Raw genomic sequence first — 65,393 nt, forward strand, 5'->3', positions numbered from 1 at the left:
TTTACACCAAACAACATGGTAAAATTACTGAAGTATTGATATTAAAAATAAAACTTTTTGTCTATTATTGATTTTTTTTCTTCAATCGCCTAATAATGACGTGGTTGGTGGTGGGGGGGGGGGGAGGGGGCGAAATTTTATAACCTCACCCCCCACTTTTTAAGGCTGTGCACGGCACCGGTTAAATTGTGTGCTTTTTTAAATAAGTGTCTTAATGTGCGTAATTTTCGTTGAATATGCGTCAATTTTTTTATGAATGCGTTTTTAGTTGAATGTGCTTCCAAAATGTGTGTCTTTTTTGTTGCGTGCAAATGTGTGTCCTTTTGGATGAATTTGTGTTCGAACTGTACGTCCTTTTCGTTGATTTTCGGTCCTTTTGATGAATTTGCTTCTATTTCGATGAATGTGCATCCAAAATGTGCATTGAATGTGTGTTTAAATTGCGTCCTTTCTGATGAATTAGTGTTCAAATGTACGTACATTTTGTAAAGTGTGCGTCCATTTTAATAAATGTCCATCCAAAATGTGAATTATTTCTTTTAATTTGCGTCCTAAATGAAAATCGACTCTAAGTAGTCAAGTCTGTAATGGACTTAAGATTTCATGATTCAAATACTCTTTGTCCTGTAGTTAGCATTGAACACTTTTGGGAACGATTTTTGGAGGACTATATTATCATAATGTTTTCTGTAGTGTTGGTCCTGTTATTTCAAAGATTTTTCGTCAACATGTTTGCAGTACACCTATACTAATGGCAACGCATTTCAGGACATGCATGTATTATAGATCTGAAGTTTTTGTGATTCTTTTTTTAATTATTTGTAATGGGTCTTTTCGTAGCCGTAAAGGAGGTTGAGTAATTCCACCCAGCAGGCGTTGTGGCATGGAGATGCATGGTCTTTATGCTTGTTATCAGTTTTTGCAAGATTAATTGCATACAAAGTATTGACATAGAAGGTCTCGTGGTTCAGAGATGCTTGGCCTATATTTCCTTGACATTTACCATGACTTTTTTGAAAGACATGTCACGTATCGTGGTTCAGAGTGTCTCAGTCCTGTAGTAATCGTTAAACGTGTTTCAGGTACGTTTCGTTCTAAAGTAAGCGTAAACCTGCTGAAGTATCGTTGCAATTCGTATAATCTTTCCTATAAGCTTGTAATCCACCTTATAGTATTAATTAAACATGATAGATTATGCCCGTTCATTAGGCCTAGCAGTTCGAAGATACTCATACTTTATGCTCATATTGGAGGTTAATTGCTTGAAAGGCATGCCATACCTCATATGTTTGGCCTATATGCTTGCAGTTGTTACTGCAGTAGTCTTAAATTGCAGAATACTGGTGTCTTAAATTGGTTGGCATAATGGCAGTGACTTTATTTTTTGGTCGGACAGTTGCCTTGTATACAAAAATTGTTTGTATTGAGTATGATTAATAAGCTCGTTTAAAGGTAAAGGGAAAATTAAATTTTAATAATGTTTTCAAAATACTCATTATTTTAGGTACCGATGATCAAAGGAAGTAGCAAAGTCAATAGGTCAAGGTCATTGTCAAAGGTTTCCCTGAGGATGCTTTATAGAGGCTGGTAGATAGAGAATTTAAGCTTATATGAGGACATTTCAAGACTCCGACATTGCTGGAGAATAAAACGGGAAATTTTCACTCAAAATGGAAATTTTTATCTCGAAAATGTGAATTTTTAATTTTTTTTATATATATATTCTAGATTTTCGGAGGAAATATTTCTTAAAAACTGGAGATTTTCAGTCAGATTGTCGAATCTGGCCAAATATTAGATCAATTTGGCAAGTATTGAATGTCAAGATCAGAGGTCCAGGTCAAAGGTCCAGGTCAAAGGTCCAGGTAAAATGTCAATACCGTGATGTCACACTCCATGATGGACGACAGTACTCGTCCAAGCATTGGAACCAGGTGCCGGACCGACATTTACATACTACTAACAACACATTACGATTTTTGCCTAAAAAGAAATGCATAAATTTCTACGAGGCAGAAGGTCCACCTAGCAGCGGCCCTTCTGGGAAAATCACCCCTTCCCCCCTCTCCCTAAGCCATTCAGCTAGTGCTTGCGCGTCGCACCTTTATCTACTGTATGGAGTTTGGTGGGTGAGTCATCGCTACTGGTTTTTTTTAACGAATCCATTGCAAGCTTAAGGAGCGACATCACGCGTCACCATGCCTGACCTGTGGTATGCAGCTCGTGTTTCATATGCTCCCTGGCAACGCCAGCATTCATCAGCAACGAATTCGGAATCACATTCGTTGAGCAATGTAATCGGCATGCTACCAAAAGTTCCTGCAGGCGCAGGTATGCAAGAGCACCGACTGACCAGTTTGAGTTGGTATTGATGGTAGTGGTGCCAGCGATTGTGTGGCTGGCGATAACATCTGATAGGCGAGTTTCTCCGGCTGTGAGTGACCGTGTGGCAACTTCATGGGCGAAGAGGAAGACCCGAGGAGACATCGGCGCGGCGGAGAAGCGACGCGGTGCGTGCAAGGGAAGCCTAAGATGCACATAAAGTTCTGCCATTCCCGATTACACTCGAACAATTCACCTTCGGCCAACCTCGGGTTTATTTATAAATATTTATATTTCTCTGTTTACATTAATGTAGCTATACTAACCTAACTAACCGTCCATAGTATTTAAAGTGTTTTTATGAAGCTAACCTAACCGACCACTTTTAACATTTGAATTCATTTTTCCTGCCCAAAAATAAAACAAATCCCGAAGTTGGCCGAAGGTGAATTGTTCGGGTGTAATCGGGAATGGCAGAACTTTATGTGCATCTTAGGTCTCCCTGCATTGCAAGTAGGCAGAGGGGACAATAGATTCTGGTCACAAAGGACAAGATGTGACTGCATTTAGTAAATAAGGTGTTACCATTTTGCAGGCAGAAATTTGTTCTATTTTTAAGTATAGTAAATAAAAATATTTTTTAAAAAATCATTAAGGTTACCGTTTCGAACCCTGTGTTCCCCTCTAGTTCGTAATACATGGTGCCAGAAGTAGGAATAGCAGTAATTGATAAATTTTCAATTAATTTATTGTTATTTAAAAACAAAAAATAATAAAAATATGTTATCGAAATAGATTTCAGCATTTCAGAAAAAAATAGTTTTATGAAGTGTGTCTAATTTTAAGTTTATTTATATGTATTAGTCAGAAGTGATAGTTTCAGTTTAAGTTTAGATTTAGCATATAGTAACATTAGTCTGGCTGTCAGTGCATGTTGACGAAACAGATGGTGGCCGAAGAATATAGGAAATGATGGCTCTCCTTGTAAAATGAAAGATGAAATGAAGGGAATACAGTGTGTTTAGAAGGACATGAAGAATGAAATAAAGGGACCGAAGACTGGCCAAAAAAATGAAGAATGAGATGAAACGTAAATTAAGAGTTCACCAATAAGAGGTGAAGAATTCCAAGAAGATTAATATTGATGAGATGAAAACGGCATGGAAAAATATATGGGTGGTCCGTGTCCTTATCCTAATGTGAATTACGTCACATTGTCGCACGGAAAACAGCCCTCTCTACAATTACGATTTCTGATGTCCGTATATAATGAGATCTAAAGGTAGTCACCAGAGCGCAGTAAATAGAGCGTCGAAATAATTGTTTTTCAATAGCTTTTGTTTACTACTTTCATATTTTGTAAATATGTACACAGCTAAGCTTTGAATATTTATTATATAAGGCAAAATTAAATGATAATGAATGTCCCTTATTTTCTGTTTACCATTTGAAGCATGAACCGGTAACAGCAAATATCACGAGAGTTCATTCTTCTATGCTACCAAAGGACACACATAGGGACAAAAAGTTCAAGTTAACCACCGTATTCGGACCAGGGAGATTCGGACCATCGGCCATACCACGCATGACGTCAGAGGGTCACGTAGGCCAATCAGCGACCAGTGTCCGTTGGACACAGTTTAGGACATTGCAATTGTAGACGGGCATTTAACTAACATGGTTAATTTCCACGTAGAGTGGAGTGATGCAATGAACTCGTGTTATTGAGGGCCAGGTGTGGTTTCCTACCACCCCAGGCAAATTCTTGGATAATTCCTTTACCTTAAACCAAAAACGATTTCTTATCCAGTACTCCAGGTATACGACGCTGTGAGTTGTCTTCTTTAATAGCCTCGGTGCAAACGAGACGTTAAAAAACCCATTAAAAAATTCTGCTGTAGGATTTCGTACGTTATTTGTTTGGTGACTTCCTGAGATGTTATGCTGCGCGCGATTTAGCCTTGTGATTGAAAATGCCAGTTGTTCTACTTGAAATATTTAGCTGTTCCCAGCTGTGCTTCCCGGTGTTTGTGTTCGCTGCCGTTGGCAACCCTGCGGCCGACGAGGAAGCGCGCTCCGCGCCGGTCGGAACCGGTTCCAGCCTGTCGGTCGGTCACGATTGACTCTCCCTGCTCATCACCCGACACATGCAACTGCGCCGTGCGCAGACACGGAACTCGCACTAAGGCCGGTATTACAAGACACAAAAATAAAGGTTCAGGCAGGGGCGCAACAACAGGGGGGGGTGGTTTGCCCCCCCCCCCTCTGAAACCTTGAAGTGGGGGCAAACGGGGGCTAAGAAAGAGCTGTGTAATCAATTTTTAGATAATAAAACTGCTTAAATAGCACCATTTTCCAGCTTGAAATACAAATTTTCCCGGGGTTGGACCCCCGGACCCCCCGCTTCAATAGGGGGGATCGATGATTCTTTATAAAAAGGTATATTGCCCTCCCCCCTTTTGGAAATTTAGTTGTTGCGCCCCTGGGTTCAGGTGTTGAATATGTCACACCTGGGCCCTAACCGTATTCATTTTGCACACTAGGACACAAACAGTCCCTTGTTTTTAGGGAACGAATTTTGGTGTCCTATTCGTTGCCGATCTGTTGTTCAAATTCCGTGTCTGCGCAGAGCTCACTTTTTCGTTGATTTCTTCTAGATGGCGGACCCGCGTCTGGCGCCATTAACTCGTATATAGTGATTTTCGTGACCATCGTGGGACGTACCAAGCGTATTGGATTGCCAAAATAAAACTTTATGATAGCGAAACATTAATGGTCGTAACGATAAATCATTGCAACTAAAAAAGTTCTTGAGAAAATTATAAAAGAGGTTAAATTTGTGTGCGACGTTGCTGTTATCACTACTATTTTTGCCGTAACAATTGTATAGATGGTTGCGAAAAGTCCGCTGCAATGCGTTTAAAACAGTTTCTAGCCTCGCGCAGGGAATTGTTAATTTAAACGGTTGCAGATTTGTTTCCGTACTGAGGTACAGTTTGGACACGTTCTGAAATGCGGCTCGCGACTTAGGTTACGGTTGCATCCCAACGAGGCATTGCTTATTCGCTACGTCTTGGAACACTGCCCCAAGTGATTGGCAGAACGATTCAATTGACCGAATCGACTCATTTTAATGAGCTCCGTGTAATGATTCGTTCAAAAGATTCGTTTATTTCGTTCTTTTAGTTCTGACCACAAACAATGTGCTCCTGCACATCTCTAAAGTCATAACTCGTTCACGTATTCAAGTATCCGTTACGTCTAGGCGGCTGGCAGTGTCTCCTGGCCAGCGACATCGTAATCTGGTCGGCTCGGATAGCTCAATTTCCAGACGTCTAGCTGTCACCAAAAATGTGCGTGATTACATTTAAAGGATCCAACAGATAGATTTAGTGAACTAAACCTAGTCAATACATTAATAATAATTTTAATGCCACACTTGTTCAGTCGCTGACCCCTACTACCACCACTTTTCATGTTACCTTTTTTCTTTGACTGGTTATCGTTTGCTCTAGTAAACATGCACACGCTGCAATTACTGATTACTCTGACTCCCCTGAATCATGAGTCATTTTACGAAGGAATCAGGCGGGCTGGTTCACTTCTCTCGTTCTCTCTGCGTTTTGTATTCTCCCGAATCGTGTTCAGCTTTCGAGTAATTGACTCTGAAAGAGCCTACTCCTTACACAGCGAACGAAACATATGGTTTCGTTCACCTATTACTATTTTTTTGTTCATTTAAAACGAATCGTTCATGAAGGACACATCACTACTCGCATTCCAGAGAACCCGAGCTCTAAACCCGGCCTGGCATTTTTGGCTTACTGTCCAATGTTTGGATGGCTACTTTCAATGGTCCAAGGCCGATACATTTCCCTGTATCCTTGTTCTGATTCGTCTCAGAGTTTACATTTCCAATGAACAAGTCGTCGATGAGACAACCACCAATAAAAACGCGTATAGTACTGAAATAAATCCACGTACACACACCACTATAAAAATAACTCTTTATGGTGTTTTCAACCTTTTCACTCAGTGGTGAACACAACTTGGCACGAAAGCGTACACTTTGTCCGTGTGCTCAATTCATCCCATAGCCTCGGATCCAAGCGATTCGACAACAGCGTACGGTGAATTTAAAATGAAAGGCCCTCAACGAGTTAAGGCCCCTACACATGCTTCAACACAACTACCAGACACGACCCAGTGTCTATACCATCCTTGTCAGCGCCTTGCCTTACACATGCTCTGACCAAACCAGGAGACACGACCACCAGAGCAGTATACAAGAAGTGCTTGTGGTGCTTGGTGCTTTCAAAGTGTCTCCATATCCAACTAAAGATTTAAAAAAAAGAGTGGAAATCTCCTGTTAAGGACTGTAATATACTTTCTGGAATATCCGTCATTATTTATATACCAAAGACGTCCGTATTGTTTCCAAAACGGTAGTACCTCCTCAATCAATATCTACTCTTATTCTGGTACTAGAGTGGTTTTAACTTTTGAAAATTTTCGCAGCGGACAGTCAACTAATGACAGCAGACTGGTGTGGTTTGCGTGCAAGTAAGGCCGATAACGCTACATCCGTTACGTTAACACGTTAAGTTTTCTTTTTTTTTACTTTATGAACATAGAAGCGAATGTTGTAGCTCTAATTCTGTCTCATTCTGTATAAAAACACCCCGTGATTTTAACACAGAGTTATTAGGATAATTTGGAATTTATAGAACTGGAAATTCGAGTAATGGAAGTTTTCTGTAACGTTGAGGATTCTTAAGAGTATTAGTCTATATTTGGCTGTTTTTTACACATTTTTATACCACAAGGACATATGCAAATGGTGTTATTTTCTTAACGGCAATAGGAACGAACATTTTCGGGCTTAATCAGCATAAAAACACTCCGCTGTGTTTGTCCTCGACAACTAAAGTTAAAAAATAAATAAAAATTAGAAATGTTCTGTAAATTAAAAGTACGTAGGTAGTAAACATGAAGCATATTTCCGTCAGTCTGCAGTAACTTGAATTTCGGTAACATATTCCGTATATCTAACAGTCTAAGTTATTTTTAATCAAGTCAATCCGAGGGTAGGCACTGAGTCTTCAACTTTCGCTGCATGAACGTGACGCCTCAGTAATCACATCCTCCGTGGACACTCTGGTTGAAACTACTTAAACTGCACCTAAAGGTCCTGATGTTTGTCCACAGTATATGCATAATGTATAATTTTAATAATTGTAAAATCGTTCGTAGATTTATTTTTTCACATGGTTACCTAAAAGCGGGTGCAGTACACAATAATTATGCTTATGGAAGGTTCCGTTAATTTTTAGTGCATCATCGTTTGGTTTTTTTTATCAATAAATATAGCTCTCTGTTAAAGATTTTTGTGTAGTCCTAATGTGTTTTGACGTGAATAGATACCATCTTTCTTGGATTCGTACAGAGTGTTTGAAAAATTTAGTCGCATTAGGAAACCATAATAAAAATAAAAAAAAAATTTCCTCGTTATTTATCTCAATAAGTAATTCATTGTGCTGAGTGTGAAAGAATAAAACAAAGTTTAAATATTTCCCGGGCTTTATTTTAATTTTTTTTTTTTTACATTTTTAATCAATCAAATACAGGATAAAATTGTATCACAGATGGGGTTGTCTTCACATTGCGGGAAATGTTTGGTTAGGTAATAAAGTAATGACATGCGAGAGTAGTGTTTAATTGAGGGTCTAGCCTGCGGAGAGCCAAGAGGCTAGTCGGCGCGCGCAGAAGGGGCGTGGTCTCGCGGCTACAGCGGCCGCGGGCCGGCGGCGCGGTCCTCCGCCTGAGCGGCGGCGATCTGGCGCGCCGCGTGCTCGGGCAGCGGCGGCAGGAAGTCCGCCACCGGCTGGAAGCCGTTCTCGTCGGCGGTGAAGCGCAGCTCGTAGCGCTTGCCGTCGTCGCCCGTGTAGCTGTAGGCGCCCTCGATCACCGTGCCCGCGTCCTCGGGCTTGGGCCCGAGCGCCCGCTGGCTGCCCGCCTGCTCGTGCTTGGTGCCGTCCTCGCTCTCGTACCTGCGCACCCCACGCGTCTCACAGCGCGTCCGACAGCGCGTCACGCAGCGCGTCACGCAGCGCGTCTGACAGCGCGTCCCACAGCGCGTCTCACAGCGCGTCTCACAGCGCGTCTCACAGTGCGTCCGACAGCGCGTCATGCAGCGCGTCACGCAGCGCGTCTGACAGCGCGTCCCACAGCGCGTCTGACAGCGCGTCACGCAGCGCGTCTGACAACGCGCCACGCAGCGCGTCTGACAGCGCGTCATGCAGCGCGTCACGCAGCGCGTCTGACAGCGCGTCCCACAGCGCGTCTGACAGCGCGTCACGCAGCGCGTCTGACAACGCGCCACGCAGCGCGTCTGACAGCGCGTCCCACAGCGCGTCTGACAGCGCGTCACGCAGCGCGTCTGACAACGCGCCACGCAGCGCGTCCGACAGCGCGTCATGCAGCGCGTCACGCAGCGCGTCTGACAGCGCGTCCCACAGCGCGTCTGACAGCGCGTCACGCAGCGCGTCACGCAGCGCGTCCCACAGCGCGTCTGACAGCGCGTCTCACAACGCGTCTCACAACGCGTCTGACAGCGCGTCACGAGCAAAACAAGGCGCGCTGTCGGCATTTATCGATTACTGGAGGGAGGAAGGGAAGTGTAGGAGAATTTGATCGTGTTACATTAGTGAGACGGAAAATATCGTCTAAAAGAAAAACCATATTTTTTTTCGTATAAAACATAACATATATAAGGAAATTAGTTTTGAAACGCAATTAGAGAGCGTTATGGAAAAATTATGAGAGTGAATTTTTACGATGCGCGCACACCATGCAACGAAATTTTTACAGGATAAAAAAAAGCTACATACTACATGCTACATACAAATTCTTTGATTATCAAATTTTTTTATTTTATCTCGGTTATTTAACTAAATCAAATGATTTTATAGTTGTGTTCGTATTACTATTTAATACTGAGTACTTATTTAATTTTTAATTTGAGTGAACTTATTCTTTACCAACTGTATTTATATCACTCCAGTCCTTTTAATATATAATTTCTGTTAATCATTTGCACGCAAAATTTAAGTTTTTTTATGACGCCAAGTAAGTATAACTTTGAACGACTATACATGTGTATAAATTCTGGTAAGACGGAATGACAAATTAAGACAAACAAAATATTTTCTATCCAAATCGGAAACTAAATTTTTAACAAAATATAAAATGCAAATGCATTCAAAACATAGAGACACAATTAAAGTTTTTTTTGGATCTGTTTTCAGGAAGAAGAGAAGCACTTTGAGCAGTTATGTAAGAAGAAGAAAAAGTTACTATACAATCATTTTTTAGAAGATGTATTGGTTTAAAGAAATCAAAACAAACCATTTAATTTCAATGTGATTATTCCATATATGGTTATTGTGTAATAAAAGATGTACTTGTTTAATTTACTATCGAGTTTTTATTTTATACCTTCTATCTCTAAAATACTTAAATTTATTCAATTTTTCTATCATTCAATCATAATTTTCTAACCCTACTTAAGCATTATTTCCACATCTGTTTAAATAAGATCTTTTATATGCATTATATTTAGTAAAATTTGATGAGTAGTATGTACATTTTTTAATCAAGGAAACGTAGAAAACGTTTTACAAATTATATTACTGGCATTTTTAAATTTTTGATTTGATGCTGGCCAACTTTCTATGTCATTCTGAAGATTGGGATTGAAATAAGATAGTCTGACGGTAGATCTAATTCTCTTTCAAATTATGTAATCAAATTTGTTGTGCTCCAATTTTATACCACAGTTTACTATGAAGTATTCAGATGGGATTTGGAAAGTTTACTTGCATGAATTGCACAGGTATATGAACACAGAATGTTAATTCCCCGTTTGTGACCGTGACGCAATAATTCCAACAAAAAAACTCGAAAATGCAAAATAATAAATAAAAATGAAAACATAAACCTACAGAGAACAAGGCTAAATCTGCTGATGTCGAACAGTTGGACCCAACAATGAACCTGTTTGTACCTGATGACGGGAACAGATGCTAGTACCCGAAACGTTACAACGGTTTTGTCAAAGGAAACTAAGTGTTCGTCAGTGCTGTCGTCGTGTTTTCCATAATACCTGTTTATTTTCATCGTTGTTTGCGTATGTTTGCTGAGTTGTCCAGGTTTGTTGTCTGTCTCTGCGTTTTCTGTTCTTGTTGAAACTGTCACGTCGTTGTTAGCCCACTGTGTACGTCTGTGCTGTTATTTTTTCATGACTAAATGTAATTCTTGGACTGTCTGGTATTTTAAGTTTGAATGTGTTCGTCTGTGCTGACGTCGTTGTGTTGTCCATGATACTTATTTAGGTTCGTTTATGGGTTCATCTGTTCGAAGTCAGCTGATTTAGGCTTGTTCTCTGGTGGTTTATATTTTCTTTATTTTTTTTAACTTTGCATTATTGAGTTTTTCCCATGACAAATAAAGCAAAACTGCAATGGCGTATGTTCAAAATATTATATTAATTAAAAATTCCCCATTGAATGAATCATTTAAAGAATGTTCCAACAAAAATTTTATGATGATGACGCGGATATGCATGCATCATAGTCAATGAACCAAAGGTTCTTGCGTAACTGGGTGTGCACAGATCTGGAAGAACGAACGTGAATTAAAAACTGCTCAGGATATCCGAGTGGTGTTTGCTTACAAAAAGCATTTAATTATATGTTCCAATCTTAATGTTAAAATTGTTTCCTTAGGTATTTCGTTTTAAAACTGTCTTTTTTTAAATATTGAAAATGGCTAGAAAGGGGTATTTTCAGAATAATACTTTTGCATTAAATCTCCGGTTAAACTACATGAAAGAACTAAAGGGAATTTCAATACTCCTTTAATTTCATTTCTTCGCCATATAATGGAATTGTTACCAGTTTCACCACTCAAATCGCATAGTTTGCCTGTGCTCGACGTAAAGATTTCGCACCAATTCAGAACCTTGTACTTAGAGGTGACAACTTACTAACACAAATATAACCCAAAGCTATGAGGACTCCTTAAGGAGGTAGTTTTTAAAATTATTTATAATTCGTATTTAGGCTGATTATTTAGATTGAATCAATAATATGAACATTTTTGATGGTTTAAAAAAAATATCACCTTAATGCGTGTTATTATTTGTTTTAACGACTTTAAATGCCAATGTACTTTTCAGTTCTACTATGAAATGAGAGTGTGTTGTAAAAATTTAAAATTATCTGTTTTATATACCCTTTGTCGTGTAACAAATTTTTTTTAAAAATATAATTCATAGTTTTTTTTTAAATTCAAATAACTGCGAATTTGAGGTTATTTGTCTTATGGGAAATATCAAAATGTATTTTAATTAAATTTAATTATTACATAAAATAAATAAATGTACTGCTAACAATGTCTACAATGGCAACCTTGGAAATACTGGCAAGACTGCGAACACTGGCAACACTTGCAAATCTGCTAACACTAGCAGCCCTTGCAACACTGATAACACTATCAACACTGGCAACACTGCGAACACTAGCAAACATGGCAGCACTAGAAACACTGGCAAAACAGCCAAACATACAAACATTTTTCATGATACTTTAAGTGTTAAGAAAGATTAAAAATTTAGTTTCTAAAATCAATTTAATAAATAATAACTAAGATTATAAAACAATTTAAAAATCAATTACCAAATGCAGTGTTAAAAAATTATTTTAAATCAATAATTAAAACACGAATTTATAGAAGCATAATAATTACAATACTGCCTACTTAAAACAAAATTATGATGTGAAAGTACAATAACTAACAATAGTGGCTAAGGCAAAGTCTTAAACCATTTCTAATGTCTGGAGGGAAACGTTTCTATTTCATTTGAGGCTCTCGACTTTCAAACGCATACCGCATCCGGATTGGCTGTTTGATAATACTTGGCACTATAATTATAGGGCGTAACGGCAGACAGTATCTACGGAGGAAAAGACGGGAGCTGTTTGCTGTGGGAGTGGCTAATGCCCGTCATAACTCAATGTGGCACGGAGTGACGTCTGAGTGGCAGCAGAGATGGGGGAGCACCCTGAGAAAACTCAATAGCCAACGTTTCTTACTAAAAATGGAGGGGGAGCGAAGGATCCTGAATTCACTCATAAGAATTAATTGTATTAACGCTTGTTTTTTTTCTGCGATTCTGTTTTTTCCTCACACGGAATGATTATTCTCTAACTCCTCTTAGTCGACCCAGTTGTCACAAGAATCGTGAAAGTAAACAACTTTACCTATTAGAAAATTTTATTGTTTATTTAATCTTGGTCTAGTAATTTAACTTTTGACAGCTACCTAAATTTTATAGGTTCAGAAATTCAGTACTTTGTGTCAGTTTTATAAATATTATTTTAAGATGTTAAAAAATCTGATTAATTAATTTATTACGATTTTTTATATTCATAAAAAGTGAAATTTATATATTTTATGTCAGTGTTGGCTTTTTTTTGCAGTGTTTACTGTATGGACTATTTTTCCAAAGTTTCGGCAAGCCAAGGTATAAACAATATTTTCTCGAATTCCTTTAAGTTTTAGCAGCTTGGAATGATTATAAAAAACATATTAATTACTTCGAGAATACTTCTACATATGTCACACCAGTTACGTTAGATCACGAGAGTAGCCTTTTAAAAGTTCCTAGTAATGTATCACACTTAGTTGAGGTAAAAAAAATCAATTAGATACATTTAGAAAAAGGAGGAGAATTCTGTTGGGAAATTTTGTTTGAATCGTGGTGAGCCGAACACATACACGTAGGCGCGCACACAATCACATATTCACTCATGGATGGCTCCAAAGAACACTAAATGACAAAACCCACTCTTCGCCAGAGAAAGCTTCAGGTATTAGAGGTGTGCTAATTGCTGTCCATGGAGAAAGCAAGACGGAAGTGTCAGAGAGTCTGTCCCAGGCGCCTGTCAGCAACCAGCGAAAAGAGAGACACCAGATGCTAACTTGGGTAACTCAGAGCAACACACACTGGCGTACGAATTGAGATGGTTCCTCGCGCGCTGTCTATAACCATTGCCTCCCTCAGTACAGAGGCAATGTATCGCCATGACACACAGTTCTTAATCCAGGAAGTAAATGTTTGTTTCAAAATCGCTGACGAGACTCAGGGCAAGAATATCTACCCACTGAGGCCATGGAGCTGACTGGATAAATGAGAGACGAACATTTATGGACGTAGTTGATGGGAAATGTTTCGTTGTGACGTCACGTCGACATGGCCACAGTGGGCTGAGCTGTCGGCCTTCGTAGCGTAGTCGGCCACGCACTGGGCTACGGTGCGGGGGTTCTGGGTTCGAATCCCGGGTAAGACATGGATGTAATTTGTGTAGTATCAATACTCTTTACAACCACAACTACAATTGCACAATGACTCACTGTGACACAAAAAAATACATCAAGGGGGGGGGGGGGTGGATTATTGGCACACTGGTGACACAAAAATTTCTGGTGTGCCACCCATTAAAAATTTTAAAAATAAAAAGAGAGCGGCCAAGTTGCCTCTCACCAACGTGACCCGGGATCGATTCCCGACGGGGTCGATTCAGGGTGTTTCATAAGTGGAATACAGTTTGGTTCTCTTCGGGTTGCTAAACTAAACAAATAATGTACTAATTTTTTATATTTCTAAATATGCTTTTTGGATCGTATTAATAAATTTTTAATTTTTATAATTATTATTTTTTCTCTGGAAAAAAAGTAGTCCTACTTTATTTGCGTTAAATTTTCCCAAATAAAATCAGAGATTTACTTTCAAAATGCCATCACCATATTATAATTCTAATATAATCGTACGATAACGTTTAAAACTAAATTTAAGAACCTTATCGTGTATTAGCAAGTAATTTTTTTTTTAAAAAAGCTATGCCTTCATGCATTATTTAAGTACGCAAAACTGCAGGGTCTTCCCAGAAGAACTGGCATGATGCAAGCGGGAGAAACAATCGTGTGCAAGTACCCGAATCCGAAGGATCCGTCGATGTTCAAGTTGTTCTCGTAGGCGATGATGTGTATCGGCTCCTTGTACTGTGGCGCTCCCAACACCGCAGCGAGCACGGCAGCCAACACCACCTGCAATTACAGGACGTCACACACGTCAGCCTTTTGTCCACGAGACGTGCTCAGACGTACTCAGAGATTCCTTTGGACCTTCGAATCAACGAAACAGAAACATGACACTCTGAAGGAAAAGTGAAGAAGAACAGTGGTAAAATGCTAGACTCTTACTTGGGAGGACTCGGGTTCGAATGCTGGTACAGCCATTGTGATTTCAGTTTGCTGTGACTGCCCACAGTCACGCCATGTGAACGAAGGAGAATGTTTTTTTAAAATAACAGAGTCAATCCAGTCTGTTCACGACTCTCCTTGTGAAGCGTTCATGTTTGTCTCTGTTTTTTTTTATCTCGCTGTCGAAGATATAAAAAGCCACGTTAATGTCATATAAATAAATCTCGCACTTGAGATTTACATTTAGTCTATTAGACTAAATGTGTTTTAAAACAAAGAGATTTTTGCTTTTAAAGATTCATGCAACTGGTGTAATTTTCCGAAAATTTGTTTCTGTTAGCCATCAGCATGCACCAATCAACCATAACAAATATAAAGTCCACACTCTCAATCACACAGCAAAACTTTATCCGTGTACATTCCGTTAGGTTACGACGGACCAGCAACTCTTACAGCAGAACTAAATCATTACAAAACAATGTCTGTTGTTTAATATCCCTCGCATCGACGAGTGCGTCTCACCAAAGATGTCTGTCATTGTCTTTAAGAAGGAAAAAAAATAATGGTTTTGAATCGGGAGCATTAATTTCTTCTGAAACCTTTATCGCTTCGTTATGTAGAATTATACTGGTATCCTTTTGGATGGCAAATTTGCAGGTCCTGTGAAGTGAGCAAATCGAAAAATTAGGTGCTTGATAAATTTTTTTTCTGTGGGGGGAAAAACGTGAACAAGACAAAAAGCGAGCGATGGGCAGTTCCTGCTTGCGGCACGGGTCGTCCGTGCGCCGGGCGCTGACGTCAGGGCTGCCTGTAGGTACAATTGGATACAAAATGTGTATAATATGGGTATCCCATGTTTCCTGTTTGTATAGCCCATGTCTCTGTATAATTGGATATAAATATACAAATTCAAGTGAAATTGACTTGATGTAAGTTTTTGGACATACGCCATTGCTAAGAACTTTTTCTGTTGAAGAAAAACTAAAAAATATTTTTTTTTGGGTTCAATATATATGTGTCGTCATCATTTGTGTTTTTTTTTTTCGTTCTCTTAGTACATTTTTCTTTGTTTTCCTTTGTTTGTTGACCATATTTCTGTTACGGAATATTTTGTGGTGTTTATATCCGTGTTGACAACAGCAATTTTTTGCTTAATTTTGTGTTTTTTTGTCTTTTTTGGATATTTTTATTTATTTACTTTTTATTTTTTATTTTTTCTTCAACAGAAAACGTTCTTAGAAATGGCGTATGTTCAAAAACTTATATCAAGTCATGCACTCCCATTGCACAAATCTTTCAAAGATAATATCAAGTGAAATTGTATTCTCTTCATTACTCTGCTAATGTTGACTAAAGAAAATCCTGTACCACAGTAAATTTCAACCTATTGCACTGCTGTACTGCTAACTAATGCTGGATGGTGTGTTGAATGAAACAAAACCATTGTTGAATTATCACCTGGTGTTGGATATTATTTTTGCATTAAGTAAAATAAATGAGAATGGTAATATAATGTCTATAATTATTGTAACAATTCTTAATTTTCATTTTTATTCTTAACTCGGTATACACCTAATATATATTGTCTATGTGTGTAAATGTGGGTGTATGACATGACTTTTCGCAAACATAATATTTTCATTTCTTCTCTAGATTTAAAATGTACCGCCAAAGTAATAAATTTTGCCCGTCAGGCAAGACTGAGGACTTCAAGTTGATAGAAATAAACAGATATTGAATATTTATTCTTCTCCCTATTCATGGTAAGTCACGGCAATGGAAAAATTAATAACTATACTTGTTGCAAACTATTTTTCAACGGTTTTGGTGGTTTGTATGATGATATCCGATTTTGTATAATTTCAGAGACCAAGTGGTACAATATAGGTTGGCTCTACTGGCAGCCCTGCTGACGTCTGTCATAGCGCTCGCTGCGGAGAGCTGCTTCCCCACCACAGCTACTTCTAGCGCGACCCGTCGCTTCTCGAAGTTTCCACCTCGTACCACTTCATGCATGGACGCTTCACGCAATGGTGAATTTCCATGTAATGCAATTTCTTGGACATGCGCCATTGCGTTTTACACTGTTTGTCATGAAAAAATTTTTCAATAACGCAAACTAAGAATTAAAAAAATGAAAACACAAGCCCGCAGAAAACAAGCCTAGATCCGCTCATGTCAAACAGGAGAACTAAAACCAACGATGAACCTGAACAGGTGTTATGGAAAACACAAGGACGACAGAACAGACAAACACATTCAAACTTAAATATCGGACAGCACACAGGAAACCTGCTGCGTTCGTTGGTGTTGTCATCGTTGTGTCGTCCATAATATCTGTTTATCTTCATCGTTGTGTTTGTATATTTGATGCGTTGTCCAGGTTTTGTTGTGTAACTGCATTTACTGTTATTGTTGAAACTGCCTTGTCGTTGTTAGCCCACTGTGTTCGTCTGTTCTATCATTTGTTCATGACTTAATTACTTCCACGGAATTATTTTTCTGTCTGATAAAGTTTGGATGCGTTCGTCTGTGCTGTCGTCGTTTTGTTGTGCCTAATACCTGTTTAGGTTTATCGTTGGGTTTATCCGTTTGGTATCAGCTTATTTAGGCTTTGTTCTCTGTATGTTTATGTTTTCATTTTAAATTCTAAAATTTAGTTCTTGAGTTTTTTTCCATGACAAAGAGTACAAAACTGCAAAGGCGTATGTCCAAGAAATTGTATGAAATCAGTAGAAACTTTCTGTGGTCACAATGAACGGCTTATTTGTCAATCAGGTGCCATGGTGGATGCATCTGGCGAATTGTTGAGGTTATAAAATCTCGCATCACTTTGTATGTCCGAGTTTTAATTCAATATGTTTGGTATTTAAAATTTAACATTTTAGTATGCATTTTGACCAAATACTACACAACATGTTAAATGATTTTCACAAAAGTACATGTTTTTTGGAGCATCATTTGTACACAAAATAATATTTATTTCCCGGTTTGATGATAACAGTTTCTAGCTTGAAATATCCAGAAAGAAGTTGCTGATTATATCACGTGGGAAACTATACGCATCAAGCATTTAGATACTATTACAACCGTCTACAGCTATGTAATTTACTTAGTTATTCGAAACAAAATATAATTCAATCTCTGTCCTGAGAATTGAAGCTGAATATTTAAAGCGTTGAATATTGCGGAGATTGTTCCTTGGAAAAAAAGTGCGTTTGAATGAAAGTTTTTGATTTTACCTTGAAATTATTAATCAGGCGGAAGAAAAATATTGTTCATCGTTATCTTCCCCTTAGCTAAACCGCCCACTGTAATTTTTCCACGGCGTTGGAAAAAAAAAGTTAGCGTGTCAAACGTTGATCTGCCATGATTCGGTATAAAAGTTGTAAAATTTCGTTATAAACCAGTGATACTTGCTTATGACAACCAAGCATCTGAAATGAAACTCCTTAGTTAGCATTTGATACATTTTTTTTAAATTTAACTCTTAGGATAAAAATTGTACAGGAACCAGGAGAAAAAAATTAAATGTGTTCTAATTTATGGCATCTTTTCAAGAGCGTTTAATAAAAGTCGTGCCAACTGCTGAAAATTGTGAACGCCGTCTACTCACCAGAGTCATTCCCTGCATCTTGCTGTTGCCGAATGGAGATGTTGCCTTCGGAAAACTTCGCTTGCCTTTAGTGCCTTCGATCGCGAGGAGGCTTTTATATATGCCAAAGCAGTTGCCAATTTAAGCATTTGTCCTTCGCCGGCAACGTGACATATTGTTCTAGTGGGGGGAAGATGGTGCCGTACGTGTCACTTGCGGCCGTTATAAAACTTATTTATTGTCTTCATTACATATGCAGACATTCAGATACTGAAACCGCAGCAATATAATTCAAGGAAGAAGAACTTGGCACACAAGTTTTTCTTGTGAGAGATATTTTTTTTTTTAAGGAATATGTTCATCTACTGGGTGTGCAAGAAAATTATAAATACTTTGACATGGAATCAGGAAACCGTTGACGATTTTTTTTACGTTTAAAGAATTTTCTTATATGATTTAATTTGTGTAATATGTTATGTAGACATTATATTATAAAATTAATTAAGTATTTTATTCCACTTATGCATACTTATTTTTATCTTCATGATATTTGACGTGACATAAAAGGTTCCAAAAGAAGTATTTGGCCTCTTAAGCTATATTACTTGTTATGCATGTGCAATGAATAGTGGTTATTTTATTTTAAAGTCAATTTTATGAGATTTCAATTATATTTTGTGTGAGTAGAATTGTTATTCTTTTTTAAATTTTTTAGTCACTTTAATTTACAAAATTGTGAGCATATAATACTAGCAACTCTATGCTGCTAAATATATTTTGTTTAAATGTTATATTTAATTTCTTAACGGACTCCCGTTAAATTTTTTGTGTTTTTCCAAAACAACTTAACCATTTAATTCTATGTCCTTTGTTTAAAATAAAATAAACACTTTGAAAATCTGCTCTAGTTCTCGTCTTGATATTCAATGAACAAACTTTCAACATTGTCTTGACAACGTGGTTATCGACCAATAAAATATCCGTTTGAAAATTCAAAAGAATTTTACAATTTAATTCTTTGCAAATATTTACTTGAGATCTGAAACATGTATTTTTTAAAAATAAATGTGTTTTTACCTAAAGTGCATTATTATCTTGAAATCTTTTTTTTTTTGTAATATTTTAAAGTACTTACAAAATCAACTGATATTTACGAACGTTTTCGATCAAACAGTATTATTTAACTTACTCCCTTCATAAAGTTATTTGCAGTTAGTCTGAAAATATGTGCTACGTTCTCACATTCTCAACATGTAACTGTTGTTTGCTTTAATAATGTCTTAAAATGTGAAATTACATTTAGAATCACTAATGTTAACCCAATGAAATATTTTATTTAATTTTTTTTTACTTAAACATTGTTTTCAACTTATAAACTTACTGTTTTTTTTATTTAGTAAACATTTATTTTCATTAAATTTGAGTTTACTTTTGATTTTCTTGCGCTTTGCTTCAGTTTACTTGCAACAGCGCACAATCACAACCATTATTTATACCGCAAGTGCTTCACCTTACTTGTTAAAGTTTCTTATTTTTTAAGACGTTGAATTGTATCATCATTTGAATGAAAATAACAACATAAATATTTAATTAATTTATTAGAATGGAATGAGAACTTAAGCAAGCTCCAAATTTTACATTATCATGTGTTAAGCATTTTCCAATACCAAAGAACAAAAAAAAACTCCTATGTTCGTTTACTGAACAAACTATTTAGAAAACTGACTGTTTTCGAGAAACCATACTTAAAAGCTTTGGATAGTAGGTATTCGAACTTTTTTTTGTAACTTAAAGCATGGAAAAGATGTTTTGGTGAAAAGAATATTTGGAATACAAATTTAAGCCACAGCGAATCTAAATTAAGATTGTGAGTCCGTGTTTAGATAACTACTATATGAAACACGTTTAAGGTGGTTTTTATTCTATTTTCAAACGTCTGAATAACATTTAAAGCTCTCATGCTCTCGCTACTATTATTTAAATTGGATACTCATATGGGGTGTTGCAGCATCAATTTTGAAGCATATTTATGAGACAATTCCTCTGAAGATAGTGACCGCAGTTTCAACATAAACGTGGGAGAAATATTCAACGTGGTGTGGGTACAGCCTACAAGATTCCCAGCTGACCATTGTTATGGATATTGTGACTGAAATGTTCGCACCAAGAAAGGTAAAAACAAATCTGTGCCAACCGATTTAGACAGTAACATACGAGGGCTGTTTTTTTTAACCTACGATTTGCTATATAAAAAAGACAAATTTATATAAAATTATAATTTTACTACAAAAGTTCAACTGCGTCTTATTTATTTTTCTACGTAGTCACCAAAACGATTGAGACATTTGTAATATCGTAACACCAGCTTCTCGATGCTATATTCGCAGAAGTAAGCCGCCAGTGAATAGAGATACAGGGCCAGCGCCTGGATCTCTCTCACCCTCATGACGCCGCTGTAAGGCGGATGGACTAATCGCGCGGCGCACCGGCTCCAGCGTTAAGAATTATCGCCAGATTTGCGAATAATGGGGCAGAATGCGCCGCACTATTAGTCTACCCACCTCACAGTGGCGTCGTAAGGGAGAAAAAAGATCAGGCGCTGGCTCTGTATCTCTCTTCACTGGCGGCTGACTTCTTCGAAGAAAGCATCGAGAAGCTTGTGTCACAAATGCCTCGATCGTTCTGGCGATTATTTAGAAAAATAAGTAAGACTGTGCTGTACTTTTGGTGATAAAATTATTATGTTATGTAAATTAGTCCTTTATTGACTTGATGTAACCTTTTGGACATACGCCATTGCTAAGCAATGGCGTATGTCCAAAAGCTTAAATCAAGTCATTCACTCCCATTGCACAAATCCTTTAAAGATAGTAATTTTTTATAGCCCATCGGAGGTTGTAAAGAAAACCGCCCTTGTATTTCATAATATGCCACGTCCGGAAACTATTATTTACATAGTATATGTATTATTTTTTATACTTTATATATAAAATTGCCACCCCATTGGCATGCATACTAGACAGTGGATGTTTTCACTCATTCAAATTTGACAGCCAGTGATTTTTATGGTATATTTCAAAAGGGTTTAGATAACGGGAATGGGCTACGACACGTTTAGCGCTTACAGTTTCTGTAAAGCATTGAGGATTCGTAAAACTATTTGCGTGTTAATATTTAATTTGTTAATAACAACTTGATTTTACTTTGATATTTAAAAAGTCTGGCAAGTAGATTAATGGTAATAATATAAAAACGAAGTGTGGAAGGAACTTACATTAGTTTCCCATTAGGCATGTGGTTTATTATAACAGTTCACTGGGGTCTTATCTCAGTGCCTTATGGACAAGTGGTTTTTTTACGTCAGGGAACCACTAGAAAATTAATTCAAAATATACTGATATCTCGGATGAAAACAGAGTTTAGCAGGCTTTGAAGTTTAACATAAAAATACATTTATATCTGCAATAATTGCAGTTTTATAAAGTTTTTCTCCGCCATTTTACCATTTATTCTTACTTTAAGTTTATTCTCGTGTGTTCTAGGCATAAATTCGAAAGAGAATTGTTTTAAAACAAAAAAATAATCTTTTTTAAAAAATCACTTCAGATTTTTAACAAAGATGAACAAAAATTTTTTTAATAAGAGTATGACTAATTGCATTATTACTGCTAAAAAAAATTGTCCAAATAAAAAACATTATTGTTGTTTTTTCTTTAGAAGTGGACTTTTCGGAATGCCCTGTACGTCGAAACTGGACAGGAGATGGCACGGCCATAACACGAAAGGTTGTTTTTATAGCCGTGGACGCCGTCAAACCAGTGTTTGATAAAAGTCCTATTTTTCAATGTCATCTTACATAACTGGTTTAGTGTGTCTGGTTTGATTAAGCCCACATCAAGTTAAATCTTCTTCTGGCCAATACATTCATTTACATAGTTTTGAGCTGAAGGACACAAAAGTTTCAATAGTAAAGAATTATTTATTTATTCTAAAATAATTGTAAAATTTTGGTTGATAAATGAACAATGCATGTAAAATATTAAAAAAAAAAAAAATAGGAGAGCAAAATTCGATTGTGTAAGCATGGTCATCTCGCTCGCGACTAAGACTAGATGTGAATAAATGTCCAACCTGCGCAGGTTAATCCGCATTCACTGGAAATACCGCAATCTCACTGACACGGCGAGTTTCTTGGAAGGTGAGAGCAAACCATTGCGTAAAGGCTGAATCACAATGTGCTCAGAGGTTTTAGGTGGCAGTTACATTTTTTTTCCTTCGTTACTTCCGCATTTTTTGCTTATGATCTTCGATAAGTTCACCACGTGACTCTTGTTATTTATTGTTAATAAATGGTTTTTAACTTTTTAATAAAGTTTTATTTGATGTTTTGGAGAAAATATGAGACCATATTACATATATTTAAATTCTAGCATAAAAAATGGATAGCATGTAATCGTGTGATATACAGTGCTGAATAATCTCTTTTCGTGTAGTTTTTGCAGAAATAAATTTTGATTCATAAATAGTATTCTTAAATATATAATTATAATACTTACGGTTTATTCAAAATTGCATTAAATACGAGTTCTTTCTCTATGTTCATGCTAGGATTCAAATATTTATTGGCATTGCAGTTTCTGAAAATTAAACAGTTATAAAATTGGTGTTTCTATAAATAATCAATAAAAATAATTTAATAATTAATATAATTTAAAAATTATAATTGAAAACATGAAATTAAAGATGTAAAATGATTAAGGATACCACATTTTTGTAGCAAACGGAGAGTTGAAAGTGTACGCTAGAAATTCACATTTCAATAAACGCACTACGTATTTTTTCATACATAGTGCAAGACGACCGTGACTAGGTTTGGATGAAAACATGGGAGAAAGTGGAAAAATGATCCATTGAGACGCAAACGGTGCACCTGTGAGCAGTCCACCCGTCGCGCAGTCATGTAATACGGGAAGTAGTCCGACGCCACACAGGGGCCTCTGGAGCCTCCATTATAATGGGCTAATACACTACAATAAGTTCAGGATGAGGTGGCACTTTGTTGACGACTGATACTCTCAATGCTGCCTTATTTATGCATGATAATTTTTAAAGAGAACCTTTGCTCTTATCCACAAAATATAAAACACTGCTCTGTATCTTTCACACTTATTTAGTTAAAAAAATAATAAACGTAAGTACTAATCACATTTTACATCCAGTTTAAGAAAACAAGAAACGAATAAAACAGTTAATGAAATTATGTACTTTTGAAAAATATTAAGAGCGTTTTTGTTCAACTCTGGGCTATGTTACCTGTTGGAGAGAAACTAAGCATTGTCTATTCGGCTGGAAGATTCCCGGGAAGGACATAAGTAAGAAAGCTGAGAAAACCATGTTCAAGGGTGAGATATGTATTGAAGGATCCCATATTTGTTTCAATGGCTTTTATGCCATAACAATAAGTAGGTCTTTTTTTTTTAATACACTGTACTTCAGAGTGTATCGTGTGAATAAAGTTTCTCCTTACAAAATTAAAGGTAAGTTAAATCATGCTAGACTTTTTATTTAGTTCTAAAATTTGGCTTCGCTGCCAAGAGTGGCGATATAGAAGAAAAAGTCTCGGGGAGGAGTAGAGATGGTGGGACACTTCACGCACGTGCTGGTGTTAACCTTAGAGCTTCATTTCTCATGTCAAAACAATAATAATAACTCCAGGTAAGCCCTTTAGTCCTTTAACACTTAGAAGCATACCTTAACAACGTAAAAAAATAAAAGTTTCAACAGGTATCACGATTTGATTTTTATGGAGCATCAACTAGACAAATGGCTGACAATAAACCAAAACCTGTTTCGAATATTTTTTTCCTCAAGTAAATACTAAATAGCATTGTATATAAGTGCTTAAGTTTAAAAAAAAAAGGTTTTGCATTTTTACTTGTTTACAAATAATAATAAAGTCGGATCTTAGTAATTTTCAAACAAATTTATTTAAGTCATGGGAAAATCTATACACAAATTATGTTTTAAGGTTATTAATATTGATCAAACTATAACTTTAAAAATTTAACCGTTTAAAAAATGATTACTGTACTATAAATTAATTAAGAATATTACTTTGCAAGAGCTTGGTATTCCATAAGAGTACTTGTTGGCAGAACCCTTGGAAGATTGATGCAGTCCATTAGAAGTCTGCCTTATGACATGTATCTATAAGTCAACAACAAATATTTTTTTTTCGAAAATAACCAATAAATGTCAAATCGCATACCTGTCTTATGCCAAAGTTTACACCATTCTTGGAGTTCATGTATTCTCGGAGGCAACATCAGTTCAAAAACAAGCATCTTTTATCATTACATTATAAATTAATCAACCTGCCAAATTGTTTGAGCGTCTGATTAATCGGCAAAAAAAAAGAAATAAAAATTTATAGCACGTGTCCATTATATAAACAATTTTGTGGCCTTTAGTGTGCATGTATTTTTAGTGGCAATAGGAAATCGTAAATACCATTCAGTTGATACTGCTACACACCCAAAAGGTCATCTTACTTTAAAAATGTTTTTTTCTTTAGTAAATAAGTGTTTATTTTTCTCACAAAATATCAATAAAGACGGATATTATGCGTGCTGGACGCTAAAGCATGCGTGAGCTTTGTGCGAACCTGTTTTGGTTTTTTCCGACGACAATGTAAAACAACTCAGATCTGAAGGACCGAAAACAGGTTTCCGTGGAAAACAACAAGATGGGAGTGCTGAAGGAGCATCAAAGTGAACAGACAAAGGCAGGCAATTGAAAGCGTAGCAGGGCTTGTGCGTACTGTGTGTCAGCGCTTTAGGCAAGCAAGCTCCGTTTCACATCCTTCGACACAGCAAGAAATATCAGGAATATTTGCAGAACTGCAAGACAAATCCCGGTATTCCCAAAACATTTTTTTAAAATTGACTTTTCTCTGTTGTATATAATTGTGGCTACCTGGTTACATAGAAATAACGTTGTTTCAAAAACATTTGCTGCATACCATTTCAATTTTATTTTATGTCACGAGAAAGTTATAGTATCATTATCAAACAGCACCTACAGTAATTACTGTGTTCATTTTTTTGTTATAATTTTAACTAAAAAAAACACGAGTAGGGTATATGAAGTAGTATATGAAGTAGACAACATGTAACACTTGAAAGATTCTTGAAGGAACGCTTACGCCAACTTACATTACCAACAAAAACTACTATCACTACATGTTGATTCATTTCATCGCATGTTGTTGCAGTTCTGCTTCGTATGCTGCCTGTATTTTTTTCATTATTTTAAAAGTGGTTTCTGTACATTCACTGAATAATTTGTGTTAAAAATTCATAAAAGTTAAGCGCAAATACATTTGAGCTATTTGTGAATGTCGCTGAATTCAAAATAGCTATTTCGGTTGTGTTTATACAAGTGCGCAATTATCATAAAAAACTTTATATTATCGTAACTACTTACAAATTCCGGAATCCCTTTGTTCTTTGTACGATTCTTATCGCTTTAGGTGATTATGCAGTGGATGATTTGCAGCTTGTAATATCTACAGTAGAGGTTGAAATGTGTCTAAAATTATAAGGCAATGTTAAAATAATGGATTCCAAGTAACCTGGCAGTCCGCATATTATAAAAAAAAAGGTGTGTATCTACTTATGTACGCGCGTTATAATTTATACTTACTTGGCGTAATAAAAAAAAACTTACAATTGTGCATGCAAAGAATTTATATAAATAAAATAATAAAAGGACGGTAGGAATATTATAAATACAGTTCTTAAATTAAAAATTCAATCAAATTAAAATTTTAAATAAATACTTAGTATTCAACATAAACATGTGTATAAAATTAATTATTAATTTTGGTAAAATAATTGAGATAAATTTTAATTAATAATGAAACTCAATAAATATTCTGAGTATTTATTCTAATTTATTAAAAATTATTATTTATTAAATAATATAATAATTTATAATTCAAATAAATTATACATACCGGAACATAACCTCACTAACACTACCATGAAAATGGCCAGGAGACTACTAAACCTTCCAAAGTCACTCCCTGCCAGTGACAATGGAAGCTTACAAACAAACTGAAATAGCCTAACATGAGGGAACATAACCTCACTTATATAAATAAACTTGAAATGTTTGTAAACGTGATTTCTATCACTAATATTCACTAAATAATTATAAGATTTAAAAATACATGTATTATTTTTATTTGTATTTATCCTTTTTCTCATCCTGAGAAAATTTCGTTGCATGGTGCGCGCGCATCGTAAAAATTCACTCTATTTTTTTAACGTGCCTAAAGAAGTATAACTTCAAAAATAATTGGGTCGTACTTGGAAGTTAGGATTGAACCGTCGACACTTGTCCTAGTGTTTTGCCTACTGATGACGACTACTCAACAAACAGTCGACTAAACTGAAACACTCTCAGACCGGGACTCAAACTCAGCGCGGGTACAGTGTTCTGTCGACGCACCGCCTGGCACGGCACAGGGGGCGACGCAAGACTGCCATACTGGAAAACTACCATAATGACAGAATGCTACCTGGCCTCTTCGAAAAATGCGGAAAAGTACCAAAGCGGAAAAGTACCATAACGGAAAACTTCCATAACGAGACGGACTTCTGCCATATTTTCTTATACACTCCATGGAATGAGTACAGCTGTTTTTCTTTCGAAGTAGTGTATATAATACGTCGCTAGGTAGTGCTGTTAACCCCCTAGCTTTTTTTGGTTTACTTAAAAGGCTACAGATAGCATTTCTGGCGGTGATTTTCTGTAGTTCGTCATAAATCAACTCCACAGATCGCGCACTAGTAGAAACAAATGTTTCCAAAAATGGGTTATAGGAAGCAGCACTGTATACTTATAAACACGATCTGTAAAAAAAAAAAAATATGGCACTATTCCTCCTGTTTTGACGGGGGGCGACGGAAGACTGCCATACCGGAAAACTGCCATAATAAAATAATTCCGCCTGGGGGCGACGGAAAAGTGCCATAATAGAAAACTACTGTAAGTTTGTTTGCAGGAAAACAACTAAAAAATTGCCAGACCAGTTTTACAAATTATATTTCACTGCTATGAAATTACATAGTTCCTGCTGAACGAACAACACAATGAAGTGGTCCTCACGAAGATCTGAGCTCGCGCACCTGCCGCCTCCCCTCCTTTCCCCTACTTCACCACCGCAGTGCTGTGACGTCACTTTGTGTGTGCACCACCCCTCTTATGCTTGGCGCATGCGCTGTAGTGCGTGCGTAAGGCGTAAATGCGGGCGTCGGCGAGGCCTCCGCCTTCTTTTAGGCCTGATTTTGAGTATGTAATGCATTTGTAGTTCAACTCTGCAACGGGAGCCTCACCCTTGCATGGCCGAGCTCAACTTAAAGATTCAGTTTGTTAATTATTTCCATGGGTCGTCATAAGTGTGTGTTGTACGATGGCTGCAGTAAAGTAACGTAAACTTACTTAATGTGCTTTATTATTTATTGACGTGACAACGTCTAATAAATCGATGAACGCCGGCTGCACGCACGAAAAAGGATGACTCATTGTTCCGTTATGCACATTGTCCCATTACGCTTTGTCCCGTTACGCTCACTGTACGCTTGCGCCGCATCTATCTCTCTTCCACTCGATTGGAACAACCATCGATTTGACTTTTTCGAGGCACATTAAAATTGAAACACTCCCATTCGTTTCCTACTTTTCCTATCATCGTCCTATCCTTAACAGAATAACACAGATTGGAAGAAGTTAAATAGCAAACATGTATAAACGTTATAGTTTAAATAATCTGTTCGTTGAAGTAATAAACATATTTGAATTAATGAGTGCAAATAAAAGTAAATTTATCAATTAAATTGTAGATTTCATTTCACCCCTTCTTTGTATCCATACAAAATAGTGATAATTCAAAAAAAAGGATTCAGTTTTATTCATGCAATCATTTCATCAATGTTTTGTTATGACGTTGTCACGTTAAACTATCGTCCGTAAACCGACTTTACAGACAACCAATTTTTTTTTATTTGGATCGCCATCATCTAAATTTTATTGTATTAATTGTGTTTTGAAGAATTAATGTAATTATTGTGCACTGAAGTCGACGAACAACCACGAGGCCATGCAGGAAGTGAGTGTGTCCCGGACGCCAGATTTTCGGTATGTTTAACTTATTTTTGTTTCGTTCACTGTTATGTCATGCAGGTTTTCTTGTGGCTGTCGCGATTCTCTTTGCGTGCTGCGTGTCAACGCTTGTTCATGACGTCAAATTTCTGATGACACTAGCGTTTGTCAAAGCATTCACGTCATGCTTTTCGTAATTAAATACCTTGGAGCAGTACAGGCTCGTATAACTTTATGATGTATCTGTACTTTAGGTATAACTTGTTACGTGCCGCGGTACGATAAATGTAAAGTAATAGTTGTAAATGCATGTGTGTATAGTAATTGTTAATTGTTTAAATTCTTTTAATATTTCTTAGATTCATATATTTAGTGTGTCATGAATGGCTACAGCCATAAGGGATATCAATGTGTATTGGCTTAATCTTGACATGCCAATTTAATAAGCGTTACGTGTAAATTTCTCTAAGCTGTTTAAATTTTTGTTTTCTTGTTTACCTTTTTCATGTTTTTGAATAAACAAAACCGAAACTTACCTAAAAAGTAATTTCTTTATTACTTCATAAAACACATATTTTGGTGCTCTGCACTAAGGGTATGAGCCTACCTACCTTGGTTTATAATAATTGTTTTGACTTTCTCGCAGTCTTGTAGTCTGTCGGGACTCGTGCATAAATTTATTCGTTACCGATGTTAGTTGTTACTGCACGTAATAATGACACACGAAACTACGGTAAACTCGTGGAATAACATCATGTCAGTGTTAAGAAGGCTGTAAGTATTCGCTCTACCACTCTGGTTCTGGGGGTAGAGCGCCTGCCTTGTGACTTGTAGGACCCGGGTTCGCGCCCCGGCTCCTCCAAGGCGGATTGCCCAGACAAAATGGCGGCATTTTCTCTGGTAGGAATACAATCCCTTGTAACAAGTCAGGCTACCAAAGAAACGGTGGGTGGAACAGAAAAAAACCTTCCAGGTGGCTTCCAAATGGGGAGCCCGTTTCTTTTCTTGGGCTCCCCATGCGGTGGCCATTCCGGGGGTTTCTCCGGGGGAACGGAGTTTTGCAAAAAAAAAAATTGTTTTGTAGTTTTGTAGCGATTAAGTTTTTAGTAGCTGTAGCATTATCTTTCCAACATTTTATAAATAAAGCTCAAACAAACACTTAAAACAATTTAAAAATTTTGCTTTTTTACAAAAATATTTTAATTAAGTGTGCATCAGTCAGTGAGTGGTTGTGTGTTCAACCATTTATCGGTATATATTTTCTTGAAGTATTATTGATGGTTAAATTCTAGTCAGAAACCTTTGCTTTGTAGTATTTTAGCAGTTTTTGACGAAAAAATATATTACTAAAAATATTATTTCTGTGTGTGTGTACCAGTATAAATCCAGATGTAAATAAAATATTTTATTTATTTCAACATGAACAAAGCCTTTGATAATTTCCAACATAATCTTATGATTAAAAAAATTGTCAATTTTATGCCTCGTCAAGCAATGCGTAGTATATATGTTTTAATTATTATCTTACAAATAGACGCTTTGCAGTCAAATTTGCAAATGCAATTTCATGGTATTAGCTGTTCCGCAAAATAGTAGTTTATTTCAATATAATTTGTAGCTATTTAATGTGTAAAAAATTATAACTCTTTTTGAATATTCTAGAAACATTCTTTGGTGAAAAATTTATTTTTAACTTTTGTAATCTACATATTTAGTTTGTATACACCATTTTAGTTTCTGTTTAAGATTTTTGTGAAAACCTAAGTAACCAATTAGTTAACATGAACTTCATCAATCTTTATCTATCTGTGTGTCGTGTCCGTAAAATTATTGATGTGTGTGTTTTTTGTTATAATTTGTTTTTCGTGTTGTAAGGCACAAAAAACTGAATTTTAAATTTGATCTGACAGAATAATATGCTACGCATAGTGATATATTTTTATTTTCTAATATAAAAAATACTTAAATTTTAGCAAGGTTAATTTTAAAAGACTGCAAGCCTGTTCAAAGCCCACCAACATTCCATGTACGAGCCTATGTCTCCTCTAGAGCGCCTGTGCTGCGCCTTCTATACTAAACAAAAATATTTCCCTCGTATTTCAGAATCTTAAAATACAGTTTTTAGACTTTAAATAATTTAAAAAGGATATTAAAAACCTTAATATCTGAGTTTTTTGTGTTTTATCACAATAATAATAATAACATTACATAAGAAAACCCTTGAATATTTGCTTAGGATTTACACTCATTAAATCATGATTTACAATTATTTTAATTATTCCAGTGTGCAAAAATGTAATTTCTATGAAGATATTTACATTATGATTTTACGAGTAAGGCCGTTTTCCTTATTCCGTAGAATGTATATGAAATTTTGGCAGAATTCCCATTCGTCTTTTTAAGTTATGGCAGGTTTCCATTATGGTAATTTTTCTTCGCCTCCGTCAAAACAGGAGGAAAAGTGCCATAATGGAAAACTACAATTTTTTTTTTTACAAATAACACATTTTTGGAAACCTTATTTTTTCTTCTCGTGCGCAATCTATGCGGTCATTTGTGATTGCAACTATCACAGTCAGAAGCGTTATCTGTAGGGTTAAAGTTAACCTGAGAAACAGCTAAAGGGTTGACAGCGCTATCTACCGAGTATTCTATACCCTACTTCGAGAGCAATGCTGCTGCAATCATTCCATTGAGTGTATAAGAAAATATGGCAGTTTTCCGTTATGGTACTTTTCCGCCATTTTCGAAGAGGCCAGATGGCATTCTGTCATTATGGTAGTTTTACAGTATGGCAGTCTTCCGCACCCCAGGCACAGGCGGCTGGCAGCCGCTCCGCCAACTTGCACGCTTTCATCCCTCACGCTCCGGCAGCGGTCTTCATACAGTAAGGGTCTAACAGACAAACCTTGGGTCGTGCTATTTGCGACAGTTTGATGGACATGCTTGTGGCTGTTTATAGAAGGTAATGCTGATTTACGTAGGCTGAATGAAATGTGTTGATTGTAATAAATTTTAATTAGTTTTATATGAAGTTGCATTTGAAGTATTTTAGGTGTTGTAATTGTTATTCGAACGAAATATATGTAAAGAAAAGTTTATGTGCATTTAAAATTGAACGAAATAAATGAAGTAAGCTATGTGTACAGAGTAACTATTTTGTTTTGTTTCTATAACCTCCGTTAAAGTAAATATTCCCTACTTATGAACAAGAAGCGCAAACATGCATTAGGGCTGGTAATCCTGTTTTCTTAAAGAAAATAGTTGTGTTTTTTTCTCTGAGTGTTTTGAAGTGTTGTAAACTTATTTGCCATGAATTGATTTAGACACACGAATAACAAAATATATTAACTCCTATGGTGAGTGTATTTCAGGTACTGTAATTTCTTTTAATCGTAAGATAGAAACTAAATATTCAGGAATAATGTATCTCTGTATATAATATGTGATACTTAAAAAAGGTAAACATTAAATTTGATTTTACATTTTTTTAATATTCATACTATAAGTTAACAGCTTTTCTTAAACAAATGACTCCACAAAACATTTGTTAGTGCTTTTTGTTCTGCATTTCAACGAAGAAAAACTGTTTTTTTAACATAAAGAAAATAGTTGATTTAACCACAACAAACAGGTCTTTATTCACCAGCTATATACATATTACAAAACACACACAAAAATTGTACAATAATAAACACTTTAAAGCCAACTTATGTAAGCCTTCATTTGCTCTTCACGCAGAACGTAGGTACATCAAGTCAGAGCAGTTGTTTAGTAAGTTGGGTGTAATGTTTGTTAATATCTAATTAATGCATTTAGTTCATTATTGTAAATGCTTTTATTTTGTGTACTGTGCTCATGCACACATTCACATTTCTACTAGTATTTTATTTGGGAAGCAGTACTTATTTTTCATGGTCTGCTGTCTTTGCTATTGGAGGTATGCTTTCAGCATTTATTACTTGAATAGCTGAAAACCTTTTTTTTTATATTTTCAAAGATTAAAAATAATTTTAAAAACCAACAAACTCTTAAATAACTTTTTAGGATGATAAATGTAAGCTGCATTAATTTGGAATAACATTCCTTGACAGTTATGTAAACAGGTGAATATTTCTATGCTATCACTTCCCAGCCCGAGAACTAATTTCCATTCCAATGCGACTAACTTAACGACCTAAGAATACTTCAGAAAGTAAGACTTGGCGTTATCTGAAATTTTCTACTTCAGTGAACGAGAAAAAAGGGAAGCATTCCTGATATCCAAACACCATGATTTTCAGTGACCCTAAGAAAATAAAAAATAAATGACCAAAAAAAAATGAGAAAGAACGAACCACGTAAACTAGCCTAGTTTCGTTAGTGTTTTGTCATCAGTTTCCCCAAAGGCTTGCGTCTCGGGGGAGGCGTAGACATAACAATTTCTCCGCCCCGAAGACGTGTCTTTGGGGAAGTGTACGAGGGCGCAACTGTTGTCTCCAAGTGAAACAGTGTCGCATGAGCTGATCCTACTCGTGGAATGTGCATTGCCTTGGTTAGTAAGCACCACAATTCACTGAGATAGTTTGGTTCGAGCCAGCGATGAAATACGTCAATGTTTGGCGAAATAGGTTATCTGCTGTCTCTAGCCACGCAAACTGAGCAACGGAATTGAATTTATTTCTAAACTTAAAAAAAATATGTTTGATAAATAGCATTGAACTGATTCTGCCCTAAAATTGGTTCAGCATATTTGTTGATTTTAATTCAGCCATCTTCAAACAAACAGGCGCCGCCTGCAAGTGGTTATTGTAAAGGGAGAGAGCACAAAATAAAAAATTATTAAGAACGCTTGTCTGAAATTCATGTTCGCATTTCATATTTTCTGAAAACTGCAAAATATTGCATACGGTAGATTTTTTTTCCATTAAGTTTATGTTCAAAATACTCGAATTCTCATCCTCACGCACAAAGAGTGCTTTTCTCCGTGGCGGTGTGCGAATTCAAGCCGAATACATGCTTGAGACATTATGAATGACAGCGCGACGTGAGATCAAACAGCTAAGTATGTAAAAAAACTTAAATATATACCTTAAAGACGTACGGCAATTGAATAGTAAGTATTAAGGCACAGTACCAAGGCCTGAATTAATATGAAAATACTAAAATATTTACGTAATTAAGACTCTACAAACAGTTGACCACATAATTGTTGACAGTGTTATGTATTTTAATGACAGGAAATGTATTAAGATTGAAAAGTTGTTAAGCACAATATTCACTAACGGGAGTTATCAGTAGACTGGGTTGCAAGCAGAACACCTGCTTCCCCAGTGAATAAACAAACTGCTGGCTGCGGTACTGGGGTGCGTAGCGAGCCCCGGCTCACTGCAGCCGCAGCGAGCGCAGGATGGCCTCCGGGATGGGCGGCGGGGTGGGCAGGTGGGCGCCCTGCGGCCGGAAGCCGTACTCGTCGGCCACGTAGCTGACGGAGTAGACGACCCCGTCGGGCCCCGTGTACGAGAAGGAGCCCTCGGCCACCTGCGCCTCCAGGTCCTTCTGGCCGGGGTTCTTCAGGTAGCCCTGCTCCTGCGCCGCGATGCCGTTGCCCGTCTCGTAGCTGCAAGGTCGCCACACATTGCGTTCCCGCCACACACCAGCAGTGCCGAACGTATACCCAGTGTAGGGTGACCAAACGTCCCGTAGAAACGGGATTGTCCCGTTTTTTAACGATCGTGCACGGGGTCCCGAAAAAGTCTCCCGGGACGCCTAAATGTCCCGTATTTACGTTGGGTTGATGATACACTTTTGTCGCGCCTCTCCTCGGACCGTCTTCCCCTCTTCTCGACAGTTGAACTCACCCATTTTAGTTACCTTGTTTAATTATGTTTTTATATGTATGTCATACTAACTTATAATAAATAAGTATTCACTGCTAAATTATTGTTTTTATTTATTATACGCCTCACAATTTAAATTAAATTACATATTCATAGGTAAGTTGAAAAAAAGAATTATAGGTCTTAAATTAGCAAAAAAAGAGCATGTTTCAATGATTACGTCTCGATGGAGGCCACTCGGACTCCCCTTTAGCTGGAGGGTATCGCCCCCAAACCTTCTTGGATGTGTCCCGTTTTTTCAAGTTTATGATTTGGTCACCCTACCCAGTGGCCTAGCAGGCGGGTGGCAGGGCTGGCCCCCACCAGGGACGCTGGGGCAGGGAGGGGGGGGCGGGCGCGGCGACGGTTTCGCGGTTACTGAACGCTCCCCCCCCCCCCCCCTCTGTTTTAATCCAAGAGGGGGCGCCATTTTCAAGTCTAGCCAGGGGCGCCAGTCGCCTTAGCTACGCCACTGCGTATACCTAGTTCGCCGCTCACCCGACCAACCAATGTGCTCGCCATTTAGACAATGCGTGCGTGGTGTCCACTCGCGACAGAAGTGAAACTTATTATGCGTAGGAAACACAATTCTCTTTGGCTGAGTCTCTATGTGCAAGTACACGAGCACTAAGTGTGCAAGTGTGCAAGCATGCAAGTGTGCAAAGTATATGCTGCGTCAATTCTACCACCTCTCCCCTCCCGAATCCTCCTCTACCGGTTCCCCCACCACGTACCTAACTATTACCCTCGTGCGATCGGAATTTTCGTAACGCTCGGAAATTGTAACCCCCTCAGCAAAGAAGTTACACTTCAAAAGGGTCATCGCAAAATTGTGTTTTTTTTTTTACACTAAAAAAACTATTTTAGAGCGTTACGAAAATTCCGATCGCATTTGGGGAACAGTTAGGTATAGTTACGTGGTGGGGGAACCGGTAGAGGAGAGTGCGTCAGCGGCGACGCCACTCCAACGCATGCGCTAGCGGTCGAATAGGGGAGAAGTAGAAATGACGTAGCAGTGGTGCTAAGACTAACGATTGACGCTGCCATAGTTATTTTATTTAATTTAAAATATTTACAATTTAATAATTTGTGTCGAAAAGAATTATTGATCTTTATAATTAACTTTATAAGTATTGCATGTGAATAGTGAAATTGAAAATGTAAAAAAGAATCATGGGCTTAAGAGATTAGCTTCATTAATGTGATTTGAAATGTCAAAAGGACTTATAGACATGTGAGAGTAACTTTATAGCTGTAATCTGTGTTCAATTGGAGGGTATTTTTTTTCTTTCGTTTTATTCATCTGGGGATAGTTATTTAACAGAATGACTGAAAATAACAAAAATGCAGGAACAGATAAGAGATATTATCAAAGGCAACGTGGGAATAAAACGCCAAAAGAGGAGTCAAAAAGTACCAGTGAACGGATGTGAGAGTTCAGGGCTTGGAATAAGGCCTATTTTCATTTGAGATCATACCCGCATCCTATCTATTCTCAATTATTATCTCTTTTTCAATAAAAAATACTAATAATGTATCTCTATCTATACCCAATAATCAAGAAGTTTCACTTCTGTCACCCGTGGACTCCACGCACACGTTTTTTGTAAGATATTAGATTATTTTTAATGTCAGTAGTTTATTTACCAACCACCTTACCAGATAAAATAATAACCTTACCTTACTTTTACTTTTACATCAGCAATAATAATAATAATAATAATAATAATCCGAAATGTACGAACGTAATTTACTCGGGGGTCTAGCTCTATGTCAGTAAATCGAAGCCTCTTGATTAACGGGACCTAAGATGCACATAAAGTTCTGCCATTCCCGATTACACCCGAACAATTCACCTTCGGCCAACTTCGGGATTTGTTTTATTTTTGCGCAGGAAAAATGAATTGAAATATTAAAAGTGGTCGGTTAGGATAGCTACATTAAAACACTTTAAAACACTATGGACGGTTAGTTAGGTTAGTATAGCTACATTAAAATAAACAGAGCAATATAAATATATATATATATATATAAACCCGAGGTTGGCCGAAGGTGAATATTCGGGCGTGTTCGGGCAGGGACAGAACTTGATGGACATCTTAGGCTTCCCCTCGATTAAATGAGGGTTTACACCGATTCTTGTCGACTGCACGTAACTCCCACATTGAAGCACAATATGACAACAGAAGTGTCAAAATCACCTGATGCAAACAAGGCAACGTGCGTTCGAATTCAAATGGTACTCTAACAGACCAACATTTTCGTTCAAAATTATTACAAATAAGGCAGTACTTTTGATTCATAGCATACTTAGGTGCGCTAAAGCAGAAATATCAAACACATACTGCATATAAACGTGGAAACATGAAGTGCTTCGAAAATTCATAACCTCAACAACGCTCACAGATACGTTCTCCTCGACTGGCAAATAATACGTTCAATGATCCGTGGTTTCCCGAAATCTGGAAAATTCTGTAATAGTCATTTGCGATTGATATTGACAGGCTCATGTCATAGTATCCCTGGTATCTTCATTTACGGTACGTTGTGGACGTGAAGTTTTCTCCCCAAACGAAATGACAACGGCAATCGCAAACGAGTAGTTTTCAACGTCTACGATCTTAATGCTAACGAGCTTACATGTTTGATACAGTTCTGCTGAAAATAAAGTTTTGTCGAAGGAAATGTAAGAAAGTTGATATTTGAACCTCTGTAAGATGGATTGGAAGTACAATGTAACTTATCCTACGACACGTGGAGCTATTATAAAAAAATCTGATTGCTCTGCTACAGATCATGGGCTCGTAATGAATGAAGATGGATTCTTGTCTTCTCCGCTTTGCTCTAGCATTGGCTCGTAAGCAATGACTCGTGCGTCTGCTTCACGACAGTGCCCCAACACACGCGTAAGTTCTTCAACATCATTTAACGCAAATTCATATTTGGACGCTGTTCATGTTTTAATGTACAAGTCAAGAAATATAAAAAAATTTCCAGCGTTTCAATTTAGATATGCAAAACGGTACGAGATTCCATAGCCTCAGTAATGTCCACAATGAAAATTTTTCTACAGTTTTGTTGACAAATAAAGCGCTCATTGTTGGGGTTACGCATTTATTTTTACTGTACCGCTTGTATGTTGCATAAAAGTGAAGTTTAGGTGCTGCCGCCTTGTATGCCTATTTCAAAACTAGTCTTTTGACCGTTCTCTGTTCCCTTTTATAAGTCTTGCTAGGATTCAGAAAACCGCACTAAGGCTATTGCATGTAAATTAACTCTGACTGAACGATAATGAATACAAAGCGTTTATAAAGGTTACAAATGCTTTATATCGTGTAAACATTTTACTGTTAACTTGAACTTACCAATTATAACCAAACAACTGTCTAACCAGCTGACTAAATTAACTTGATCTTAAAGTCATGTGGAATATAATGCGTTGGTTTGCTTGCATAATGCCTTGAATTTACATTCAATACAGTAGGAATCAAAACCGTAGTATATATACTATAATAAAACTGATCCGACTTTTAAAATATGTGGCATTTTTACCAAACAATATCTTACAACAACTGCAAGTATATTCACTTACTGCGTGCATTTTTTCCCCCACGTGATATTTATTACTTACAAGACTCGGATAAAACTAGCTTCTGACATCTAAAATAAGGCGTAACTTTCAAAACGAGCGTGACATTTATCCAAATATGATTTTTTTACGTAAAATGTTTTATAAAACTCTTAAAATAAAATGGAGCTTATAAATCAAAATCAAATGCATGTTACTCGTGATTTACATACAATTAAATTATAACTACGTATGTAATTTTTTTTCTGAAAATGTTTTAATGAAGAAACATTATCGTTTTTTTTTATCAGCCCTAACTTCATCCTGTCTTCAAAACATACAACACTTAAAAGCAACGCAAACTTACTTCCATCTGTACGAGCCGTCAGGGTTCACTTCGTTGTTGTAGGCCAAGATGGGAACTTCCCTGAGGCTGGCTGGGTTGTAGTTGTAGTTGTATTTCTGGCTCACTGCCACGGAGCACAGCACACTGAGAATTACCTTTAGAAAACATCAACAGAAAATACATACTTTTAAACAATATAAAAAGGTCTAAAACGTAAATTTCAGAAGAAGCTTAGTCGAAATTACTAGATTATAGTATAGAATAATTTTAAAGTATTTTAAGTATATAAACTTATAATAATACGAATGTTTGAATATTTAAATAATTTAAGAAACATATTTTCTTTGATTTAGTGATTCTTAAAAATAACGATATTTTACTAATGTCTATCATCAATTTGTAAATCTATTTCTGATCATTACAGGTGTTCCTGTAATTATATGGTACTTCTGTAAATAAAATTCACATATTTTAATTATTGACGTCCTTTTTATGACAGTAAAAATATTAAAAACTTTAAGTACCTATATTAAGAATACTATAGTATATTAAAAATATTTGGTTTAGGTTTTTATACGATACATATATATAAATATATACAAATGAATTTGTTACAATTATATTATTGACTTTACTTTAACCAAATTACTATAAAACCACTCAATTTTAGAATATAAAATTATTGTTACAAAATAATATAGAATTCATGTTTTTATTTTACCCGCTGCGTCCTTTTTGCCTAATCACACCAAAAGTAAACCACCAAAAGTAAACTCAACAATTACATGGCTTTCGCTGTAGTCTCATTGTTACCCGCAGCATGACCATCAGTGTTCGCCACGTCACTGCCTCACGTGTAGAGCATGCTAGTGTCGCCATAAGCCCTTCTTTGAATACATACACATAAGAGGTATTGGAATGCCCATAATTCACATGCTGAAATGCTTTCGGATCACCGCAACTAGAGCAAAGCTTATTAGGAAATACTGATATCCTCTGTAGACGCGGAAAAGCATACCACTAGGGGTTTTTTTTTTTCAAATTGGTATATTTCAAAATAAATAGAACGAAGCATGAAAATTTATTTTTCATATATAAAGCACCGCAGGGAGAAAAAAAAGCATTAACTTAGAAATATAATACGACAGCTCTTCTTTACTCTATTGCAATAACAATGCGTGTTAGTAAGCCTACCCTATTGAATCACTCCTGGAACAAAATCACCTGTTAAAAAAAAAACAGTTATGTGGCCATGATGAAATATTTGTCAGTTGAAACACGACCAAATATTTCGTAGTAAAAAAACTGTCTGCAAACCATTAATGGCTAAGTATCAGTCTCACACACATGTAATTTATTCCATTTTCTGGTCATTACTGTTATTTTAAGAGCTATTTCCGTACATGTGAACCTTCGGTCTCTCGCATTTTACGTTTAGTCACAAATTTTGCCACTATATTTATTTATTTAGTTTTATACAATAGCGATAAAAACTCATACACGTAATAATGATAATATTCAAAAGGTATCACAGACTTTCTCACCTATATCTGAGGTTATTTGGCTTATGGGTAGCCCCCCCCCATCCCCCCATCAAAAAGTGAAGCGTTCGCCAACGTTTCGGTCGACATCGAAATTGACATCGTCAGGGTAACAATCTACTACTGAGAGTCTTGGCAGCCGTCTTGTCTTTAACAGCATTTAAAGGTGAGAGGACTGCAAAAAACTCTCAGTAAATCTCCTGTTACACTGATGATGGCGACTGCAATGTCGACCGAAACGTTGGGGCAAATCTCTTCAGTTTTGACGGTGAAAAACCCCACGAGCTACGAAATCCCATGATTCTGATCACTTGGATGAGAAATTTTTTCAGTTCGAGAAACGTTTGTAAAAGCATCTGGTGGCGCGCAAAAGCTACAGTGGGAGCTTTGAATATATATACTATATAGAAGTCGCCAGCCCAGGTTAAAATTTCTAATACGGTCTGAGGTAGTTGGTTAATTCACCACCGCAATCGCCACCATCTCTAGGGCATCGACTTGTGGTGGTCCCTAGCGGACAAGTGTCGAACTCTTCAAACACCCCTACCCCACCCTCCCTCAAACACGCGTTGTCCTCCACCCACCCTCTACCCCACCTCTCATCCCTGCAGTTTTGTGACGCACAAACTCCCGTTGAACGACCTTGAGCTGCAGTGAATGTTGGGGGGGGGGGGGGGGATGACAGCGGGCGTCAGTGCTGCGTTCTAACGTGTAAATAACAACCGAAGACGATACAGGGCGTTACGGCAGCGCCCTGCAGCGGTGAAGTTCCCAAACTGTTCATCACGCGCTCCTTAAAAACGTAGAGTAAATCCTATCCACTCGCGACTTCTATACAGTATTTATATTCAAAGGTGGGAGTAAATAGTCCTCGGAGCGAAGTAACGGGATGGCCCAGGCGACGCGGGAGACCTCGTACCAGCTTCATGGCGAAGAAGGAAGGCCTGGTCTGTCGGGAGCGGAGTGCCGTGCTAGGGGTCCGCGGGTCGGTATTTATGTCGGCGGCAGCGGGTGTGGCAACTGCTTTGTTCCCCGGTGATGCTCCTTGCAGGGCCAGGGGTCACAGTGCCGCCCCTGCTGGCATTTCCCCCCTCCCCCCCCTCCCCCCTACGACTCACGACCAGACAGGCCACGACGTCGATGAAACTGACGTCATGAGGCGCAAACAAACGGCTGACGGACAACATGACAAACAGAGCTGTAACAAACATTCGGTACTGAGTAACGGGTGCGCCATCTGGTACCGAGTAACGAAACGTTACACACAAATGCATTTCGTTACTCGCATTTTTTCGTATTTTTTTTTTCGCATGCGCGCGCTTATTCGATGAATTTAAAAACGTACGTTACAAAGAAAGATGTTTGTTTATTAAGTAAACTATAGTTTGGAAATTCGTCGTCCAAGTTTTTTTTTACTGTTTATTAAAAGGTATTGTATGTGTAGACAAAGTTTGAGATTGGAACAGAAACAACGTAAGGAAGTATTTTTTTTACAAATTAAAAATATGTACGTTTTTGTTTTTTACTATCGCGTATTTTCACGTTTTTTTGTTCTTATCTTAAAACAGATAATTTAATAAAGCCGCTCTAATGAGATTTAATTGTTTCTTGGTTAACAAAAACTGTTAATGATCAAATATTGTTAATTTTTTATATTCGATTTATTATTATTTACGCGACGTCATACTGTACGCGTACGCAATACGACTCGATTCGTTGCTGCAATATAACATAAGTAGTATATAATAGGGGAAACTGGCGCAGGCTGCAGGCTGAGGATTGAAGATTGTTTACATTGTGACGTCACGGCGGCCATCTTGGAGGAGTGTACCGGGACACATCGTAACGGGACAAGTTTGACCTTGACCTTTGACCCTCAAAATTCACCAAAATTGGGCAAAAATTGCCCAAAATTCCTCAAAATTCGCCAAAATGTACATTTCTGTGGAAAAAAATTCCGCCAAAAAATCGCAAAAAATTCCACAATCCAAAAATTAGGATTTCAAAAATCCTCAAAAGTCGTTTTGCCCTAGAAAGAACCCAAATTCCTAAAAGAGGCTTAAGCATCCTTGTATACAGCCTCCGATAAGCCTCTGACGACATCTAGGATTATGACCGCCATCTTGGATGGTTGTGACCTTGACCTTTGACCTTGACCTTGACCCCGGCGACCATTTTGGATCCGCCATCTTGGATCCGCCATTTTGGATGACGTCATTGTGTTCTCGAAAATTCCGGCATTGTGTTTTCCGCCATATTGGACGATGACGTCACCGTTGCAATTTACGTTACGGCCGCCATCTTTAACTTTTTTATTTATTATCTGAATTTAATGAAAAAAATTTTAAAATTTATAAAAAAATTTAAATAATAAAATTTTAATAAATTATTAATAAAAAACATATGTTAACGGCACGGAGTTCGGAGTCCTCGGTTCTAACCCGGTGAGGGCGAAAAAAAATAAAAATGGCGACCGATCCTTCCCCCTAGGTGACTGCAGGCAGACTGACTCCCACCACTTTTTTTCAAAGCATATAGATCGTCATCTAGTATGACGTCATGACCGCCATCTTGTCTGCGATGCTGGAAGCCATCATCATTGTATCGTCGGCTAGAGTGCACCAACGCCATGTTAGTTTAATTCTTACCCGCTAGAGTGCAGTAATCATTTATTACTAAGGTGTCCGCCATCTTGTCATTTGACCGCCATCTTGAAAATCCTCAATTATTTAGCTAGAAATTCGGGAAAAGTTCCAAAATTCATTAAATAAATCAATCATTAATTTACATATTTATTAGATCGAATAAGGTCCTTGGTTCGATCCCTGGATGATACAAAACAACTTTAATTTTAAAAAAATACCACTAAAGTGTAAGGTTTGAGTAAATAAAAACACCGCAAGTTCTTTTAAAAAAAAACTTTTATTACATACATACTACACTACTACAAGTACAAAAAAAATACACAGACAAATTACTAAAGTTTTGGTTAAGATTTATTTCCACATTTAATCCTGTGCTGTTCAAGACACTGTATAGCTGTGAGTCCTGATTTTCGAGGTCGATTAGCGAAATACTTAAAGCACATCTTACACATATAAATCTTCTTTTGATGTTTTGTAACCTGGGGTCTCACAAGTCGGGAGAAGTTTTTGATGTAGCAGTAGTGTGCAGAACCGCTTTCATTTGTCACAAGCAACAAATCGAAATGATTTTTTCTTTCTTGTTTGGTTACCCGAATCGGACACACCTTATTATCCTCATTTAGCGCATACACATTAACTGAGACTTCAGAGTTATTTTTCTCAAAAACTTTTATCTGATTTAATGGTGTCGGATAGCACAGTCCATCGAAGTTGTACTTATTCTCCAAAGCATAATACCTCTTATCAACACGGTTTTGATGACTTCCCTCGACAAATCTTGCCAAAATACTCCATTTAAAACAAAACTGGTCCTTCAAGTTTTGGCAATTGACTACTGCTCTTTTGTTGACTATCGCCTCAGGTAAGGCAATAAATGATGATGTCTGATGGTATGGAAGCATACTATCACTTGATTCGTTTCCTATACACATAATCTTGTGACTGTCCAGACTGTTACAATGCGAAGAAACCTTATCGCATTTGTCGCACTTATATGTCTCTCGAGAGATTGTCAGAGACCTACTGCAGGTTATTGATGCACCACTATATTTGCATTGACGCGTTGTACGCTCTTCATTAATTGATGTCTGGAATGCAGATGATGACATGTCAGCTGATGGTGAAACAGCACGTATCTTTGTCTCCTCTGCAGCAGGTATCGGGATCTCCACAGCTGTCGACACCTCAGCCATTGAGCTCTCCGCTGCCGTGGTCTCCTCTGCAAATGGTATCGGGATCTCCGACTCCATCATCGTTGCTGCCATCGAGGTCCCCGCTGCTGTCGGTAAACATTCTATTCCGGTCGACATAACTAAATCTCGCGAAACTTACTGGAGAGAGCACGTCCGTACTGCACCGCGGCCAGAGGCGAACTGCGGGTCCAGTCGTCCGAACCTCGCTTATATACCCACGGTCTACTGGTATACCTCATGAGTCAAAATATTGTCTGTATTTAAAATTATTTTTTTATTAGGTACCAAAAAATTGTAGAAATAAAAAGCATACGAATTCAAGTTTTACACATTTATTTATAAAAATTACACAAATACATATTAGGTTAAGGAATCAAGCATTTTCACAAGCACAGTCTTTAATGCCGCACGAACTGACACGTCGACTCCGGTTCCAACTGGTTCGTTGACTCCGGTTCCAACTGGTTCGCAGGCCACAGGATCAGGAACACAGGTTTCCAGCTGGTCATCTTCTGCGACGTTGACAACTCCGACAAGACATGGTCGATGACGTCTGTGACCACGTCTACGCCTGGGCTTTGGCTCAGTGCTAATTGGGACAGATTCACTGCCTGAACTGCGACGACGAGACACACACCGTTTGGACGTCTGCGTAGAAGCATCACAGGTCGCAAAAGGTTGCAACACGTCCATGTTTGGTGTTGCACGTGAAGACGAGGCGACTACCTCAGCGATGCTAGCAGGAAGGATTGTGTGTGGTCTCATGTGATAGACGACACAGTTTCCAGGTTCGCAACAATCTACCAGCTGCTGGGTCGGTTCGTAGGACACAGGAAAGTGCGCAAACCGCCAATGCTGAGCGCCTCCATCACAGGTTTCTGTATATGTACGTAGATACCCGGAATCCCAGTAGCTGTACTCGACACTGCTGAAGCTAGGTCTTGCGCTCACGTACACGTTAGCAGGATGAAACGTAAACATCTTCTTGCAGGTCGAACGTCAACTGAAGGCATGTACGTAGGTACGCCATTTATATATGCAGGCTCCTACTAACACTGTGTGTGCCATTTCTGCATTAACTGCGAGTTTGTACAGGCACAGACACGTTCAAACTTGTCACGTGGCTGCATGTCATATATTGCACTAAGCTTGCGCAGGGAAGGACAGCCGTAGTCGGTCTGTATATCTACGATTTCAGCTGCTCTGTCGTCACACAACTTGCTCAGCCATTTCTTCTGTTCAGGTCCGGCAACGTAGATTGTTTCGTTTTGAACTAGTAAATCTTGAAGTGTGTTTTTCACTTGGTGGTACGGAATTTTTCCTTCGTCCCACTCCAGGCCATGGTAGTATTTACATAGCCATTCGTTCGAGCGTTTACTTTTTTCGTCTAGTAGTTTCCAAGGATACGGAGGTCGGAAGCTGCGGGTTCGAGTCTTGTCTCCAGAGGTGACGGCAATTTCTTTGAGAACAAAGCCGTTTTGGCTCTGAAAACCTTGCAGGTTGCAGTACATCTTGTCGCTAGCAATGCTCGATCGTAACTGAATTATTATCGCAAACGAAACAGTATTTAAGTCAGAATTTTCACAAGTTTGTCTCGACAATTGTACGAAGCAAGCCGATCGTGAAGTATCAGACAAAAAGCGTAGGTGTTTGGGGGAATATTTCCGCTAGTCGTTATCTCGATCCTACAGTCGATGATGTTTGAATTTATTCGATCATCCTGTTTGGAAACGTCAAACACCATTAACGGAGCCTTGTTCTTGAAACTGTCTGGACTCAGTATCGGTGACTGTATCCGCCCATAGTAAGCTTGCTGAAACTTGGCGTACATTTGATATGCTAGAAGAAATCTTCCACTTTCAAAATCCATGTTCATGTCAACGTACGGATAACTTTCGCTGTTTAAAAATATTTTTACATTGCGTATTTGACAGTTATCGAATACGGAGCGACTTACTCCTGCATTGAGCTGCCTTCCGGTCTGAAGCCCAACGATGATGTATCTTGGTTTTTCCGTAGCGAAGCTGGACTTTACTATCCAATTGATACGCTGACTATGAGGCAAGCCGGGATAAGTTTCCAGGCTCCAGGATCGGAATGGCACATCGAAGTTCTTGCCATTTTCTATGTTCTTCAACATCTTGACTCGTTCAACGGTGCTCACTTGGATGTGGGGCAGCATCCACTCGATAGACTGTAGTGTTAGCGAGACATCTTGAGGGTTTTCTGCAGCGGTGACAATTGCATTAATGTACGTGTTGGCTAGAAGCAGTACGAGCTCTTGTTTCGAATTAATGATTATATGCTTGTAGTCCTCAGCGAATCCAAGAAGCATGGACAGAGGAACACAAACTTCGAACTTCCCTTCGGCATAAACCGGAAGCTTATATTCATCCTCGAGAGCCCAACCGGCCATCTTTGCAGCAGACAGTTAATTTGGAGTGAGCGAAAGGTAATTTTTCATAGCAGATGTTATGCCTACATCTCTCGTCTGGTCTACCTCGACACCATTGAGTACATATGTAATGCGCTCGATTAGGTGTAGAATACCATTGCAGGATATTGATGTCGTTGTCGGGTGCGTACCATCCGCTTTTGTAAGCGTGCCTCTTATACGTAGAAATGACTGCGAAGGTAAAGTACAAATATCTTGGTGTTGTACTGCAATGCGTACTTCCGATGGTAGTGCGTACGGTACGAGCAGGAAAGGCTGGTACTCGTGCAATTCCATTTTCGTAATGCTGTCTTCAAAAATGACCGGATCTTCCACGTTGAGGATTTCGTCTTCCATATTTATTCGGCACTTGTCCAATACTGAGAAGATACTTTATGTTGTCAGGTGTTAATGCACCGATGTCTGGTAGAGAACTGTTCTTATTCAAGGCAATACGATTTCTTTTATAACTGTTCGGTGTTACGAACTTTATGCCCATCGCTTCAAGTGCAGACGTAATGTAATTTCTTCGTCTTGAAAATTCACCAATCGTCCTCGCTGGTCAACGATTCGGACGACGACTTCGTGTGCGCACTTCACGACGACTGGAACGTAAATGATACTTTGCGGTACTTCTACCAGTTTATATCCTGGCGGGACCATCGGTGAAAACTCGTGCAGCATGTTGCTTAGTCTTCCGTTGAGATACGTTCCACTTGCCAAATTACAGTTTATTCTTATGACATTCACAGGCAAAATGTTTACTGCGCGCGTAGATTCGTACGTTCTTCCTGTATCATACACCTTTGATTCGAATCCGAGCATGGTACCTATGGTGCCAGGTTTCGTAAAGTCGACATTTTCACTGCATGTTAGAATACTTTTTTGAGTGTTTGGATTTCCACGCAGTTGAAAGTCTACATCCTGTGGTAACATATCCCTGATGTAATTTGCAATGTCGTCAATTTCGTAAGTGCCAACAGGTAACTGTATTTCATGAGCGGTCCCATCGCTTTTCAGGAAGCAGATCTTGCAGTTTTCCTCGTCGATATTAGGTATGGCATTATACGTTTGAAAATCTACGAGTCCGATACACCATTCTCCGACTAAATCCAGAGGCGGGAAATGAACCGCCCGCAGCTCAGATGCGTGACCTGTCAGGGTAAGTGTTATCGACATGACTAATAAATTATCATCACTGCACAACCTTTAAGTAGCAATTTTTTTTATTTGTCAGCTAATTTTTGTTTGTTAAAAAGCGAAGACACAAGTGTCCGCAGTTTGTTTGATTAGGCTTCTGTTCCGTTTCGTAATTGTAAAACAACGTAGTGGACCGGCCCAGGTACTGTCGCAGTTCTGGCGGAGGCCTCAAATTACCGAAACTGTCGTAGTACTCGGCCATGTTTCCAGTCTTTACATAGGCCACCCAGTGCGTGCCTCGACCCGCTGACGTGTCTAAATTAATTATGGTGCACTCACGTGTCTTTGGCTTACTGGGCAAAGTGTCTCGCATAAACACGCCGCGGAAATTTGGTATTTTCAGTTTGCGTGCGTACTTTATTAAATCTACGTTGGTGAGCGGACGTTTCGGCAAAGAACTTAGGATTTTTTCATTCGTTTCTTCCTCATGCCTCGTCCTGTCTTGTGAGGTTGCAAGTAGAGTCCTGCGCCGTTTTTTTTTACCGATGGCAATGGCTTCCATGCTGGCATTGTGTCGCTGTGCTTCTTTTAACTGCTTGCGCTCATTCTTCGAAGTGTTGACTGCCCGCACTATACCGCTCGTTGCACCGATGAGGCCGCCGAGAGCACCCAATGCAGGCAAAAGCAAAGGAAGAAATCCTCCTATAATCTTCTTGTCGAGAGTCTGTAATTTTTGCTTGGCTTTTTGCACGCCTGCGCCAGTCTTGCGCTTCTTGGTCTTGCGTGAGTTAGTCTTTGACTTGATGGAGCTGGTTCGTCGAGCACCCAGTCCTAATTTCGTCTTTGCCTTCATGATTTTAGATACGCCCCACGCTGCGATTTTCTCTCCTAGTCCCGCGTCCGGCGATTTGCTTATATCTTCGGCTTCCTGTGCCAATATCTGATCTGCTCTGTGCCTAGATTCCAGATCCTTGCTTAATGAATATGCGATATCGTGCTGCTTGCACTTTTCGTCGAGAGAATTAATGCCCACATCACCTCGAGCTAACCTTTTCGCTAGTTTAGTCCCGGGGCCGCAAAATCTGTAGCCGGGAATGTGTAGCTCGAACGGCAGATTGTTTATCAGCGAGTTCACAAGTCCTGCACCGATGTGTTTTTTGTTCTTACCTCTTCGAGTCATTACGCACAACTGACCAGAAAGTATAAATACGCTTCTTTTATACAATTACTTTAGTACAATGCAGGTCGTCAAGCAAGACGTGTGTTTGCCCGTGCGCATTACGCAAGACGATGTATTTAGTGCACGTGAATCACGACATGGCTTACTGTTGCCTTCTGCCGTACGATGCATAATGGCGGGTCCGTCAAACTGTGGCAAGACGTGTGTTTTACTGAGTTTACTGGAGGAACCAAATGGTCTTCGGTTCGAGAACGTCTACTTGTATTCCAAGTCGTTGCAACAGCCAAAGTACCAGCGCCTAGCAACTGTTCTACGATCTGTGGATGGTCTGGAGTATTTTCCGTTTAGCGATAATACCGATGTTGTACCTCCAAGCGCAGCAAAAGCCAATTCCGTGTTTGTTTTCGACGATGTAATGTGCGAGAAACAAGGCATAATACAAGAGTACTTTTCCATGGGCAGACACGCCAAGGTAGACTGCGTTTACCTGTGTCAGACGTACAGTCGTATTCCAAAACATCTCCTACGAGACAACGCAAATGTCATAGTTTTGTTTCGCATGGACGAACTTAATTTACGCCACGCTTATGATGATCACGTAAACACCGACATGACATTCCAGGAATTCAAAGACATGTGCTCCTTGTGTTGGAAAGAAGAACACGGATTCCTAGTTATAGTCAAAGACTGGCCTCTATATAAGGGCAGGTACAGACGAGGTTTCGATCAGTTTATCACCAAACATGAGTCATAGCATTTCGAAATTCGGTCGTAGCAGTCGAGACTTACGTACTGCTCTCAAGTCTCATGACGACGTTATCCGCAAATACATTTCGCTACTGGCTCAAAAAATAAACGGGGTGAAAAAGGAATTACTTGAGTACCTCGTAGCCATAGACCAGCGCGTGGAAGCTTCGGATTCTCGCATTCGCGACATGATCGAAGTTTCGAATGCACAAAGACGGGACGATCTGAGGACTTTTCAAAGTAGTCTGAAAGCATCACTATCTCAATCGTCAACAAATTCAGATTTGGCCAAACACAAGAAAGAAGTTTCTGCGAACGAATAGAAAAGTATAAAAGGAGGTCTTGCAATAAGTTTTCAGCCAGTACAATGTCGGACCTGGCCAGTGACCTTCATCGAGCTATACAGTCTGTTCGCGAAAAATATTTACTTGCTAGACGAACCAGACTTGCACGTGAGATGGAAAATGAGGAGATATTAAAACCAATCACTAGTCGCCTCGACGAACTTAAAAACAAGGAAGAACCAGCCTTCATTGTGAAGACAGAAGTTGAAGATGAAATGCCGACTGTAAAGAAGAGAAAGTATGAACCAGATCGAGAAGAAGAGGACTTAACAAGTACAGAGTCCATGCACAAGAAAAAAATACCGAAAAAGGGACATCAAGTTAGTGCAATGGTCCGACCATACCTGATATCGTTTACGAGCCGGAATAATGACACGACCTACGGAGTGTACAGAAAACATAATAAATGGTTCCTCGGTGCTAAAGAAATAGACTTTCTACCAGGAAATATCGTGCGCGTAGCAGAGTTCAAAACGCGCGGGACTCCGGGTCTGTACGAATTGCTGTTTCGCAGGGAGCCTAAAGGATATTCTCACAACGACTTACAAGAGTACAAAAAACTGCTAGAGCTAACCAATGCACATTTTCGCGATAACGATCCAGATAGTGGTGTATATAAAGACGTAGATCATGAAAAAATCGACATTCTCGCTAATCTCTTCAGTGAACTAACAATACATGGCGAAGAGTAGGTGTATATAGTTCATCCTGGGACACCGGTGGGTGGTGGGGGATCCGGGGATCCGTGGCGGCCATCTTGGATTACGTCACTTCCGGCGGCCATCTTGGAATACATCATTTCCGGCGGCCATCTTGAATTTGACATTGACCTTTGGCCCCCGGCGGCCATTTTGTTTTTATCCGCCATTTTGTTTTTTAGAACATCCCGACATTTCGAGTTTCATCCGCCATCTTGAAAATCTTTATTTATTATCCGATTTTAATAAAAAAAATTTTAAATTTAAAAAAAATTAAATAATCAAAATTTTAAAATAAAATTTAAAAATATATTATTTAATAAAATTTTATTTAAAAACCCTATGCATCGAGTACCCCCACTCCTCTACATTACTAATACACCATCTAGCCCCCCACTCCTATGTTACAATGACATCTTCATCGAACACCCCACTCATACCTGTTACAATTTTTCGCTACATTGCTTTCTTTTAAATAATTTATTATCAAAATAAAAAATATATACCATCGTTGTCTGCCGGAGGCAGCCATCTTATTTAGTGGAGACCGCCATTTTGATTTCATCTGATGGATGTTATCATCGGTTGTAGGTTTATAAAGTATGTTAGTGTACGTAAGGTCGAGTTCCTATCCCGTACCAGCATTATTATGATCCTTATAGACAAGAATCAACAAAAATCCACAAAATCCACTAAATCCACAAAAATCCACAAAATCCACAAAAATCACAGTCATTTTCGTTGTTGTAACCACCACTTTTTCTTAAAGTCTTATCATTTATAGGTTTTAACTAAAATATATGTTATCAATACTATCGTTGTGGATGTGATGGTTAAAGTAATGATAATTTAAAAAAAAAAAAACATTTATTACTCCATCTTAGCGGACCAGAAATGTTTCCGAGTCCTAACTCACAAGTAATATTCTCTCCTCATGTTTGCGTACTCAGGTTTTAAAAGTTGCATGGAAGCGGATATTTTTAATGTCTGCATATAATTACGTTCCTAAACAAGTTCATGTTTGCGGACTCGTGTTTTAAAGCTGCATGGAAGCAGATATTTTTAATGTCTGCGTATAATTACATTTTACAATTCTCTAAGACATTTATAAGTATTAGTACCTTGGATGATATAGGTGTTATGTCAAAAAATAAACAATATGTAGGTAAAATTGTATTTATTAAATTAAGAACATATTTTACACAGCAAAAATGGAGCAAAAACAGAAACTATACATAAAAAACTGAAACTTTACAACAAAAATGGAAACTATACAGCAAAAACATAAACTGTACAACAAAATGAAAACTATAAAACAAAAAACAGAAAAAACTATACAAAAAAAGGAAACAACTACAAAACTATTTATATCAAAAACTATTTACAGGAAAAAAAAATTATTCGTCGCCTCCAACATATCCGTGGGGGACTGTGTGGATACCATCTTCACAGATCAGCCGTTTGTCGTCCTCCCACGTTATGGCCAGCTTATTGCTGTACTCAGTATAGAGTATGTGCTGACGGGAGCGAATTGCTCTAACGCCTGCCCTCATTGTGCGGTGGTCTTGCAGGGCATCCAGGTAGTCGTCGAATGTTATGTGTTTTTTGACCACACATCGCTGGATGCCCTTGGCCTTTTTCTCGCTCTTACCACCACACCTGTAGGCGTAGAGTTTGGCCCGTAGGCTTACAAACTCCTCCATCACTTCTCCCCCACATTAATCTTTGAATTCACCGACAACTTTCTTGTTGATGGGGGAGAAGCATGGGTGGTCGGAAGGGTAGCAGCTGGTGTCGAATTTAGCCATCAGTGTAGGGTCGGCTTTGAGGTCTGAGTAAAAGTCTGTTGTCTGGATCTCATACACAAAACTGTCTGTATCCATATACATCAGGTGAATATTGTCGTTGTAACGGGGTTTCATGGTATTGTAGTGGAAGTCGTACATGAGAGTCTTTGAAAGATCTAGTACGGCCAGTCCGGCATAGATCGGCTTGTCGAAAATGATGGTCTCGTGATTAAGGTGGACTAGAGACAAATTCGGTTCGTACATGGTACGGTCCTTGAAGGACGGACGACACACCAACTTCTTGAACCTCTTCTCGGAGCACACCAACTCCATTTTGAGCCTCCGCCTTTTATTTTCCATCAGTTTACCAAATGTCGAGTTCACAGCGAGCTTAAAGAACTCCTTCTCGAACTCGTTGGCTGCTGCTTTCCGCTTGTTGGTATTCAGCCGAATATAGGGCTCCAACCATGCCGACTGCTCAAACTGTAGGACTCGGTGTATCTTAGTCACTCTCAGCCCATGAGATACTGCTTGCTGTAGATTTTTGTAGTGGACAATGTAGTGCTCTTTATTTTCAAGAGTTGTCATCAGCTTTGATTGCTTTGAGCCGGGCGGGCACTGCTTTACGGGGAGAAATGGCAGGTCTTTATGACTTTCGTGGAGCTCGGGAGGGTACTCCACATCACACTCAATAATGTAGCCTGTAGGAGAATCATCTGGGACAGACACGACATCAATTGATGTGTCTAACCATTGGAAATGCCGAATTGGAAGCGGCAGAGACATCGCCCACCCGTACAAATTATTTGCATCAATGTACTCCAGGAATGTGGATGGCTTGGATGCATCATATGTCTCAGGTATGTAGGAGTTATTGGCTACGCAATGACGTTTAATGCTTTGTGCTACTCCTCCCCTAATACCAGCCTCCACAAACATATACATATCATAATCTGTGAGAAGCTCTAGCTGTACACCTGTGGTTCGAAGCATCGCATCGAAAGCGAATCCAGGACAAGAAATATAGTGAGACGGATCTAAACTATATGTCTCCAAACATATGGAACGGAAATTCTCGAATACGTCCGCCAAAATCAGAACATCCGTCTTTAGGTACAAGTCAGCGTACTCCCCCAAAGTAGCACACTGAAACTTAACCCAGACTTTCACTGCATGAGCGTACTCCATCTCTGAAATCATGGAATCAGTCAGACTATTGTAGAAATCGCTGATAGGTGGAAGACTAGTATCATCTAGTCGAGCAAAAGAATCGACAAAATCATACGGGAAGACACCCTTGCGGGTAACCAACTCCAACTCATCAGGCGCGAAAAACTCAGCAGTACTGACAAACTTGTCTGCCGGCAAGAACTCAGCGAGCGAAGCAAGACCCCGACTCATGAAACGGAACGTATCGACAAACTGAATGCTGAACTTATCATGCAACTTCTTGGAAAAAGTTATCAGCTTCTCCTCTGAATTCGGGATTATGAAGATGTCTTTACTGTCGTACCCCAACTTCCTGATAATGAAGTTCTGGTCGTACGCCAGGTTGTGGAAGAACACAATCAAGTTTTTTGGTCTGCGCCTGAGAAGGTTGCAGTCATTACATGCAGGTCCCAGATATTCACCGGTAAAGTGATTGTGATCACGAACTTTCTTTGCAGTTCCTCCGAACTTTCCTCCACAGTAGCAACACACACTTGCTTGCAGAAAAGCAGTGTTCTGTGCATGTGTGAGCGGAGTCATAGGAACAGATGTAGAAAATATTTTTTGTACATCATGACCAATCTCCACAATGCGAGAAATGAATTTATGTTCTGCATCACAACCGCGATACAATTCAGGCTCTGATGGAAGTGCTGAAGTGAGGTGTGCTGGAATGACTGTATTATCTGCTTTCACATAAATGCAGTAGCTGTATGCTTTATGCTTTTGGTACTGCAGCGTGTATGCTTCATCAGGATTCGGGTGACACGAATGGATTTTCTCCAGAATAGCTTCAAAGTCGCAATATACCACGATGGGCATCTTATCAGCATGGTGGAAGTTTTTGAACTGCAGAACAGGAGGCTGGCCATTTTCATCAAGCTGAGGCATCTCCATCCGAACAGCAGCATGCTGTTTGCAGAGCTCACGGTGTTTTTCCAAACACTGAAGACCAGTGAGCCCGCTAACCCTATCCTGATCATCATAATGCTTGAAGCATCTTTTGCAAACATGAATAGCATCATGATGTGTAGTTATTTGGGACCGAACAAGGGCAGAAAATTTTTTAATGTAGGTGAAATGGGACGAATTGTCATTGACCAAGAGCAGAAGGTCGAAATGATGTTCTTTTTCTTCAGGAGCGACTCGTGCAGGTACAACATTCAGATTCTCGTCGATGCTGTAGATGTTGATGGAGACTCCAGGGTTCTGTTTTTCGAACAGCGGTATTTGTCTGATTGGAGTAGGAAACTCGATGTTCGTGAAGTTGAATTTCTCTTCCAAGTCATGGTATCGCTGGTTGACACGCTCTGGATGCTCTCCTTCCACGTACTTCACAAGAATAGACCACTTAAAACACATGTGGTCTTCGAGGTTTTGCGGATTTATCACCGCATGTCTTGACTCGATGCTGGTAGGCAGTTCGATGTAGGAGCTGGCACGGAGTGGATCGAGCTTGTTTATGCGAAGTTGAAGTCGCTTAACGGCCGACAAAGTCCATCCGGACCCTTTTCCCATGTAGTCTTCCTCCTCCTTGCAGATCTTAGAGATGGATTCAGTTACTGCTTCCTCCACCTCATGAACTGCGTAGAGGGGCACATTAATGGTTTTGAATGCCCTCTTGTCTTCGCTGACATCCACAGGTTTTTCGTAATCACACTCAAGCACGATGTTGAATTTGAGTGGACCGTTCTCCTCTATCTCCTCTACAAGTTGGCTTATTATATTTGCCTTGATGGAGTTCAGGTACGAGCAGATATCCTTGGCAGTACTTGACGTGTTTTCTGCCACGTACGTCTTCAAGTTGCCCTTGAATCCTACTTCAGCGATGATGAAGCCATGGAAATTGGCCAAACCAGTCCCAGTCACCACCTTTGTTCGGTTGGTCGAAGGCTTGGGCGTAACTGCAGGCTTAACTGCTACCATCCTCTGCTTCTTTGTCGGAGGTAGAGCAGGCCCCTTGCATACCTTAATGTGGTTGCGAAGAGTGTCAGCCCTGGCGAACTCCTTAGCACAGTTCTCGCAGGAAATCACTATGCGGTTTCGGTTAAGACCGCAAGCCGACTTCTCATGTAGTCTGGCGACATCAGCACGGGCGAAGGCCTTGTAGCAGAAGCTACACCGGGTGCCTGATGTCGTGGCGACAGCTCCAGTACATGATGCAAGGTGCTGCTGCATCTTATCGCTGCGTGCGACCATCTTTCCACATAGGTGGCACTGCTGGTGGTTACGATGCTGGTTCTCAGCACACTGGCGCTCGTGCCGGTAGCGGTTGTTGCCTGCCGTGAATGTAGCAGAGCAGAAACGGCATTTCTGAACGGTAGACGCCATCACGACAATCGGTAGACTGGTCTCAACGTACGGAACACGCTAAGTAAGCTCGACGTACGGAGAACTATAAAAAAAGAATTAAGAATACAATGTAGCTAGATGTTACATGAAAACAAACATAACCTCAAAACTCTAGCCCTCAAGCTTACTAACCTAAACTGAGAGCAATGTTACTAAATAAAAATATTGCAAACATAACCTCAAAACTCTAGCCCTCAAGCTACTAACCTAAACTGTTAGCAATGTTACTAAATGAAAAAGTTACAAACATAACCTCAAAGCTGCTCCTTCATGTACAATCCTAAAAATGGTAGAATATTTAAAGTACTGATAAAAGTTAAAGCTGAAATAGTATTCAATGTTAACTAAAAATGATTGACACATAACCTCAAAACTACTCTAATGCACAACCCAAAAATGCTACAATATTTAAAGTACTGTTAAAAGTTTAAGCTAAAAAATTCCTGGCTACCCACACATAAGTGTACAGAGAAAAAACTAGCTAGCTGATAACCTACGAAAAAGCTGAGAAACATTCAATGTTAACGAAACATGTAGCATACCTCAGAAAATAATGAAGTGGAGTTGTAGAACACGAAGTAGCGTTGGTGGTAGAAATCGTGGTAGCAGCGAAACACACACGAACTAGCTCACTCAAACTCCAAGAACACAATGAAGCTCCGACAGCTAATCCCGGCCTCTTATAGCCACGGACCTGCTTGTTCTTGGAAAAAAAACAATTAGGAACATAGTATTTTTACCGAACCTACCAATAGGAATGTAGTATGTGGAGGGGAAGTACCATTGTTTTCGGAAAAACCCAGAATGACTCATGCACAGGTCGTAGCAGGTATGTGGAGAGGGGGGGGGGGGGTGGGAGGTAGAAATGTAGGTAATAACTTAACATAGGAAACCACTCTCGAGTAAAACCACTAATAGCCTAGGTGATTAGAGATTAGGTCGCAAGGCACTGCATGCATCGTGACTCATCACTCAGGAATGTCGTCTCGCAGTGCCGAGGGGACCCCGAACAATAGACTTGACTGTGCATGTCACAACAGATCCATTAGTCGCCCCGACTTTGTGGCGCCATGAGGTGCTCAGGTAGCAGTCATGGTCTACGGCAACAGACTCGTTAAAGTGTCATTACGAAGCACTCAAGCTGCGTTCGAGGAACATACAGCTAAATATTCATTATAGACATGTAAGGAAATAAATAAAAATAAATCGGGTAAGTTTAATACATTTATTAAAAGTAAGAACACATTACAAAACTATAACATTAAAAATTTATTCTACATTAGTTATGACCAACATTCGTTAAAAATTTTTAGCATTTCATTGCGAACAATCAGTTGAAAATCCACAGTATGACACATTTTGCTGATGTTCCAGGAACCACCCCATTTCACAACCATTTAAGGAGACTTTCCTTAAGCTCTCTTTTCATTGGTCAAATAAAACATCTCCCTCTCTTCCCCTCATACAATGATGCTGCTTCACCATCATGCTAAAATTCTGTAAGACCAAAAAAATTTACTTCCCTTAAACCTTACGGTAGAAATTTCATCCTAGGATGCTGTTACTGCATCTAGAAATTAAAAATTATATTTTCTCATACAGGTTTTATTTACATGTTAGACTTAACCATCCTACCACACACATGCACACACATGCACACACTTACACACACATGCATACGCATGCATGCACTGAGATGAAATACATACTCGCCCACATAATGTACTTTTTTTACAAAGGCAACATATTAAAACACATAATATTTAAATTTTGTGTATATTGGATGGTACCAGAAACCATACTGCAAAACGAGCGGACAACACTCGAGTCTTTACTAGGATTGGGCTTACGGATTACCTCTGGAACGCCCTTGTTTCCTTCAACGACTCAGAATTAATACTTTTATCCATCAAAAAACAACAACAGTTTAACTAAGCAAACACACACCCCACACCCCTCAAAAAATTGTTATTACACAAGGCATTATTTACATGGCAGGAGACCGCACATACGAAGTGCGCAACTTCAGTTTAGAAATATTGATTAAAATAACCGCTAAAGATTCTAATTTGTTTATGAAAAAATTGCACATGAAATACAGACACTTGGTTATTTACACACACACACACACACACACACACCCATACATACAGCCTGCATGGCTTCAGAAGGAAACAATATTTTGAAAACCACTTAAGACTTACATCTGTTTATGAAAAGGAGCTAAAAATTGATATTTTTCAAAGTTAATTTTAGAGATGAAACATCATGTGCAAGTCCTTGCATGCGAGAACATTTTATAACACAATTATCTTCATTTTTCCCAAACCATAGGTCTGATGTCTGGATACCACACAAATCTCATACTTAACATATGAACTATGAGATGACTGCACGTCAGTCCAAGACCCCTACACTTAGAGACGAAACTGCACTAGAAGCGTTAGCAAGCATTGCAATTATCTCTTTTCACTAATGCAGTTTCACCTCTGTCTAGGTGGACCTCCTGAAACAGTAAACACAGGACAGTGAAACACATTAAAATAATGCATTTCAAAATAATGAATAATATAAAACACTGCATATTTCTCGAAAAATCACCACGCAACTGACAGCCCTTTCATTCACAATTCTGCGAATGCTATCACAGATCGCTAGATTTAGAAAGAAAGGATCATTCATTCCTTAATTATGGAACACAGTAATACATCACATGAAGAGAAACAAAAAAAGGCACACACTTCGTTCTTAGACTCGTGCCGCCTCCTTGACAGAGAGAGAAGATTTTACACATAAAATAGTATATATTTCTTTTCCAGCGATGAAGCTGTACTAATATAACCTTGACAAGCTTAGATGATCTAGGGAGAGACAAAGTAAATAAATGTATTAACAAAAAATGTCGGCTAAAAATCATTTACAAACAAAATACTTAATATTCCTTCGATTACATATTTTTCTCAATTTAATAAATGAGAGAACACAAACATTTGCTTAAATAACTAGTTATCAATTTTAAACTCTCGTGTACATCAGGAAAAAATATATATATTATCATTCATTATTAGCTGTAATGTAAAAAATTCAAAAACAGTTTCTTTGTGGGATGTGGAATGCTCACTCACGATCGAAAAAAGGAAGGGGCTTCGCTGTAACTCAAGGGGAGGGGGAAACTATCTTGAAAGTTGACGTTTCTCATATATTTGGATATATTAGTAATAAAGCAAGTAATAACATTTGGTGGTATAATCTCCGTCTGATTAAAGTTTATTTGCTAACATGAATTCACAAATTAAACGAATCTCTGAGTACATTTGCATATATTTTATAGAAAAAAAATGCACAGATTGTTTTATCATGAATAACCAGGAGCACACTAAAAAAACCAACGAAATACTCGCCAATAATAACCAACAGCAGACAAACAATAAAAAAAAAAAGATTTGTCAGTAATAACATGCAGCATGCGGAGAAAATCACCAAAATATTGTCAAGAATAAACATCAGTACATGTAGAATACCAATAAATTCTTGACATGAAAAAGGCTGAAGTGCACGGAGAAAATATTCAAATTCTTCTCAGGTAAAAAAAGCAGAAGCACATAAAAAAACCAACAAAATTCTAACACAGTAAAGTTGAAGCATATGTAGAAATTTATCGAAATTTCACGTGAAAAAATAGGAGCACTCAGAGAAAACCATTAGGGAGAAGACGTCGTTTAAAAACATCATAAATTATCAAACTTTTTTTAAAAAGTTCAAATTATTTCATGCTAGAACCCTCGTGTTGTTTAAGCAACATGAGAGTTCTGGCACAAGCCAGCTTGTGAACTCTTTGCTTAAGCAACATGAGAGTTCTAGCATTAAATAATTCGAACTTTTTTAAAAAAGTTTGATAATTTATGATGTTTTTAAACGACGTCTTCTCCCTAATGGTTTTCTCTGAGTGCTCCTATTTTTTCACGTGAAATTTCGATAAATTTCTACATGTGCTTCAACTTTACTGTGTTAGAATTTTGTTGGTTTTTTTATGTGCTTCTGCTTTTTTTACCTGAGAAGAATTTGAATATTTTCTCCGTGCACTTCAGCCTTTTTCATGTCAAGAATTTATTGGTATTCTACATGTACTGATGTTTATTCTTGACAATATTTTGGTGATTTTCTCCGCATGCTGCATGTTATTACTGACAAATCTTTTTTTTTTTATTGTTTGTCTGCTGTTGGTTATTATTGGCGAGTATTTCGTTGGTTTTTTTAGTGTGCTCCTGGTTATTCATGATAAAACAATCTGTGCATTTTTTTTCTATAAAATATATGCAAATGTACTCAGAGATTCGTTTAATTTGTGAATTCATGTTAGCAAATAAACTTTAATCAGACGGAGATTATACCACCAAATGTTATTACTTGCTTTATTACTAATATATCCAAATATATGAGAAACGTCAACTTTCAAGATGGTTTCCCCCTCCCCTTGAGTTACAGCGAAGCCCCTTCCTTTTTTCGATCGTGAGTGAGCATTCCACATCCCACAAAGAAACTGTTTTTGAATTTTTTACATTACAGCTAATAATGAATGATAATATATATATTTTTTCCTGATGTACACGAGAGTTTAAAATTGATAACTAGTTATTTAAGCAAATGTTTGTGTTCTCTCATTTATTAAATTGAGAAAAATATGTAATCGAAGGAATATTAAGTATTTTGTTTGTAAATGATTTTTAGCCGACATTTTTTGTTAATATATTTATTTACTTTGTCTCTCCCTAGATCATCTAAGCTTGTCAAGGTTATATTAGTACAGCTTCATCGCTGGAAAAGAAATATATACTATTTTATGTGTAAAATCTTCTCTCTCTGTCAAGGAGGCGGCACGAGTCTAAGAACGAAGTGTGTGCCTTTTTTTGTTTCTCTTCATGTGATGTATTACTGTGTTCCATAATTAAGGAATGAATGATCCTTTCTTTCTAAATCTAGCGATCTGTGATAGCATTCGCAGAATTGTGAATGAAAGGGCTGTCAGTTGCGTGGTGATTTTTCGAGAAATATGCAGTGTTTTATATTATTCATTATTTTGAAATGCATTATTTTAATGTGTTTCACTGTCCTGTGTTTACTGTTTCAGGAGGTCCACCTAGACAGAGGTGAAACTGCATTAGTGAAAAGAGATAATTGCAATGCTTGCTAACGCTTCTAGTGCAGTTTCGTCTCTAAGTGTAGGGGTCTTGGACTGACGTGCAGTCATCTCATAGTTCATATGTTAAGTATGAGATTTGTGTGGTATCCAGACATCAGACCTATGGTTTGGGAAAAATGAAGATAATTGTGTTATAAAATGTTCTCGCATGCAAGGACTTGCACATGATGTTTCATCTCTAAAATTAACTTTGAAAAATATCAATTTTTAGCTCCTTTTCATAAACAGATGTAAGTCTTAAGTGGTTTTCAAAATATTGTTTCCTTCTGAAGCCATGCAGGCTGTATGTATGGGTGTGTGTGTGTGTGTGTGTGTGTGTAAATAACCAAGTGTCTGTATTTCATGTGCAATTTTTTCATAAACAAATTAGAATCTTTAGCGGTTATTTTAATCAATATTTCTAAACTGAAGTTGCGCACTTCGTATGTGCGGTCTCCTGCCATATAAATAATGCCTTGTGTAATAACAATTTTTTGAGGGGTGTGGGGTGTGTGTTTGCTTAGTTAAACTGTTGTTGTTTTTTGATGGATAAAAGTATTAATTCTGAGTCGTTGAAGGAAACAAGGGCGTTCCAGAGGTAATCCGTAAGCCCAATCCTAGTAAAGACTCGAGTGTTGTCCGCTCGTTTTGCAGTATGGTTTCTGGTACCATCCAATATACACAAAATTTAAATATTATGTGTTTTAATATGTTGCCTTTGTAAAAAAAGTACATTATGTGGGCGAGTATGTATTTCATCTCAGTGCATGCATGCGTATGCATGTGTGTGTAAGTGTGTGCATGTGTGTGCATGTGTGTGGTAGGATGGTTAAGTCTAACATGTAAATAAAACCTGTATGAGAAAATATAATTTTTAATTTCTAGATGCAGTAACAGCATCCTAGGATGAAATTTCTACCGTAAGGTTTAAGGGAAGTAAATTTTTTTGGTCTTACAGAATTTTAGCATGATGGTGAAGCAGCATCATTGTATGAGGGGAAGAGAGGGAGATGTTTTATTTGACCAATGAAAAGAGAGCTTAAGGAAAGTCTCCTTAAATGGTTGTGAAATGGGGTGGTTCCTGGAACATCAGCAAAATGTGTCATACTGTGGATTTTCAACTGATTGTTCGCAATGAAATGCTAAAAATTTTTAACGAATGTTGGTCATAACTAATGTAGAATAAATTTTTAATGTTATAGTTTTGTAATGTGTTCTTACTTTTAATAAATGTATTAAACTTACCCGATTTATTTTTATTTATTTCCTTACATGTCTATAATGAATATTTAGCTGTATGTTCCTCGAACGCAGCTTGAGTGCTTCGTAATGACACTTTAACGAGTCTGTTGCCGTAGACCATGACTGCTACCTGAGCACCTCATGGCGCCACAAAGTCGGGGCGACTAATGGATCTGTTGTGACATGCACAGTCAAGTCTATTGTTCGGGGTCCCCTCGGCACTGCGAGACGACATTCCTGAGTGATGAGTCACGATGCATGCAGTGCCTTGCGACCTAATCTCTAATCACCTAGGCTATTAGTGGTTTTACTCGAGAGTGGTTTCCTATGTTAAGTTATTACCTACATTTCTACCTCCCACCCCCCCCCCCCCCCTCTCCACATACCTGCTACGACCTGTGCATGAGTCATTCTGGGTTTTTCCGAAAACAATGGTACTTCCCCTCCACATACTACATTCCTATTGGTAGGTTCGGTAAAAATACTATGTTCCTAATTGTTTTTTTTCCAAGAACAAGCAGGTCCGTGGCTATAAAAGGCCGGGATTAGCTGTCGGAGCTTCATTGTGTTCTTGGAGTTTGAGTGAGCTAGTTCGTGTGTGTTTCGCTGCTACCACGATTTCTACCACCAACGCTACTTCGTGTTCTACAACTCCACTTCATTATTTTCTGAGGTATGCTACATGTTTCGTTAACATTGAATGTTTCTCAGCTTTTTCGTAGGTTATCAGCTAGCTAGTTTTTTCTCTGTACACTTATGTGTGGGTAGCCAGGAATTTTTTAGCTTAAACTTTTAACAGTACTTTAAATATTGTAGCATTTTTGGGTTGTGCATTAGAGTAGTTTTGAGGTTATGTGTCAATCATTTTTAGTTAACATTGAATACTATTTCAGCTTTAACTTTTATCAGTACTTTAAATACTCTACCATTTTTAGGATTGTACATGAAGGAGCAGCTTTGAGGTTATGTTTGTAACTTTTTCATTTAGTAACATTGCTAACAGTTTAGGTTAGTAGCTTGAGGGCTAGAGTTTTGAGGTTATGTTTGCAATATTTTTATTTAGTAACATTGCTCTCAGTTTAGGTTAGTAAGCTTGAGGGCTAGAGTTTTGAGGTTATGTTTGTTTTCATGTAACATCTAGCTACATTGTATTCTTAATTCTTTTTTTATAGTTCTCCGTACGTCGAGCTTACTTAGCGTGTTCCGTACGTTGAGACCAGTCTACCGATTGTCGTGATGGCGTCTACCGTTCAGAAATGCCGTTTCTGCTCTGCTACATTCACGGCAGGCAACAACCGCTACCGGCACGAGCGCCAGTGTGCTGAGAACCAGCATCGTAACCACCAGCAGTGCCACCTATGTGGAAAGATGGTCGCACGCAGCGATAAGATGCAGCAGCACCTTGCATCATGTACTGGAGCTGTCGCCACGACATCAGGCACCCGGTGTAGCTTCTGCTACAAGGCCTTCGCCCGTGCTGATGTCGCCAGACTACATGAGAAGTCGGCTTGCGGTCTTAACCGAAACCGCATAGTGATTTCCTGCGAGAACTGTGCTAAGGAGTTCGCCAGGGCTGACACTCTTCGCAACCACATTAAGGTATGCAAGGGGCCTGCTCTACCTCCGACAAAGAAGCAGAGGATGGTAGCAGTTAAGCCTGCAGTTACGCCCAAGCCTTCGACCAACCGAACAAAGGTGGTGACTGGGACTGGTTTGGCCAATTTCCATGGCTTCATCATCGCTGAAGTAGGATTCAAGGGCAACTTGAAGACGTACATGGCAGAAAACACGTCAAGTACTGCCAAGGATATCTGCTCGTACCTGAACTCCATCAAGGCAAATATAATAAGCCAACTTGTAGAGGAGATAGAGGAGAACGGTCCACTCAAATTCAACATCGTGCTTGAGTGTGATTACGAAAAACCTGTGGATGTCAGCGAAGACAAGAGGGCATTCAAAACCATTAATGTGCCCCTCTACGCAGTTCATGAGGTGGAGGAAGCAGTAACTGAATCCATCTCTAAGATCTGCAAGGAGGAGGAAGACTACATGGGAAAAGGGTCCGGATGGACTTTGTCGGCCGTTAAGCGACTTCAACTTCGCATAAACAAGCTCGATCCACTCCGTGCCAGCTCCTACATCGAACTGCCTACCAGCATCGAGTCAAGACATGCGGTGATAAATCCGCAAAACCTCGAAGACCACATGTGTTTTAAGTGGTCTATTCTTGTGAAGTACGTGGAAGGAGAGCATCCAGAGCGTGTCAACCAGCGATACCATGACTTGGAAGAGAAATTCAACTTCACGAACATCGAGTTTCCTACTCCAATCAGACAAATACCGCTGTTCGAAAAACAGAACCCTGGAGTCTCCATCAACATCTACAGCATCGACGAGAATCTGAATGTTGTACCTGCACGAGTCGCTCCTGAAGAAAAAGAACATCATTTCGACCTTCTGCTCTTGGTCAATGACAATTCGTCCCATTTCACCTACATTAAAAAATTTTCTGCCCTTGTTCGGTCCCAAATAACTACACATCATGATGCTATTCATGTTTGCAAAAGATGCTTCAAGCATTATGATGATCAGGATAGGGTTAGCGGGCTCACTGGTCTTCAGTGTTTGGAAAAACACTGTGAGCTCTGCAAACAGCATGCTGCTGTTCGGATGGAGATGCCTCAGCTTGATGAAAATGGCCAGCCTCCTGTTCTGCAGTTCATAACTTCCACCATGCTGATAAGATGCCCATCGTGGTATATTGCGACTTTGAAGCTATTCTGGAGAAAATCCATACGTGTCACCCGAATCCTGATGAAGCATACACGCTGCAGTACCAAAAGCATAAAGCATACAGCTACTGCATTTATGTGAAAGCAGATAATACAGTCATTCCAGCACACCTCACTTCAGCACTTCCATCAGAGCCTGAATTGTATCGCGGTTGTGATGCAGAACATAAATTCATTTCTCGCATTGTGGAGATTGGTCATGATGTACAAAAAATATTTTCTACATCTGTTCCTATAACTCCGCTCACACATGCACAGAACACTGCTTTTCTGCAAGCAAGTGTGTGTTGCTACTGTGGAGGAAAGTTCGGAGGAACTGCAAAGAAAGTTCGTGATCACAATCACTTTACCGGTGAATATCTGGGACCTGCATGTAATGACTGCAACCTTCTCAGGCGCAGACCAAAAAACTTGATTGTGTTCTTCCACAACCTGGCGTACGACCAGAACTTCATTATCAGGAAGTTGGGGTACGACAGTAAAGACATCTTCATAATCCCGAATTCAGAGGAGAAGCTGATAACTTTTTCCAAGAAGTTGCATGATAAGTTCAGCATTCAGTTTGTCGATACGTTCCGTTTCATGAGTCGGGGTCTTGCTTCGCTCGCTGAGTTCTTGCCGGCAGACAAGTTTGTCAGTACTGCTGAGTTTTTCGCGCCTGATGAGTTGGAGTTGGTTACCCGCAAGGGTGTCTTCCCGTATGATTTTGTCGATTCTTTTGCTCGACTAG

General features: G+C 38.6%; 2 protein-coding genes across 2 annotated transcripts; both read right to left on the reverse strand.

The window, feature by feature from the left end:
• Positions 1-7,892: 7,892 nt before the first annotated feature.
• Positions 7,893-18,370, reverse strand: LOC134528818 (flexible cuticle protein 12-like). Its single transcript, XM_063362483.1, has 3 exons — positions 18,263-18,370; positions 14,378-14,490; positions 7,893-8,372 (listed from the first exon to the last, which is right to left on the reverse strand). The coding sequence occupies exons 1-3, from the start codon at positions 18,278-18,280 to the stop codon at positions 8,108-8,110; spliced, it is 396 nt and encodes a 131-aa protein (XP_063218553.1). The 5' UTR covers positions 18,281-18,370; the 3' UTR covers positions 7,893-8,107.
• A 13,511-nt stretch (positions 18,371-31,881) lies between these two features.
• On the reverse strand, positions 31,882-40,685 carry LOC134529645 (endocuticle structural glycoprotein SgAbd-2-like). The gene is made up of 3 exons (XM_063363955.1): positions 40,641-40,685; positions 38,202-38,335; positions 31,882-34,007 (listed from the first exon to the last, which is right to left on the reverse strand). The coding sequence occupies exons 1-3, from the start codon at positions 40,647-40,649 to the stop codon at positions 33,773-33,775; spliced, it is 378 nt and encodes a 125-aa protein (XP_063220025.1). The 5' UTR covers positions 40,650-40,685; the 3' UTR covers positions 31,882-33,772.
• Between the last annotated feature and the right edge of the window lie 24,708 nt (positions 40,686-65,393).

Source organism: Bacillus rossius, chromosome 2, assembly GCF_032445375.1.
Source record: "Bacillus rossius redtenbacheri isolate Brsri chromosome 2, Brsri_v3, whole genome shotgun sequence".
Classification (NCBI taxonomy): Eukaryota; Metazoa; Arthropoda; class Insecta; order Phasmatodea; family Bacillidae; genus Bacillus; species Bacillus rossius.

Bases quoted from the DNA above. Each gene is read 5' to 3' on its own strand.
- LOC134529645 (XM_063363955.1), bottom strand. The intron at 34,008-38,201 runs GTAAGTTTGCGT...GCGACCTTGCAG, and splicing joins GACGGCTCGTACAGATGGAA to CTACGAGACGGGCAACGGCA.
- LOC134528818 (XM_063362483.1), bottom strand. The intron at 8,373-14,377 runs GTACTTGCACAC...TGGGGTGCGCAG, and splicing joins GACGGATCCTTCGGATTCGG to GTACGAGAGCGAGGACGGCA.